This window comes from Cibotium barometz, chromosome 50 (genome assembly GCF_041138505.1).
Source record: "Cibotium barometz isolate CiBa-2024 chromosome 50, ASM4113850v1, whole genome shotgun sequence".
In the NCBI taxonomy this organism is placed as follows: domain Eukaryota; kingdom Viridiplantae; phylum Streptophyta; class Polypodiopsida; order Cyatheales; family Cibotiaceae; genus Cibotium; species Cibotium barometz.
This window is the reverse complement of record NC_141095.1, coordinates 18703042-18775130: the sequence shown is the minus strand read 5'-3', so window position 1 is coordinate 18775130 and position 72089 is coordinate 18703042.

Here is a 72089-nt window from a genome sequence, read left to right as displayed (position 1 = left end):
AACTGCCTGAATTTGAAAATCCCAAGCCACTTCTACAACAAAATAAGGTCTCACATTCCGCCAATCATCAAAGTGCACATGTTGCTTCTACCAAACCTTGTGAAATTGAAAACTTTCACAACAAAATGAGGTCTCACATGAAGAGCTTTTACTTTGCATCTACTTTCTATGTTTCCTCTTAACCTCCCACACCAACATCATGGCATATCCTGCACCATTCAGACCTCTTTACCTCAGTAGTAGCTGCACCATCAACATGGGTAATGTGAGGACACTATCACGATTAGGAAGGGGGTATATTAACCTTCGTTTGGTTAACATGGTTTTACCCACCTTAACTTACCCCGTTAACCAAGGGATTAGTCTCTTGTCCGGATATTCATGGGCGAGGCCCCAAGTGGGAAGCTCTGCCCTACACGTGAGGTTGTTACTTCCGCTGCCACATCACTCCAGAGTTCAATGTGCAGAGGGGCTAGGGATCTCACATCCTTAAGGGTTTCTTGGTGATACACCAAAAATCCTCACTACGCAAAGCCAGTAGCTAGGGCAAGGGCACTTACTAAAAACATTATGTGCCATCCTTTAAAAAACTGTTGAGGCCAACTATAGTGATTCACAACATGAGCTTACAATTATTCTTTGGGCTTATCTTTATACGTACAAGGTTACAACTATGTTCAAGTTAAGAGCTTACCATAGCCTTTTGCCAAATCATGTGTCGTTGGTTCCAGGTTTTGAGCCACAATGAAACTTGCCTATGTGGGTGCACTAGCTCATCCATTGCATCATCAACCACTGGAATGCTACTTGGTAAGGGGATGAAGGAGGATATCTCTTTGCCTAGATAAAGGCAAATAGATATTGTCCTTCGTGGTGGTTATCTCTCATGAAAGGCAAGGGAAGAAAAAGCTAATGAGATGGAGAAACCTACAAGAAAACCTATTCAAGCCTAGCATGAAAGAATCGAGTAGCATACATACAAGTAAAAATAGAGAAGAGAAGAGCTCACACATATTCTATTTTAAGGGAATAAATGTGTATTACGTAGTGTCAAAATTGACAAAGTGACTAGTTTTCACACTAGTAGGCATCTAGCATACATCTATCAAGCAAGCAAGAATCTAACGCATATAAGAAAGAAAGAAGAGGGAAGAAGGAAACTATTACTACAATGGAATGATTGTCCATTTCTTATTGTAAAAAATGACTTATTTACAAGTGACTAGTTTTCACACTAGGCTAGCTAAAGTTAGAAATGGCCAAGCCTCAATTACTAGTCTTAAGTAACTATGTACGCTAAGTGCATAGACTTTCCCTATTTGAAATTAAGCATAGAGTAAGGCCACTTTATAGGTTCCAAAATTGTATTACAAAAGATAAGTGTCCATTCTTATAGGTAAGATGACAAAGCACCTTACCGATAGGTCGAAGGGCAAAACCATGTTAACCAGTGGAGTGGTTAATAGCTTACGTTACTTAAGGTCGCTTTATGTGTTCCAATTCTATCTTACACAAAATCTCACTGTCTATTTGAGTGGGTAAGATGCCAAAGTTCTCGCCCACGAATATTCGGACAAGAGACTAATCCCTCGGTTCTTCCACCTTGAAGTCATTGGTGGGTAAAACCATGTTAACCAAACCATATTATGCATAAAATGTATTTTTTTAATGATAAAAATTCTACCATAGTTTCCCCGCATTTACTATGAAATGAGAATGCTCAAAGTTCCTCTTTTAATATAAAAATTAGTTTATGCAAATCCTTCATTTTCTAATGATAAAATTTTGCCATAGCTTCCCCACATTTACTATGAAATGAGAATGCTCAAAAGTTCACTTTTAGCATAAAATTTAATTTATGCAAAAACCTTCATTTTCTATTAATAAAATTTTGCTATAGTTTCCTCGTATTTGCTATGAAATTAGAATCATGGTTAAAATTACACTTTTAACATAAAAATTAGTTTATGTATAAACCTAAGCTTAAACATAAACATTAATTCATCATAATCAAGAAAAGCATGGTTTTTAAGAGAAAACCCATAGAGTAAAATGCTTCCCAAACATGAGGGAGGTTGGGAAGAAGAATAACATTAAAAAGAGAGCATAAACAATATTGTTTAGGCTTACCCTTGGTTTGCTTCATTCTTTACCTTGCAAAAATTGTGTAGCCCTCATGGAAGAGGCTAGGGTAATCTTCAAGAGAAGAAGAGGTAATTTAGTGAAGCCCCAAAGCTTCACAATGGAGGCCCAATGAAGAGGAAAGAGGAAAATACACTAAACTAAAAATTACACTAGCATAAAGTTACTCCAATATGAAAATACAAAGGATTGGGGGTCTATTTATAGGTGATGGAGGCCACCAACCAAGCCCAACTGGGATCTAGAGGCTTCCGATTTTAGTTTGATCCATTTTGGACAAGTTTTTAGTCTAGTTTTGCCCACTTTTTGATCTAGTTTGGAAGAGGAGAGAGGAGAGATGAAATATCTAGCCACTTTATGATATTTTTGAATTAAAAATTACCTCCTTGATGTGATTTCTAGGCGCCTCCTTCATGAGCCCCCTCCCCCCTTCCTGAGGTGTCAAAATTCCATTTTTATAGTAATAAATCACATTTTTTTACTAATAAACCCCAGTACTAGTCAACTCTTCATCTTATGTGAGAATTTACTCATTTTTGGGGGATTTTCTCTAATTCTTTGCATTTTTCTCATCCCAACACTTAGATTAATCCTATTGGCCCTTTAGAGCACTCTTTGGACCTTAATCAGATTTTTCTGAAATTATATACCCCTAGGCAAAGATGTCCAGTTCACATAATCATTTAATTTCTAATGCACATTGGAAAAGTCTTTTTGAAATTCTGGAGAAAATACTTATTCAAAAATATTTCAAAATTCTATTCTCTCTCTAGACCAAAAACAAGGGAAAACAATGTTTTCTTGCATTCAGAATTAGGGGATGGTTATAATTAGGGGATGGTTATAGAGACTGACGGGGAGGTTCTTACATCTTTATAGCTCAAAAGTTGGAGGGAGGAATCTTACACAGGAGGTGCGCTCAATGACCTCGTTGACAAAGTGCGATCCTTAATCACTCTCACAAGCTTTCATAGGCATCCAAATTTGGAAATAACTTGCTCATACATGAATTTACCAGGGCCAACTTTCTTAGAGGCTTTAGCCTCTACCCATTTAGTGAAATAACTAGTAGCATATTAGTATAACATAATTGAGTCTGGATTACATGTTGCGATCCTTCCTCTCATAGCGCCTATGAAGTCAAATTCCAAAAGTAATAGCAACCAACGTGTAATACATCCAATTGTGTAAGGCTTGGGCCTTTTGATTGGGTCATATGGCACTTGGATGATTCTGGTCTTGCTCTTCTAAATCTCCACTTAGATGCTTAAGTTATGTAATTCTTGGGCCTTTTGATTGGATCATACATTATGACACTTGAATGATTTCTCAATCTCCACTTAAATGCATAGGGAAGAAAAGCCCTACTCCACTTGAGGAGGAAGGTGTGGCTTGTCCAACTTCCAACTGTGAGAATTTTGTAAGAGACTCCCTAAATATATATAGTGCACATACAGTACTAGAAGTTACACTATAAATGTATAGATGAAGAAACATAGAGATACGATATAGAGAAATTAACGTGTTTTTTAAAATTGTATGAGGAGTTACATATATAGATCTTGCATGATGGCTACATGATGGCTGCATGAGATTTGCCATGTGGCACCATTCACACTCATAGAGAATTTAGGAGTTTGCTAATGCATGTGGATTAAAAAAACTCTTAAGTCGTATGAGTAATAATAATCCAAAATGATATAGACAAGATTCTCTAGGTGCGACACACCCACTGCTCATCACCTATCTCACACATTAGTTGTTCCAATTAATTGCTATCACACAATAATTAATCCCAATATGAAACATTGATAAACACAAACACAACATCCTACATTAATTCACATCCACTCACATCATCCCACATCAATTCACATCCATTCACATTATCCCACATCATTTCACATCCATTCACATCATCCCATATCAATTCACATCCATTCACATAATCCCACATCATTTCACACCCATTCACATCATCCCACATCATTTTACATCCCACATCCATTCACATTATCCCACATCATTTCCACATTCACGCACATCTTCCCACATTCATTCACATCATCCCACATCATTCACATCATCCACACATCAATCCACATCCATTCACATCTTCCCACATCGTTCCCACATTCATTCACATCATCCCATATCATTTCCACATCATCCACACATCAATCCACACGTCCCACACATCAGTTCTCATCTCTCCACATCATTCCACACATCCCACACATCACTTCTTATCTCTCCACATCATTCCACACATCAACCAAATTAAAATTATAGTTTCTCTACTTTTTATACTGACACGACTTTCTAAGTCTCGGCCATTACTTGGCTCAGAGTGAAGGTAACTTTTTCTCAACGCAATTCAATTAAATCTAAATTCCGTTCACTTTAGGATCCTCGATCCTTTCAAGTATTCCAGATTCCTTTCCCAGGGAATCTAGGAATAAATAAGTCACAATTGTTTATGTTCATTCAACCACGCATGTTTCTAGTCTTTTTTTCAGGGGGTTCCTTTTCCCGTTCAGAATGTACCCAAGATTCTATTTTTCAAGAATCTAGGCATATATCCCATAATTCCAAAAGTTAATGTGTTCCTAATTCCTCTTTCTGATTAAAATTTATCCATGTTTTCTCGATGCATTCTTATGAATATTTTGACATTCTTTTCTGAATTTTCCCAAAATAAAATATGCTCAATATTCTTCTTTTTCAATAAAAGACAACTTCATGGGATTTACAAAATCAATTACACCCATATTTTCTCTTTCAGCATAGAACATTTATGCACCCAAACTAATTCATTTTTATCTAAATAAATCAATTCCCATAATTCTCATAAATTAAATGAATCTAGAAAATTTGTGCATAACCTTCTTTATTTTTCTGACAAATGAATAATGTTCAAAACTCCACTTTTAACATAAAATTTATTTTGCATAAATTCATTCTCTAATGATATAAATTTTTTCATAACCTCCCCGCATTTTCTATGAAATGATAATGATTAAAATTCCACTTTTAGCATAAAAATTATTATGCATAAATTCATTTTCTAATGCTATAAATTTTGCTATAGCTTCCCCACATTTTCTATAAATTGAGAATGCTTAAAACTCCACTTTTAGTATAAAAATTAACTATGCATAAAATTCATTTTTTTAATGATAAAAATTCTACCATAGTTTTCCCACATTGACTATGAAATGAGAATGCTCAAATTTTCTCTTTTAATATAAAAATTAGTTTATGCAAATCCTTCATTTTCTAATGGTAAAATTTTGCCATAGCTTCCCTACATTTACTATGAAATGAGAATACTCAAAAGTTCACTTTATCATGAAATTTAATATATGCAAAAACCTTCATTTTCTATTGATAAAATTTTGCTATAGTTTCCGCGCATTTACTATGAAATGAGAATGGTTAAAATTACACTTTTAACATAAAAATTAGTTTATGTATAAACCTAAGCTTAAACATAAACATTAATTCATCATAATCAATAAAAGCATGGTTTTTAAGTGGAAACCCATAGAATAAAATGCTTCCCAAGCATAAGGGAGGTTGGGAAGAAGAACAACATTAAAAAGAGAGCATAAACAACATTTTTTAGGCTTACCCTTGGTTTGCTTGATTCTTTACCTTTCAAAAATTGTGTAGCCCTCATGGAAGAGGCTTGGCCACCAAGGGGAAAGGGTAATCTTCAAGAGAAGAAGAGGTTTAGTGAAGCCCCAAAGCTTCACAATGGAGGTCCAATAAAGAGGGAAGAGGAAAATACACTAAACTGAAAATTACACTAGCATAAAGTTACTCCAATATGAAAATACAAAGGATTGGGGGTCTATTTATAGAGGTGATGGAGGCCACCAACCAAGCCCAATTAGGATCTATAGGCTTCCATCTTCAGTTTGATCCATTTTGGATAAGTTTTAGTCTAGTTTTTGCCCACTTTTTGATCTAGTTTGGAAGAGGAGAGAGGAGAGATGAAATATCTAGCCACTTTATGATATTTTTGAATTAAAAATTACCTCCTTGATGTGATTTCTAGGTGCCTCCTTCATGAGCCCCCTCCCCGCTGCCTGAGGTGTCAAAATTCCATTTTTATACTAATAAATCACATTTTTTTACTAATAAATCCCAGTATTAGTCAACTCTTCACATCTTATGTGAGAATTTACTCATTTTTGGGGGATTTTCTTTTATTATTTGCATTTTTCTCATCCCAACACTTGGATTAATCCTATTGGCCCTTTAGAGCACTCTTTGGACCTTAATTATATTTTTTCTGAAATTATATACCCCTAGGCAAAGATGTCCAGTTTACATAATCATTTGATTTCTAATGCACATTGGAAAACTCTTTTTGAAATTTTGTTTCAGGGGATCTCTTCCTATTGACTGGGAGAAAATACTTATCCAAAAATATTTCAAAACTATATTACCTTTCTCTAGAATATTTTCTCTCTCTAGACCAAAAACAAGGGAAAACAATGTTTTCTTGCATTCAGAATTAGGGGATGGTTATAGAGACTAAAGGGGAGGTTCTTACACCTTTACATCTCAAAATCTGGAGGGAGGAATCTTACATCCTACCTACCCCACTGAAAAAATGTGAGATGTCCTCATCTCGCCAACTAGAGGATAATCTTGGCAAAACCATCTTTTTACTCCCAGGGTGGTACTTAATTCCAAAAATCAAATTCCTGAAAAAGAACTGAAGATTTTAGACTTGATCATCAATGGTGATATAAATCTATCCGTCCTCTTTCTTCCTTAGCTATTGTGTGGCTCTTAGTGTACGACTATCTGGGGGGTGGGACTCTTGCTCTTCTTAGTCAAGTCCGTTTTTTTTTCCAATTTAACAAGATGCTCAAGAAGGAATCTCAGGTGAAAAGACCAAAAAGGAATTAAACTTTAGATCCAACTGATTCTGGGGTTCCTTAAATTTTGGTCAACCCTCTCAAAATCCTAGGATAAAGATCCCTTCTATGAGAAGAAACATACAGAACTCATTATCAGAAAATAGTTCATTCATATCCTTAACACAATAATGGTCCATCACAGTAGTAATTTCCAATTTAACATCTGAACATTCCCCACAGAATTTCAATTATATAGGTTCTCAGTTTGTCATTCCACAATTGGGTCTACTAGGCCAAAGGTCAAGCTGTTGAACAATCTGTCAGCAATGATCCACTAATCTCATAGTGATCTACTGAAAGTCTTGATCGTCTACCAAGCCACTAACATCATTACTGGAATTCTCTCCATTCATCATTATCATAACTTATTCAACCCATCTACTTTCAACTAAAATTCAAACAATCATCAATCAGAATCCAAATCAATTCATCAATTTTCAACCAAAATTCTAAAATCATATGAACTAGCATTCGAAATCATTATCTAGGATAACATTTTTTCTCATAACTTCAAGGTCTTAGATTCACTCGTATATATTGTCAATAAAGAGCTATACCCATGGTATATATGGGTAGTCACGGTCCTTGATGTTATAAGGCAAATGTCATCATATCTAGGCCTCAAGCAAGTCAGGGATTCCACATAATTGCAGTATTTCCATCCAAAAATCCAATTTCCAATTTATGAATTTCCATTCTGAATATCAATTTATACGAGTTTAATTAATATCATCATATCTAGGCCTCAAGAAAGTCAAGGATTCCACATAATTGCAGTATTTCCATCCAAAAATCCAATTTTCAATTTATGAATTTCCATTCTGAATATCAATTTATACGAGTTTAATTAACAAACAATTACAATCCTTCACTGGTAACTCATAAATTTTTGACATTTATTGCTTCTTGGTAGATCAACTTCAACCAATTCGCTTTGATACCAGCTGTGAGATCCCAGCCCCCTTTGCGCATCGAACTCTGTAGTGCTGGTAGCAGAAGTAGCAACCTCACGTGCAGGGCAGAGCTTTTGACTTGGGGCCTCGCCCACCACGAATGTGCGAACAAGAGACTAATCCCTCAGTTCTTCCAAATCCGAACCCGGAAAAAACTTCCTTCGCCCAGAAAGCATAGGCGATTTCTCTAGGAAAATCTTCTAACGTAGTCAAGAGCCTTAACTATCCCTCGCCCAGAAAGCATAGGCGATTCCTCTAGGAAAATCTTCTAACGTAGTCAAGGGTCTTAACTATCCTTTGTATTCTGACTGAACCCACGGGTCACATGGCCGAATCAAAGGAAGAACTTGCACTTGGTTCATAGAGATCAACGCTTTTTTCCCCATCAAAAGAGGCATAGTCGTTGATTCTCTTCCATAGAACAAAGAATATCCTTTGACTTCCTTCAACTATTGTAACTTGAACATAATTGAATTTTATTATAGGAATCCATCAGTCCAGCCTAACCCCATCCACCAATCCCATGGATTAGCCAACCGCCCATAGAACAAGGAATATCCTGTGACTTCCTTCAACTATTGTAACTTGAACATAGTTGAATTTTATTATAGGAATCCATCAGTCCAGCCTAACCCCATCCAATCCCATGGGTTAGCCAACCGCCCATCAGTCCAGCCTAACCCCATCCAATCCCATGGGTTAGCCAACCACTGTATTAATAGGACCCATTATAACATTTTGGTTATGTTTTGTCCCGGGTACCAAGAAATAGAGTTCCGGGCCCCCTAGCTAGCACTCATACAAAATTTAAATAGACACACCACTTATGCACCCAATAGGAGATTGCCTTTTCTCTAATTCAACTATTTCCAAAACAGCATTGTAATAAAACCACAGTGTTTCCATCCTAATCCTTAGTGTTCCATTTCTAGGTCCAATTTTCAACTTTTCCACTTTCCAACCAAAAAAATCCAATTTGAGACATTCCTTCCTCAGCGTACCTATGGCATCATCGATAACCAGAACGCTTACCACCTTCTCACTCAGGGGCCTTTTCAATAGTTCCTAGCCCATAGTACCTAGGAGTATAATAACATAAAATCCATATGGACTCTCCATTGAAGATTAGCTAGATCAACCAACAAGATCCATGTAAAAGAGCCATGAACTCATCTGTTTAAAGACCAGCAAGGCCAATCAACGAGATCCATGCCCGTGTTCAGAAAATAACTCCAACTCATTTTCTTCCTCGATGCACGCATGGGTATCCTCGGCGACCCAGATCCCGAGCACCGTATGGTCAGCACCCTCTAGGTTCCTTTGCCAGGTGACCTAGCGCTTCACTCATAGGCCGCTTCCTTGGTCCCTCATCCACCGTACCAGAAGCTTACCATTTTAACCGAACCGAGGTTGGTCACGACCTCGGCCATCTGTCCTGCCATGCAAGAATTCCTTCTTTGACTCTCCATCAGCTGTTGCAACATTTTCACTTAGGTCCCCACGACCTCATTCCACAAGATAGTCAAAATGCTTCCCTAGCATTCTTGACGTAAAACAATCTTTAAAAAATAGGTTTCACATATAAATACAATTTCCAAAAAAAATTCCCATCTTTCCTCATCATTACACATCCTTTCACATCATTTCTTACCATTCCATTTCATTTCTCCTCATTCCATATCATTTCCCATCATTCCATATCATTCCACTTCATTTCTCATTATCCCATATTTTTCTATATCAATTCACACCCACTCACATCACATTAATTCACATTCACTCACATCATTCCATATCAATTCACATCCACTCACATCATCCCACATCAATTCACATCCATTCACATCATTGCACATCATTTCACATCAATTCACATCCATTCACATCATCCCACATCATTGCACATCATTTCACATCCATTCACATCATCCCACATCAATTCACATCCATTCACATCATCCCACATTAATTCACGATAATTGACATCCATTCACATCATCCCACATTAATTCACGGTAATTCACATCCATTCACATCATCCCACATTAATTCACGTTAATTGACATCATCCATTCACATCATCCCACATCATTTCACACCCATTCACATCATCCCACATCATTTCACGTCCATTCACATCATCCCACATCAATTCACATCCATTCACATCATCCCACATCAATTCACATCCATTCACATCATCCCACATCATTTCCACATTCACTCATATCTTCCCACATTCATTCACATCATCCCACATCATTTCCATATCATCCACACATCAATCCACATTATGCACACATCATTCCACATCCATTCACATCTTCCCACATCATTCACATCATTTTCACATCATCCACACATCAATCCACACATCCCACACATCACTTCTCATCTCTCCACATCATTCCACACATCCCACACATCACTTCTCATCTCTCCACATCATTCCATACGTCAACTAGATTAAAAGTACAGTTTTTCTGTTTTTTATACTGACAGGAATTTCTAAGTCCGCCATTACCTGGCTCAGTTAAGGTAACTTTTTCTCAACTCAATTTAATTAAATCTAAATTTTTGTTCACTTTAGGATCCTCGATCCTTTCAAATGTTCCAGATTCCTTTTCCAGGGAATCTAGGAATAAATCAGTCACAATTATGGTCTTTTTTTCAGGGGGTTCCTTTTCTCTTTTAGAATGTACCCAAGATTCTATTTTTCGAGAGAATCTAGATGTATACCCCATAATTCCAAAAGTTAATATGTTCATAATTCTTCTTTCTGATTAAAATTTATCCATGTTTTCTCGATGCATTCCTATGAATATTTTGACATTCTTTTCTTAATTTTCCCAAAATAAAATATGCTCAATATTCTTCTTTTTGAATAAAAGACGACTTCATAGGATTTACAAAATCAATTACACCCATATTTCCTCTTTCGGCATAAAACATTTATGCACCCAAACTAATTCATTTTTATCTAAATGAATCAATTCCCATAATTCTCATAAATTGAATGAATCTAAATTTTTTTGCATAACCTTCTTTATTTTTTGACAAATGAATAATGCTCAAAACTCCACTTTTATTATAAAATTCATTTTGCATAAACTCATTCTCTAATGATATATTTATTTCCATAACTTTCTCGCATTTTCTATGAAATGATAATGATTAAAATTTCACTTTTAGAATAAACATTATCATGCATAAATTCATTTTCTAATGCTATAAATTTTACCATAGCTTCCCCACATTTTCTATAAATTGAGAATGCTTAAAACTTCACTTTTAGTATAAAAATTAATTATGCATAAAAATTTTTTTAATGATAAAAATTCTACCATAGTTTCCCCGCATTTACTATGAAATGAGAATGCTCAAAGTTCCTCTTTTAATATAAAAATTAGTTTATGCAAATCCTTCATTTTCTAATGGTAAAATTTTGCCATAGCTTCCCCACATTTACTATGAAATGAGAATGCTCAAAAGTTCACTTTTAGCATAAAATTTAATTTATGCAAAAACCTTCATTTTCTATTGATAAAATTTTGCTATAGGTTCCTCGTATTTGCTATGAAATTAGAATGGTTAAAAACTTTTAACATAAAAATTAGTTTGTGTATAAACCTAAGCTTAAACATAAACATTAATTCATCATAATCAAGAAAAGCATGGTTTTTAAGAGAAAACCCATAGAATAAAATGCTTCCCAAGCATGAGGGAGGTTGGGAAGAAGAATAACATTAAAAAGAGAGTATAAACAATTTGGACTATCCAGTCTACTTCGCTAGTCGTCAGCTAAATGATGCGGAGGTGAACTATACCATCATAGAGAGGGAAGGATAAACCATGGTTTACGCCATCAAGAAATATCGACATTACCTCTTGGCCAATAAATTTGTGTTTTTCATGGACCATCAAGCCTTATTATACCTAGTGAATAAACCTTGCACCACGGGGAGAATCACACGATGGTTGCTATTATTGTTGGAATCCAACTTTACGGTCATGGTAAGAAAGGGAGCACAATATGTGTTAGCCGATCACATGTCAAGAATTCCAAATGGGGAACTGACAAACTGGTGTTGATAATGATCTCCCTGATGCTTGTTTGTTCAGGTTGGACATGGTACCTGAATGGAGTGAGGAAATCTCAGATTATCTAGCTTATGGTTTTCTACAGGAAATTTGTTTAGGCTTACCCTTGGTTTGCTTGATTCTTTACCTTGCAAAAATTGTGTAGCCCTCATGGAAGAGGCTTGGCCACCAAGGGGAAAGGGTAATCTTCAAGAGAAGAAGAGGTAATTTAGTGAAGCCCCAAAGCTTCACAATGGAGGCCCAATGAAGAGGAAAGAGGAAAATACACTAAACTGAAAATTACACTAGCATAAAGTTACTCCAATATGAAAAAACAAAGGATTAGGGGTCTATTTATAGGTGATGGAGGCCACCAACCAAGCCCAACTGGGATCTAGAGGCTTCCAATTTTAGTTTGATCCATTTTGGACAAGTTTTTGTCTAGTTTTGCCCACTTTTTGATCTAGTTTGGAAGAGGAGAGAGGAGAGATGAAATATCTAGCCACTTTATGATATTTTTGAATTAAAAATTACCTCCTTGATGTGATTTCTAGGTGCCTCCTTCATGAGCCCCCTCCCTCCTTCCTGAGGTGTCAAAATTCCATTTTTATAGTAATAAATCACATTTTTTTACTAATAAACCCCAGTACTAGTCAACTCTTCATCTTATGTGAGAATTTACTCATTTTTGGGGGATTTTCTTTAATTCTTTGCATTTTTCTCATCCCAACACTTGGATTAACCCTATTGGCCCTTTAGAGCACTCTTTGGACCTTAATCACATTTTTTCTGAAATTATATACCCCTAGGCAAAGATGTCTAGTACACATAATCATTTAATTTCTAATGCACATTGGAAAAGTCTTTTTGAAATTCTATTTCATGGGATCTCTTCCTATTCACCCGCAAGGAGAAAATACTTATTCAAAAATATTTTAACATTGTATTCTCTCTCTAGACCAAAAACAAGGGAAAACAATGTTTTCTTGCATTCAGAATTAGGGAATAGTTATAGAGACTGACGGGGAGGTTCTTACATCTTTATAGCTCAAAAGCTGGAGGTTGGAATCTTACACAGGAGGTGCGCTCAATGACCTCGTTGACAAAGTGCGATCCTTAATCACTCACAAGCTTTCATAGGCATCCAAATTCGGAAATAACTTGCTCATACATGAATTTACCAGGGTCAACTTTCTTAGAGGCTTTAGCCTCTACCCAGTTAGTGAAATAACTAGTAGCATAATAGTATAACATAATTAAGTCTGGCTTACATGTTGCGATCCTTCCTCTCATAGCGCATATGAAGTCAAATTCCAAAAGTAAAAGCAACCAACGTGTAATACATCCAATTGTGTAAGGCTTGGGCCTTTTGATTGGGTCATATGGCACTTGGATGATTCTGGTCTTGCTCTTCTCAATCTCCACTTAGATGCACAAGTTATGTAATTCTTGGGCCTTTTGATTGGGTCATACATTACGGCACTTGAATGATTTCTCAATCTCCACTTAAATGCATAGGGAAGAAAAGCTCTACTCCACTTGAGGAGGAAGGTGTGGCTTGTCCAACTTCCAACTGTGAGAATTTTGTAAGAGACTCCCTAAATATGTATAGTGCACATACAGTACTAGAAGTTACACTATAAATGTATAGATGAAGAAACATAGAGATATGATATAGAGAAATTAACGTGTTTTTTAAAATTGTATGAGGAGTTACATATATAGATCTTGCAGGATGGCTGCATGATGGCTGCATGAGATGTTTGAGATTTGCCATGTGGCACCATTCACACTCCTACATTCCCCCCATTTTCTCAAAAAGAAATTTGAGAGAATTTAGGAGTTTGCTAATGCATGTGGATAAAAAAAACTCCTAAGTCATATGAGTAATAATAATCCGAAATGATATAGACAAGATCCTCCAGGTGCGACACACCCACTGCTCATCACCTATCTCACACATTAGTTGTTCCAATTAATTGCTAACTATCACACAATAATTAATCCCAATATGAAACATTGATAAACATAAACACAACATCCTACATTGATTCACATCCACTCACATCATCCCACATCAATTCACATCCACTCACATTATCCCACATCATTTCACATCCACTCACATCATCCCACATCAATTCACATTATCCCACATTATCCCACATCATGTCACATCTACTCACATCATCCCACATCAATTCACATCCACTCACATTATCCCACATCATTTCACATCCACTCACATCATCCCACATCAATTCACATTATCCCACATTATCCCACATCATGTCACATCTATTCACATCATCCCATATCAATTCACATCCATTCACATCATCCCACATTTTTTTACATCCATTCACATCATCTCACATCCATTCACATCATCCCACATCATTTCCACATTCACTCACATCTTCCCACATTTATGCATAACCTTCTTTATTTTTCTGACAAATGAATAATGCTCAAAACTCCACTTTTAACATAAAACTTATTTTGCATAAATTCATTCTCTATTGATATAAATTTTTTCATAACTTCCCCGTATTTTCTTTGAAATGATAATGATTGAAATTCCACTTTAAGCATAAAAATTATTATGCATAAATTCATTTTCCAATGCTATAAATTTTGCTAGTATAAAAATAAATTATTCATAAAATTCATTTTTTTAATGATAAAAATTCTACCATAGTTTTTTCACATTTACTATGAAATGAGAATGCTCAAAGTTCCTCTTTTAATATATAAAATACTTTATGTAAATCCTTTATTTTCTAATGGTAAAATTTTGCCATAGCTTCTCCACATTTACTATGAAATGAGAATACTCAAAAGTTCACTTTATCATGAAATTTAATTTATGCAAAAGCCTTCATTTTCTATTGATAAAATTTTGCTATAGTTTCCCCGCATTTACTATGAAATGATAATGGTTAAAATTACACTTTTAACATAAAAATTAGTTTATGTATAAACCTAAGCTTAAACATAAACATTAATTCATCATAATCAAGAAAAGCATGGTTTTTAAGTGGAAACCCATAGAATAAAATGCTTCCCAAGCATAAGGGAGGTTGGGAAGAAGAATAACATTAAAAAGAGAGCATAAACAACATTTTTTAGGCTTACCCTTGGTTTGCTTGATTCTTTACCTCTCAAAAATTGTGTAGCCCTCATGGAAGAGGCTTGGCCACCAAGGGGAAAGGGTAATCTTCAAGAGATAAAGAGGTTTAGTGAAGCCCCAAAGCTTCACAATGGATGAAGAGGGAAGAGGAAAATACACTAAATTGAAAACTACACTAGCATTACTCCAATATGAAAATACAAAGTTGGGGGTCTATTCATAGGTGAGGCAGGCCACCAACCAAGCCCAATTGGGATCTAGAGGCTTCCATCTTCAGTTTTTGGATAAGTTTTAGTCTAGTTTTGCTCACTTTTTGATCTAGTTGAGAGAGGAGAGATGAAATATCTAGCCACTTTATGATATTTTTGAATTAAAAATTACCTTCTTGATGTGATTTCTAGGTGCCTCCTTCATGAGCCCCCTCCCCCTGCTTGAGGTGTCAAAATTCCATTTTTATTCTAATAAATCACATTTTTTAACTTATAAATCCCAGTATTAGTCAACTCTTCACATCTTACGTGAGAATTTACTCATTTTTGCGGGATTTCTTTTATTCTTTGCATTTTTCTCATCCCAACACTTGGATTAATCCTATTGGCCCTTTAGAGCACTCTTTAGACCTTAATCGTATTTTTTCTGAAATTATATACCCCTAGGCAAAGATGTCCAGTTTACATAATCATTTAATTTCTAATGCACATTGGAAAACTCTTTTTGAAATTTTGTTTCAGGGGATCTCTTCCTATTGACTGGGAGAAAATACTTATCCAAAAATATTTCAAAACTATATTACCTTTCTCTAGAATATTTTCTCTCTCTAGACCAAAAACAAGGGAAAACAATGTTTTCTTGCATTCAGAATTAGGGGATGGTTATAGAGACTGAAGGGGAGGTTCTTACACCTTTACATCTCAAAAGCTGGAGGGAGGAATCTTACATCCTACCTACCCCACTGAAAAAATGTGAGATGTCCTCATCTCGCCAACTAGAGGATAATCTCGGTAAAATCATCTTCTTACTTCAGGGCGGTACTTAATTCCAAAAATCAAATTCTTGACAAAGAACTAAAGATTTTAGACTTGATCTCATCAATGGCGATATAAATCTATCCGTCCTCTTTCTTCCTTAGCTATTGTGCGGCTCTTATTGTACGGCTATCTGGGGGGTGGGACTCTTTCTCTTCTTAGTCAAGTCCATTTTTTTTCCAATTTAACAAGACGCTCAAGAAGGAATCTCAGGTGAAAAGACCAAAAAGGAATTAAACTTTAGATCCAACTGATTCTAGGGTTCCTTAAAGTTTGGTCAACCCTCTCAAAATCCTAGGATAAAGATCCCTTCTATGAGAAGAAACATACAGAACTCATTATCAGATCATTCATATCCTTAACACAATAATGGTCCATCATAGTAGTAATTTCCAATTTAACATCTGAACATTCCCTATAGAATTTCAGTTATATAGGTTCTCAATTTGTCATTCCACAAATGGGTCTACTGGGCCAAAGGTCAAGCTGTATCAGCAACGATCCACTAATCTCATAGTGATCTACTGAAAGTCTTGATCGTCTACCAAGCCACTAACATTATTATTGGAATTCTCTCCATTCATCATTATCATAACTTATTCAACCCTTCTAATTTCAACTAAAATTCAAACAATCATCATCCTTCAATCAAAATCCAAATCAATTCATCAATTTTCAACCAAAATTCTAAAATCATATGAACTAGCGTTCGAAATCATTATCTAGGATAGAATTTTTTCTCATAACTTCAAGGTCTTAGATTCACTCGTATATATTGTCAATAAAGAGCTATAATATACCCACGGTATATATGGGTAGTCACGGTCCTTGATGTTATAAGACAAATGTCATCATATCTAGGCCTCAAGCAAGTCAGGGATTCCACTTAATTATAGTATTTCCATCCAAAAACCCAATTTTTAATTTATGAATTTCCATTTTGAATATCAATTTATACGATTTTTAACACACAATTACAATCCTTCACTAGTAACTCATAAATTTTTGACATTTATTGCTTCTTGGTAGATCAACTTCAACCAATTTGCTTTGATACCAGCTGTGAGATCCGATTCCCCTTTGCGCATCGAACTCTGTAGTGCTGGCAGCAGAAGTAGCAACCTCACGCGTAGGGCAGAGCTTCTGACTCGGGGCCTCGCCCACCACGAATGTCCGAACAAAAGACTAATCCCTCGGTTCTTTCAAAACCGAACCCGAAAAAAACTTCCCTCACCCAGAAAGCATAGGCGATTCCTCTGGGAAAATCTTCTAACTTAGTCAAGGGCTTTAACTATCCTTTGTATTCCGACCAAACCCACGGGTCACATGGCCGAATCAAAGGAGGAACTTGCACTTGGTTTATAGAGACCAACACTTTTTTCCCCATCAAAAGAGGCACAGTCGTTTGATTCTTTTCCATAGAACAAGGAATATCCTATGACTTCCTTCAACTATTGTAACTTGAACAGAATTGAATTTTATTATAGGAATCCATCAGTCCAGCCTAACCCCATCCAATCCCATGGGTTAGCCAACCACTGTATTAATAGGATCCATTATAATATTTTGGTTATGTTTTGTCCCAGGTACCAGGAAAAAGAGTTGCGGGCCCCCTAACCGGCACTCATACAAAATTTAAATAGACACACCACTTATGCACCCAATAGGAGATTGCCTTTTCTCTAATTCAACTATTTCCAAAACAGCATTGTAATAAAACCACAGTGTTTCCATCCTAATCCTTAGTGTTCCATTTCCAGGTCCAATTTCCAACTTTTCCACTTTCCAACCAAAAAAATCCAATTTGAGACATTCCTTCCTTAGCGTACCTATGGCATCATTGGTAACCAGAACGCTCACCACCTTCTCACTCAGGGGCCTTTTCAATAGTTCAATTCCTAGCCCATAGTACCTAGGAGTATAATAACATAAAATCCATATGGACTCTCCATTGAAGATTAGCTAGATCAACCAACAAGATCCATGTAAAAGAGCCATGAACTCATCTGTTTAAAGACCAGCAAGGCCTATCAACCAGATCCATGCCCGTGTTCAGAAAATAACTCCAACTCATTTTCTTCCTCGATGCACACGTGGGTATCCTCGGCGACCCAGATCCCGAGCACTGTATGGTCAGCACTCTCTAGGTTCCTTTGCCAGGTGACCTAGCGCTTCACTCATAGGCCGCTTCCTTGGTCCCTCATCCACCGTACCGGAAGCTTACCATTTTAACCGAACCGAGGCTGGTCATGACCTCGGCCATCTGCCATGCAAGAATTCCTTCTTTGACTCTCCATCAGCTCTTGCAACATTTCCACTTAGGTCCCCACGACCTCATTCCACAAGATAGTCAAAATGCTTCCCTAACATTCTTGACGTAAAACAATCTTTAAAAAATAGGTTTCACATATAAATACAATTTCCAAACAAAATTCCCATCTTTCCTCATCCTTACACATCCTTTCACATCATTTCTTACCATTCCACTTCATTTCTCCTCATTCCATATCATTTTCCATCATTCCATATCATTCCACTTCATTTCTCATTATCCCACATTTTTCTATATCAATTCACATCATCCCACATTAATTCACACCCACTCACATCATCCCACATTAATTCACATCCACTCACATCATCCCATATCAATTCACATCCACTCACATCCACTCACATCAATTCACATCCACTCACATCCACTCACATCAATTCACATCCATTCACATCATCCCACATCATTTCACATCCATTCACATCATCCCACATCAATTTACATCCATTCACATCATCCCACATTAATTCACGTTAACATCCATTCACATCATCCCACATCATTTCACACCCATTCACATCATCCCACATCATTTCACATCCATTCACATCATCCCACATCATTTCACATCCATTCACATCATCCCACATCAATTCACATCCATTCACATCATCCCACATCATTAGGATCCTCGATCCTTTCAAATGTTCCAGATTCCTTTCCCAGGGAATCTAGGAATAAATCAGTCACAAAATTAATTACGTTCATTCAACCACGCATGTTTCTGGTCTTTTTTTTAGAGGGTTCCTTTTCTCGTTTAAAATGTACCCAATGTTCTATTTCTCGAGAATCTAGAAGTATACCCCATAATTCCAAAAGTTAATGTGTTCATAATTCTTCTTTCTGATTAAAATTTATCCATGTTTTCTCGATGCATTCCTATGAATATTTTGACATTCTTTTCTTAATTGTCCCAAAATAAAATATGCTCAATATTCTTCTTTTTGAATAAAAGACGACTTCATGGGATTTACAAAATCAATTACACACATATTTCCTCTTTCAGCATAAAACATTTATGCACCCAAACTAATTCATTTTTATCTAAATGAATCAATTCCCATAATTCTCATAAATTGAATGAATCTAGAAAATTTTTGCATAACCTTCTTTATTTTTTGACAAATGAATAATGCTCAAAACTCCACTTTTATTATAAAATTCATTTTGCATAAATTCATTTCTCTAATGATATATTTATTTCCATAACTTCCCCGCATTTTCTATGAAATTATAATGATTAAAATTTCACTTCTACCATAAACATTATTATGCATAAATTCATTTTCTAATGCTATAAATTTTGCCATAGATTCCCCACATTTTCTTTAAATTGAGAATGCTTAAAACTCCACTTTTAGTATAAAAATTAATTATGCATAAAATTTATTTTTTTAATGATAAAAATTCTACCATTGTTTTCCCACATTTACTATGAAATGAGAATGCTCAAAGTTCCTCTTTTAATATAAAAATTAGTTTATGCAAATCCTTCATTTTCTAATGATAAAATTTTACCATAGCTTCCCCACATTTACTATGAAATGAGAATGCTCAAAAGTTCACTTTTAGCATAAAATTTAATTTATGCCAAAACCTTCATTTTCTATTGATAAAATTTTGCTATAGTTTCCTGGTACTTGCTATGAAATTAGAATGGTTAAAATTACACTTTTAACATAAAAATTAGTTTATGTATAAACCTAAGCTTAAACATAAACATTAATTCATCATAATCAAGAAAAGCATGGTTTTTAAGAGAAAACCCTTAGAATAAAATGCTTCCCAAGCATGAGGGAGGTTGGGAAGAAGAATAATATTAAAAAGAGAGCATAAACAATATTGTTTAGGCTTACCCTTGGTTTTCTTGATTCTTTACCTTGCAAAAATTGTGTAGCCCTCATGGAAGAGGCTTGGCCACCAAGGGGAAAGGGTAATCTTCAAGAGAAGAAGAGGTAATTTAGTGAAGCCCCAAAGCTTCACAACGGAGGCCCAATGAAGAGGAAAGAGGAAAATACACTAAACTGAAAATTACACTAGCATAAAGTTACTCCAATATGAAAAAACAAAGGATTGGGGGTCTATTTATAGGTGATGGAGGCCACCAACCAAGCCCAACTGGGATCTAGAGGTTTCCAATTTTAGTTTGATCCATTTTGGACAAGTTTTTAGTCTAGTTTTGTCCACTTTTTGATCTAGTTTGGAAGAGGAGAGAGGAGAGATGAAATATCTAGCCACTTTATGATATTTTTGAATTAAAAATTACCTCCTTGATGTGATTTCTAGGTGCCTCCTTCATGAGCCCCCTCCCCCCTTCCTGAGGTGTCAAAATTCCATTTTTATACTAATAAATCACATTTTTTTAACTAATAAATCCCAGTACTAGTCAACTCTTCATCTTATGTGAGAATTTACTCATTTTTGGGGGATTTTCTTTAATTCTTTGCATTTTTCTCATCCCAAAACTTGGATTAACCCTATTGGCACTTTAGAGCACTCTTTGGACCTTAATCAGATTTTTTTTGAAATTATATACCCCTAGGCAAAGATGTCTAGTACACATAATCATTTAATTTCTAATGCACATTGGAAAAGTCTTTTTGAAATTCTATTTCAGGGGATCTCTTCCTATTGACCGGGAGAAAATACTTATTCAAAAATATTTCAAAATTGTATTTTCTCTCTAGACCAAAAATAAGGGAAAACAATGTTTTCTTGCATTCAGAATCAGGGGATGGTTATAGAGACTGACGGGGAGGTTCTTACATCTTTATAGCTCAAAAGCTGGAGGGAGGAATCTTACACAGGAGGTGCACTCAATGACCTTGTTGACAAAGTGCGATCCTTAATCACTCTCACAAGCTTTCATAGGCATCCAAATTTGGAAATAACTTGCTCATACATGAATTTACCAAGGCCAACTTTCTTAGAGGCTTTAGCCTCTACCCATTTAGTGAAATAATCAGTAGCATAATAGTATAACATAATTGAGTCTCGCTTACATGTTGCGATCCTTCCTCTCATAGCGCCTATGAAGTCAAATTCCGAAAGTAAAAGCAACCAACGTGTAATACATCCAATTGTGTAAGGCTTGGGCCTTTTGATTGGGTCATATGGCACTTGGATGATTCTGGTCTTGCTCTTCTCAATCTCCACTTAGATGCTTAAGTTATGTAATTCTTGGGCCTTTTGATTGGGTCATACATTACAGCACTTGAATGATTTCTCAATCTCCACTTAAATGCATAGGGAAGAAAAGCCCTACTCCACTTGAGGAGGAAGGTGTGTCTTGTCCAACTTCCAACTATGAGAATTTTGTAAGAGACTCCCTAAATATATATAGTGCACATACAGTACTAGAAGTTACACTATAAATGTATAGATGAAGAAACATAGAGATACGATATAGAGAAATTAACATGTTTTTTAAAATTGTATGAGGAGTTACATATATAGATCTTGCATGATGGCTGCATGAGATGTTTGAGATTTGCCATATGGCATCGTTCACACTCATAGTGAACATTCCTACATTCCCCCCATTTTCTCAAAAAGAAATTTGAGAGAATTTAGGAGTTTGCTAATGCATGTGGATAAAAAAAACTCTTAAGTCATATGAGTCAAGGCAAGAATGAGAGTGTTAGAGATTGTGTAAATAGGATGAAGCAGTACATTAATCGTTGCCCAGAAGACAAGAAGCCCGCCCAGAGTCGATTAATTTCTCTCTTCTTAAAAGGACTCAAAAATTCAACACTGCATACACATCTCTATGCAAAGAAGCATACAAATTTCAATGAGTGTTGCCATGACGCTATGGATTTCACCGATAACTTCAAATTCCAAGATGGTACTGGTCCTGAGGTGAAACCTAGAGATCAGTGGGGTGATGACCAAATTTCAAGGTCTAGCGCACTAGTAAATCCAGACCAGATAGCTAACCTAGTACTAAGGAGATTGGGACAGACCTATCGCCCACCCATGCAGCCACAACAACAGCAGCAGCGAATGAGGAGTGTACTACCTACAGGTCCTCATCTTTGTGGAGCATGTGGTGGTAACCATAAAACCGAGGAATGTAACACCTTTTCTCCTCTAGTCACAAACCAACCCACAAAGAAGTGGTGCCAAGCCTGTGCTTGGAACTTCACCCACACCACACAGGAATGTACTCGCATTGCAAGAATGAGACAAGAGCGTGATGAAGGGTTTATGGGAAAGCCACAACAACCATACCGCCGCATGATATGTAAGGGTATCCAAAACCTGATATCTAGCATCTCTTCAAAAGTGACCACCCTATAGCGGTGGAAGTATTTAACCATGCCGTAAAGATCGATCTACTAGAAAATGTTGGGACCTTCAATAAGGTTGAGGACCACCGCTGATTGTCCATTGGTTCTTAGGAAATTCCTTAAGGATGAGCATGATGAGCTCAAAGAACCACTATGGCCACTATAGCAAGATTATGAGTGGTATGGGGACATCAATGTATGGTAAGTTATAGATGGTCCCTTTTTCTTACATGCATAAGAACTTGCACCACGACCACTGTGAGGTGAAAAAAAGAAAGAAAAGCCTGCCTCTATAGCCCTTCCACCTCCCAAACTTGGAAAAACTACCACGAACGGGGCACCACCAGCCACCGGCTGGAACACTCTCTCAACATTCGCCACCCACCCACACCATAAGATAGCTCAGAACCACAACAAACAGATGATCTTTCAACAAAAAACATATACAGCATCAACCATATACAAACTCAGTAAATACACCAAAGACCAGGACTCTGGCCAGGATTTACTGCCAAGGGAATACACCCTTGCGTCTGACGACCAAGCCTCTGTTTCCCAGTTCCTGTAATCTCCAAAGGGCGCCCACACCAGCAACCCTTCTTCACTTCCTCTGTAGCCTGGCTACTCTCTGTCTGCTTCTGCTATCTGCCAGTTGTCGTAGGCGAGCCCCACTGTCTCCAGCCCACACATCAGCACCTCTTCTGCATCCAACACACACAAAAACCCAAGGCTCCCTCTCTGGTCGGCATCCACGCTCTGCCTGCAATCATCGCCCACACAAGACCAGCTACTCTCTCCAGAAGGCGCCCACACCAGCTAACCTTCACTCAGCAGCTCCACCACCAGAGCCTTGCAAAACCTCTTCACCACGAACCACTGCTCACCGCAGCATCCTCAGATATCTAGCCCAAGCCACATCACACGTACACTGTTCCCAATCGCCATCACGACTCCCTTCTCACGCGGTTACCTGCAGCTGCCTTCCATTCCAAAGCAGCCTCCATGCATCAACTCGTCTCTTGGCCTCCTCAGTTGCCCACTCTTGTACCTGGCGGCCCACACGGCCCGTAATGATCGCCTGTAGCCAATCCACACAAAAAACCACTCCTTTCAAACTAGGTGGCTCCCAACTCTATCGCTGACCCACCAATGCTCCCAGCTAGACTCTTCCAGCTAGCCCTCGTACCAGGTCAGACCCATGTCCAGCCGTCACTAGTTTCTTCTTGTCGCCAAGGCCAGCAGAGCTGCATCTTCTTTCTCCACCCGGCTCCTTTTCTAAAGACCTGCGGCTGCAGCTACGCTCCAAAGGGCGCCCACGTCTGCGCCAGCCAGCCCTCTCCTTATTACACACGGCGGTTCAGCCTTTTACGCACAATCACTTTCATCATGGTGACGACCCCACCGGTTCATGTCACCTACTCTGTTGCGCCCTTGTCATCTTTGTTGAAGTCGCCAGCACCCATCGCCAGCAGCTCGCCTCTGGTCTCTGCAGGCTCTCCAGGCGTCTTCTTCAGCTTCCCTTCGCCGGTGCTTCCGTGTCAGCGTCCTCTTCACTGCACCCGGTCCTTCTCTACAGCAAGCGCCTGCACCCAGTCGACCAAGGCAGCCTTCTCTCTGCCTCCCACAGCTTCAACCTCTCAGCAAGGCGACGACCCCCGCTTGCTCTTCCTGGCGTCACTTTTCTGCCGCGCCCGTCTCCCTTCTCTCACGCCTTCTCACCTCTCCACCACCTTCTAGACGTCGAGGTGGCCATCCACAACGAACTCCACTTGGCTCTCCTTCAAAGTGGCCACATAATATAAATTTTTTTATTTTTTAAAAGCCTCCAAAACCACAAAATGATGACCACCATCCAAACCTTAATAACTTGCTTCTCAAGTTCAAGTGCAACACCACGACTTTCCAATATTATGCAACATCTGCCCACAATCTCGAATCATCAACATCAACTTACCAAACCCGATAATTTCCAGTCGGTACCCTCTTTTTAGTAACCACCCGCACACCATACTGATGCAATAAAACTCCAGATCTCCAGCGTCTGCTCCGGAAAACAAAACACGTGCATAAACCAGCTCACAACAAAACCACTCAGCCTGTACACTTGCTAGGGCATTCAGGGCAAATTTTATTCACACGCCACACGCACCATATGTACACTGACCAAAAAACCCTCTCAGATTTTATCCTGACATACTTTGCCCAACCCCTAGCCTGCTGAATCATTTATGATCAGCAGAAAGCATATGACCACGTTTCCCTCCATCAATTCTCTGAGCATCATACAGTGTAACCAGTACATCTCTATTCCAGGTGATCCAAGAAACTCTGTCATCTTCCCAAGGCATAATTTTCCATCCCATATCCCACAACACAACACCAGAGCTTCTGGAGACAAAGCTCCTGACATACACACCATCTTGCCTCATCTCAAACCCAAAATCCCTGATACGATCAGCACCAATATCGGAGAACCAATGCAGCAGCTCCTGCTGAGGGTAAAAATTGATGAAAGCCTCATCAAAAAAGACCTGTTGTACCATAACACTTTCCTGTTTATCCACATAAGAAGCCTCACCATCAAAACCAGCCACCACAGGCAAAACAAACTCCCCTTCGACAGGCACCATTGCCAAAGCATCCACCTCAGTTCCTGTATGCTCATCTTCATCAAGACCACCAAGAAATTCATCCATTACAGCATCCCTCTCATCTATAGCAGCAGCATCATTCAAAGTCTTCTGGTGTTTCTCTTTCTTCATAGCCTCAATTTTGGTCATGGCTTTTTTAACATTAATACACATCTGGTCATCCAGCTCCAACTCAGGCTCATCATCCTGTAGACTGTCTATTTCCCACTCATCCCACACAGGTTCATTATCCAAAGACTTAAAAGCAAGCTCTTTCACATCACAGGCAAACCTTTGCTCATGATTCACTTGTACCTCCTCGCATTCCTCATGTATGGCTTCTTCCTGTTCACCAACCTCATCACCAAGCACTTCCTCATCAATAACCAGGGCATCCATCTCTGCATCCTCCTCACTGGATGAAGTATCTTCTGTTCCTTCACTAGTAGTGGTGCTACTAGTCGTATCATCATCACTTGAATCAGCTTCACTTTCCTCTTCATCATTGACAGGCTTTTGGTTATCCTTATTAAACTGCTTCTTATCCCCTCTCTTGTCATACAGAGTAATGACCCCTTTCCTCCAGTCCTGAATAGCCTTCACTGCTCTCAGCCATGGTCTTCCCAGAATAATGGGGAATGCACCCATTCCTGCAGGCATAACATGACAATCCACAAGCACCTTCACATCAAAAGCTTCCAATTCTAATTCCTTAATCATACCTAAGCATTTGACCTTCTGATGATTAGCCAGCCGAATACGAAATTCAGACGCTTCAGTAAAATTAAGACCAAGTCTCTCCACAGCTGCCAATGTGATCACACAAATCTGTGCTCCACCATCTATGTATGCTTCTCCCAGATTTTTCCCTTTATACCAAACATTCACCACAGGACATATGTCAGGTAACTCCTGAACAGATAGAACAGTCACTATCCCTTTGGCAGGCTCCTTCTCTCTCGGGTTCACAAGTCTTTTCCACTGACGCTTCAAATTGGGAGCTAACTTTATCAATTGCCCAAAGGTAATGTTAGCCTTCCTTTCAGCCATGTCCTCCTGCAAACTGTAGCTATCCTGCCCACCCCCTAGTGGAAATCAGTTACCTGAAACTTCCTACGAGACTTCCGCTTCTGTTTGACCTTCACATCTTCTCCTTCCTTCACTTTACCTTTCTTCTTGCTGGGCCCTGCAGCATCCTTACTTTCCCTTTCCTGTGGCATCCGTTTCCCCAAAGGCATCACATCAGCTTCTGCTTCCTTCGTCTTCTCAAGGGTGACCACATCTATCACCTTAGTTTTTCCCTTCTCCTCAGCTGTGATTCCACTGGGGCCTGCTTGATCCCTGATATCAATACCATAAACATTCGACCTGTCAGGTAGCTGTGAAGGTAGTGGGTACATGTCACCACCCATACGTTGAGGCTTATCACAATCTGTACTCAGATGACCAAGCTCACCACAGTTCCAGCATGTAGGAATGAAATGACGGCCCCTACCGCGACCACGTCCATACCCTGCTTGTCCATCTCCCCCTTCGGGAAAATTGCCTCGGCCTCTACCACGTCCACCACCTGTACTTCCCATTAAATTTAAGCTCAAATTCTTCATAAGATCAACCATCTGTTTCATATCCTGCCGCAATCCCTCATCAGAACCTGCAGGAACCATAGGTACTCCCTAACTAGCTTGTGGCATCATCTGCATTGCTTGACCTTCAGTGGGCTTCATTCTCTCAATCACTGCATTCATGGGTGTAGCCTCCACTCTACGAATCTCCGGCTGTGCTACAACTGGAATCATCCCCAGCTGATTCATCCGCTGCAATTTCCAATCTTTTGACTTAGCAATCTCCACCGCATCCTCAAAAGACCTGGGCTTCTTCAATTCCACTTTCCAGCAAATACTCCTCTTAATCCCGGCTACAAACTTATTTTTCTTCATCATGTCAGGCGGCACCTGGTTTTCTCCCAAAGCCCTGCATAGAGTCTCCCATAGCAAAGAAAATTTCTTCATATAATCATCTATTGATTCAAACTCACCTTGTGTCAGAGCTTGCACCTCATGCCAAACTTTGTCAGGGTCTTCTACCTTCTTGAACCTGTGTTGCTGAGTGCTGTCTTTAATCCTTCCTCGGTCATCTCAATGTGTGGAACAGCATCCCTTAATGACTCCTCATAAGCCCTGTACCAGGTCCTTGCATCCCCTTTCAAACAGATGCTCAACAGCCGCAACACCTGTACTGACTCATTAATATAGTTGCTTATGCATGCAACCTCCATCCTTTCCAAGAAATCTGCCACATCCTCATTCGGACCACCATAAAACTCTGGATAAGACATCATCTTGATCCCAAAACTTCACTTCCAAACCCAAAAAACCAAAAACACCTTCCTTCAATCTCTCACTCTCGGGGATACACCCTCGTAAGAGAAATCCCTCAGTCAAACTATACCAGAAAGAGCTACTCCTTAGTGGGGGCACCAGAAGGATGTGAGGTGAAAAAAAGAAAGAAAAGCCTGCCTCTATAGCCCTTCCACCTCCCAAACTTGGAAAAACTACCACGAACGGGGCACCACCAGCCACCGGCTGGAACACTCTCTCAACATTCGCCACCCACCCACACCATAAGACAGCTCAGAACCACAACAAACAGATGATCTTTCAACAAAAAACATATACAACATCAACCATATACAAACTCAGCAAATACGCCAAAGACCAGGACTCTGGCCAGGATTTACTGCCAAGGGAATACCCCCTTGCGACTGACGACCAAGCCTCTGTTTCCCAGTCCCTGTAATCTCCAAAGGGCGCCCACACCAGCAACCCTTCTTCACTTCCTCTATAGCCTGGCTACTCTCTGTCTGCTGCTATCTGCCAATTGTCGTAGGCGAGCCCCACTGTCTCCAGCCCACACATCAGCACACCTCTTCTAACACACACAAAAACCCAAGGCTCCCTCTCTGGTCGGCATCCACGCTCTGCCTGCAATCATCGCCCACACAAGACCAGCTACTCTCTCCAGAAGGCGCCCACACCAGCTAATCTTCACTCAGCAGCTCCACTCTCTGTATGTCGTGACCAACAGCTTCACCAACCACCAAAGCCTTGCAAAACCTCTTCACCACGAACCACTGCTCACTGCAGCATCCTCAGATATCTAGCCCAAGCCACATCACACGTACACTGTTCCCAATCGCCATCACGGCTCCCTTCTCACGCGGTTACCTGCAGCTGCCTTCCATTCCAAAGCAGCCTCCATGCATCAACTCGTCTCTTGGCCTCCTCAGTTGCCCACTCTTGTACTTGGCGGCCCACACGGCCCGTAATGATAGCCTGCAGCCAATCCACACAAAAAACCACTCCTTTCAAACTAGGTGGCTCCCAACTCTATCGCTGACCCACCGGTGCTCCCAGCTAGACTCTTCCAGCTAGCCCTCGTACCAGGTCAGACCCATGTCCAGCCGTCACTAGTTTCTTCTTGTCGCCAAGGCCAGCTGCATCTTCTTTCTCCACCCGGCTCCTTTTCTAAAGACCTGCGGCTGCAGCTACGCTCCAAAGGGCGCCCACGTCTGCGCCAGCCAGCCCTCTCCTTATTACACACGGCGGTTCAGCCTTTTACGCACAATCACTTTCATCATGGCGACGACCCCACCGGTTCACGTCACCTACTCTGTTGCGCCCTTGTCATCTTTGTTGAAGTCGCCACCAGCTCGCCTCTGGTCTCTGCAGGCTCTCCAGGCGTCTTCTTCAGCTTCCCTTCGCCGGTGCTTCCGTGTCAGCGTCCTCTTGACTGCACCTGGTCCTTCTCTACAGCAAGCGCCTGCACCCAGTCGACCAAGGCAGCCTTCTCTCTGCCTCCCGCAGCTTCAACCTCTCAGCAAGGCGACGACCCCCGCTCGCTCTTCCTGGCATCACTTTTCTGCCGCGCCCGTCTCCCTTCTCTCACGCCTTCTGACCTCTCCACCACCTTCTAGATGTCGAGGTGGCCATCCACAACGAACTCCACTTGGCTCTCCTTCAAAGTGGCCACATAATATAAATTTTTTTATTTTTTAAAAGCCTCCAAAACCACAAAATGATGACCACCATCCAAACCTTAATAACTTGCTTCTCAAGTTCAAGTGCAACACCACGACTTTCCAATATTATGCAACATCTGCCCACAATCTCGAATCATCAACATCAACTTACCAAACCCGACAATTTCCAGTCGGTACCCTCTTTTTAGTAACCACCCGCACACCATACTGATGCAATAAAACTCCAGATCTCCAGCGTCTGCTCTGGAAAACAAAACACGTGCATAAACCAGCTCACAACAAAACCACTCGGCCTGTACACTTGCCAGGGCATTCAGGGCAAATTTTATTCACATGCCACATGCACCATATGTACACTGACCAAAAAACCCTCTCAGATTTTAGCCTGACAACCACCTTCTTTGGCATGAACCTGCAAGGGTAGATTTTCTCCTCTAGGTGGCGACCATGTACTCTCACCACATTTGGTAATATCACTGAGGAGATGGGGCGTGCGTCAGTTGAGTTGGGCGCCTATGTAACTTGTGGATAGGGGTAGTCCTTGGGATTAACAAAGTGCTAGCCTCCTTGTGTGCCACATGTGGTTGAGCTTCCACTCGACAAACAAGTGATTCATGTGTTGATTCACCAAATGAATTTTGGCCATATTGAAGGCTGTATCAAAGTTGGTATGAAGTTTCCTTATAATGTGAGATTCACCCATTAGGAGGGTATGTGAGTTTTTGTTCATGGATAGGCGAGGACACCTCTTCCCATCATCTTCATTACTTCTTCCTAAGTAGTTGGTGACATGGATGAATTCAACATATTGTGGTACTAGGCCAGCTATTGTTTCCTACTTCATTGCATACATTCTCAAATGTATGGGATGCTCTTGTACTTGCTTCAATTTGAGGAGTCTACATTGTTGCCATATATAGGTATCTTGATACCAAGGTATTTAAAGTTGTCCACTAATTCCATAAGTAAAGTACTAGGGGATGTGGTCCTTTGATGGTTTTTGGCAAGCATGGTTTTGGTCTTTTTTACATTGACCATCCACCCCCTATATATGTAAAAGTGGTCCCAAATAAGCATCAAAGGAGAGGGTGATTGAAGTGTATGGCTTTAACAAGAGCTTCACTAGACCTCCACAAACCTCTCTAGCTCGTGGAATTTGGCATTATCGAGAACTGGGTATAGAGATAATGTGGATCAATAGTAATCAATCATTGGGTATAGAGGCAATGTGAATCGATAGTTGGTGTGGTCATCAATGAAGGGCCATGGAAAGTTCTCATTGATTTGAGGATCCATGGGATGGGTGTTCCACAAACAGTTCATGCTAACTTGAGGAGGATCCAGGCTATAGGTGTACCATGGGGGCTAGGCTTGGTCCCCCCAGCTAGAAAAGTACCTGGGGATGGTTTTCAATGATGGTGCTTGAGCTAGCGGTTCCTACTCTTGCTACATGTATCTCCATTTTTGTATTAATATTGCATGTGTTGTGCATGGGCACAAGGCTAAAGGTCCCATGGGATTCACTCTTAGAAAACTTATAATATCACGTAAGTGTACAAGAGGGGGTTTTTTGGAAACGAGACATAATCTTATAAGGTAGGGGTAAGGCCATGTATTTAGGTGAATAATAAATCTTAAATTTAAGTTAGGGGGAGGGGGAGGGGGGAGGGATACAACAACATTAAGGATATGTCATAAGTACTTTTGATTAACATAGTTGTATAAAATTCTTGGAATGTTTTGGTAGAATTCTAGCAATACTTTCCAAGACACCATGTGTATGTTGTGTCATGGTTTCACATCAGTTTCATGGTGCATGTATGGGAATGATCTAATGATATCAAGAAATGATCACAATATGCTTGAATAATGATTCAAGTAGGTGGTGGTGATTTACAATGCTGACTTTTTAGTACTTAACATCTATTTCTTGGTAGCATGCATGAAGTACTTATGTTCGCTCAATAAGGTTCAAAGTAACATACTTTAATCTAAAGAGAGGGGGTGTGTAAATGCTAGAGTGTAAGATTCCTCCCCCAACCCCTTTTTGATGTCTAGTATCTTCCCCTGTAATCAATCCCTCTTCAGAAATATAAAGGCCCTGTTCTAACTGTTTTAGCCTAGAGAGAGAAAAATATGCTAGAGAGAGAATATTCAGATTATGAATATTTTTGGATAGAAAATTAACTCATCTTATTAAAATAAGTTCCCCTGAAATAGAAATTCAAAAAGAATTTTCCAATGTGTAATTGGAATTAATTGGAAATAAGTATAAAGAACCTTAGCCTAAGGGTCTAGATTTTCATAAATCTTTAGACTATGGTCCAATTAAGGTTCCTATGGGCCAATAGCATCAATCCATGTGTAGGGAGGAGATAAATCCAAATTGTAAAAATAAAATACCCAAAATTGAGTAAATGCTCACATGAGGTGAAGAGTTGAAAATGTACAAGGTTTATTAGTAAAAAACTATGAGCAATATTAAAATGATTCCATTATGACTCATATGTAAGGAAGGAGAGTTCTTTAAAGGAGGTGCACATTTCACATAAGATGAAGAGTTGAAAATGTACAAGGTTTATTAGTAAATAAACACATATGTAAGGAAGGGGAGTTCTTTAAAGGAGGTGCATATTTCACATAAGATGAAGAGTTGAAAATGTACAAGGTTTATTAGTAAATAAACACATATGTAAGGAAGGGAAGTTCTTTAAAGGAGGTGCATATTTCACATAAGATGAAGAGTTGAAAATGTACAAGGTTTATTAGTAAAAAAAACTATGACACATATGTAAGGAAGAGGAGTTCTTTAAAGGAGGTGCATATTTCACATAAGATGAAGAGTTGAAAATGTACAAGGTTTATTAGTAAAAAAACTATGAGCAATAAAATTTTGACACATATGTAAGGAAGGGGAATTCTTTAAAGGAGGTACATATTTCACATGCTTGAATGAGTTTTAAACTAAAAAATAATGTGATATTTTTATCTCTCATCTCTCTTGAACCAAACCAAATCAAAATGGAACCAAACCGAATCAAAAAGTAACCAAACTAGGTCCAAATCTAGTCCAAATCTAGTCCAAATTCAACCAAACTGACTTGGAAAATTCTAGAATCAGTTGTTGGTTAGGAGCTGAAATTTTCATATAAATAGAAGCCTTCCCTTGTTGAAAAAAATATAGTGTCTTATGCTTTGTTACTCTACTCCACCTAAGCCAAATTAGATAGTGTCTTATGCTTGTTACTCTACTCCACCTAAGCCAAATTAGATAGTGTCTTATGCTTGTTACTCTACTCCACCTAAGCCAAACTAGATAGTATCTTATACTTTGTTACTCTACTCCACCTAAGCCAAATTAGATAGTATCTTATGCTTTGTTACTCTACTCCACCTAAGCCAAATTAGATAGTGTCTTATGCTTTGTTACTCTACTCCACCTAAGCCAAGAACTATGAATTCTTTATGTAGATATAGTGTCTTATGCATTGTTACTCTACTCTACCTAAGCCAAGAACTGTGAATTCTTTAATAATTCACTAGTTTTTGATACTTCTCTCTTTCTTCAATCCCCATTGGTGGCTCCATCAACCTACTAAACCAATTGATTGGTTGGGGGCCTCTACCGTGAATAAAGAATCAAGCAAATCATAAGGTAAGTATATTGAATTTTGATCTTTTCTATAATTTCTCAATGATTCTCTCTTCTCAACCCCTCTCAAGCTTGAGAAGCTTAATTGGTATGGTTTTTTAAATGCTATTGAAGTTAATTGGTGAATAGTAGGGAAGAGTTACATAATTTAATAAATGCTATAGAAGTTAATTTCCATTTATGTTTAAATTCAAATGGTTTTTATGTAATTTCTCTCTCTCTCTCTCAAGAAATGGTCATACTCATGACCCATTCTCAATCCAAATTAAGCTTTTCATAAAGTTTTTCCTTAATCCAAGATTAAGCTATGCTTGAGGCCAAATTAATGGCTTTTTGCTATGCTTTTAGTTTATGCACATTGATGATTCAATCCATTATGGATTGATGATCCAATTAGAGACCATTCTAATTGTTTTCTTAATGATTCAATTAGAGACCATTATGGATTGATGATCCAATTAGAGACCATTCTAATTATATCCTTAATGATAAGCTTTATCCCTTAGAAAAAAAAAATTGAGATTTATCAGTCATAGTAGCGGAGCTATGGCAAAAATTTTTATAGAAATTACGCATAAAATAAATTCATTCAAAGCATAAAAAGAGAACTTCCTACCATATTCTAGGAACTATCATCCTAGATTAATTAAAAGAATTTTATTATGCATGGAGATGTGGATGTTTGCATGTAGATGTAGATGTATAGATGTAGATGTGGATGTGGAGGTGGATGGATGCATGTAGATGTAGATGTATAGATGTAGATGTGAATGGAGATGTGGATGTATGCATGTAGATGTAGATGTATAGATGTGGATGTGGATGTATACATGTAGATGTAGATGTATAGATACGGATGTGGATGTGGAGGTGGATGTATACATGTAGATGTAGATGTATAGATGTAGATGTGGATGTGGAGGTAGATGGATGCATGTAGATGTAGATGTATAGATGTAGATGGGAATGGAGATATGGATGTATGCATGTAGATGTAGATGTATAGATGTAGATGTGGATGCGGAGGTGGATGGATGCATGTAGATGTAGATGTATAGATGTAGATGTGAATGGAGATGTGGATGTATGCATGTAGATGTAGATGTATGGAGGTGAATGTGAATGTGGATGTGGATGTATGCATAGAGATGTAGATGTATGCATGTAGATGTGAATGTACGCATATAGATATGGATGTATGGATGTGAATATACGATATGCGATGTGAGGGAATCTGAAGTGATGAGATAGAAATGATGTGATGGGATGAGTATACATATAAATGGAATATGGAATAAGTAATGTAGATTGATGAGGGATAATGTGGAAAAATGAAAGTTAAAATAGAAATTGTGTTGTAAACTGTTTGTAAATAGTGTTTGTAAATGCTGTTTGTAAATGATTGTTTTATGTCAAGAATGCTGGGGGGAGCATTTTGACCGTCTTGTGATTAAAGTCGTGATGGTAAAGTTGCAACTGCTGACGGGGAGTCAATGAAGGACGTCTCGCGTAGCAAGGTCGGCCGAGGTCTTGACCAGCCTCGGTGCGATTAAAATGGTGAGCTTCCGGTACGGTGGATGAGGGGCCAAGGAAGCGGCCTATGCGTGAAGCGCTAGGTTACCTGCGAAGGATCCTAGAGGGTGCTGACCATACGGTGCTCGGGCTCTGGGTCGCCTAGGATACCCACGCGTGCGTCGAGGAAGATATTGGAACAGCGTTGGAGTTGTTTTCTGAAATCGAGCATGGATCTGGTTGATTGACCTTGCTGGTCTTCAATGGATGAGTCCATGGCTCCTTATATGGATCTGTTGGTTGATCTTGCTGATCTTCAACGAGAGTCCATCATGTTAAGTGATTATATTGCCAAGTATTATGGGCTAGGAACTATCGAAACGGCTCCTGAGCGTTCTAGTTGCCAATGATGCCATAGATACTCTGATGAAGGAATGATGGGAAATTCAGAATCAATTGGATAAAGTGGAAGATGGTGATCAATGATACTATGGTTTTATTAAAGGATTGTTTTAAACTGGTTGAATCTGGTTGAAAAAGGTAATTTCATATTGGGTGTGTGAGTGGTGTGACTAGTTTTATTTTGCATGAACATCCGGCTAGGGGGCCTTGGAACTCTTTTCCTTGGTACCCGGGACAAAACCTAACCAAATTTTTAATTGGATCCCATCACTACAGTGGTTGGGCGGTTGGCTAACCCATGGGATTGGATGGGGTTAGGCTGGACTGATGGATCCGTAAACCGAGACTCAAACTTTTGTTTTTACGATAGAAAAAAAAAATAAAATAAATCCCGGACAGTAACTGTTCTATGGATAGGAATCAACGGCTGTGCCTCTTGAATGGGGAAAAAAGCGTTGATCCCAATGATCCAAGTGCAAGTTTCTTCCTTGAACTGACTAAGTATCTTATAGATGTAATTGGATCATCTCGATCAAAAATGATCTTGACTAGGTCAGAGTGAAAAGTTATCCTGGTGGAATCGCCCGTGCTTTCCGGTAAAGGAAGTTTTTCCGGGTTCGGTTTTGGAACAACCGACGGATTAGTCTCTTATCCGGATATCCGTGGGGCGAGGCCCCGAGTGTGGGACCCCTGTCCCGCGCGAGAAGCCTACTTCCGCTGCCAGTACCCCGAATCCGTTGCTCGGTGGGAACAGGGATCTTACAGTTGGTATCAGAGCAACCCAACCCCTTTTTGATGTCTAGTATCTTCCCCTGTAATCAATCCCTCTTCAGAAATATAAAGGCCCTGTTCTAACTGTTTTAGCCTAGAGAGAGAAAAATATGCTAGAGAGAGAATATTCAGATTATGAATATTTTTGGATAGAAAATTAACTCATCTTATTAAAATAAGTTCCCCTGAAATAGAAATTCAAAAAGAATTTTCCAATGTGTAATTGGAATTAATTGGAAATAAGTATAAAGAACCTTAGCCTAAGGGTCTAGATTTTCATAAATCTTTAGACTATGGTCCAATTAAGGTTCCTATGGGCCAATAGCATCAATCCATGTGTAGGGAGGAGATAAATCCAAATTGCAAAAAAAAATACCCAAAAATTGTGAATGGAGATGTGGATGTATGCATGTAGATGTAGATGTATAGATGTGGATGTGGATGTATACATGTAGATGTAGATGTATAGATACGGATGTGGATGTGGAGGTGGATGTATACATGTAGATGTAGATGTATAGATGTAGATGTGGATGTGGAGGTAGATGGATGCATGTAGATGTAGATGTATAGATGTAGATGGGAATGGAGATATGGATGTATGCATGTAGATGTAGATGTATAGATGTAGATGTGGATGCGGAGGTGGATGGATGCATGTAGATGTAGATGTATAGATGTAGATGTGAATGGAGATGTGGATGTATGCATGTAGATGTAGATGTATGGAGGTGAATGTGAATGTGGATGTGGATGTATGCATAGAGATGTAGATGTATGCATGTAGATGTGAATGTACGCATATAGATATGGATGTATGGATGTGAATATACGATATGCGATGTGAGGGAATCTGAAGTGATGAGATAGAAATGATGTGATGGGATGAGTATACATATAAATGGAATATGGAATAAGTAATGTAGATTGATGAGGGATAATGTGGAAAAATGAAAGTTAAAATAGAAATTGTGTTGTAAACTGTTTGTAAATAGTGTTTGTAAATGCTGTTTGTAAATGATTGTTTTATGTCAAGAATGCTGGGGGGAGCATTTTGACCGTCTTGTGATTAAAGTCGTGATGGTAAAGTTGCAACTGCTGACGGGGAGTCAATGAAGGACGTCTCGCGTAGCAAGGTCGGCCGAGGTCTTGACCAGCCTCGGTGCGATTAAAATGGTGAGCTTCCGGTACGGTGGATGAGGGGCCAAGGAAGCGGCCTATGCGTGAAGCGCTAGGTTACCTGCGAAGGATCCTAGAGGGTGCTGACCATACGGTGCTCGGGCTCTGGGTCGCCTAGGATACCCACGCGTGCGTCGAGGAAGATATTGGAACAGAGTTGGAGTTGTTTTCTGAAATCGAGCATGGATCTGGTTGATTGACCTTGCTGGTCTTCAATGGATGAGTCCATGGCTCCTTATATGGATCTGTTGGTTGATCTTGCTGATCTTCAACGAGAGTCCATCATGTTAAGTGATTATATTGCCAAGTATTATGGGCTAGGAACTATCGAAACGGCTCCTGAGCGTTCTAGTTGCCAATGATGCCATAGATACTCTGATGAAGGAATGATGGGAAATTCAGAATCAATTGGATAAAGTGGAAGATGGTGATCAATGATACTATGGTTTTATTAAAGGATTGTTTTAAACTGGTTGAATCTGGTTGAAAAAGGTAATTTCATATTGGGTGTGTGAGTGGTGTGACTAGTTTTATTTTGCATGAACATCCGGCTAGGGGGCCTTGGAACTCTTTTCCTTGGTACCCGGGACAAAACCTAACCAAATTTTTAATTGGATCCCATCACTACAGTGGTTGGGCGGTTGGCTAACCCATGGGATTGGATGGGGTTAGGCTGGACTGATGGATCCGTAAACCGAGACTCAAACTTTTGTTTTTACGATAGAAAAAAAAAATAAAATAAATCCTGGACAGTAACTGTTCTATGGATAGGAATCAACGGCTGTGCCTCTTGAATGGGGAAAAAAGCGTTGATCCCAATGATCCAAGTGCAAGTTTCTTCCTTGAACTGACTAAGTATCTTATAGATGTAATCGGATCATCTCGATCAGAAATGATCTTGACTACGTTAGAGTAAAAAGTTATCCTGGTGGAATCGCCCGTGCTTTCCGGTAAAGGAAGTTTTTCCGAGTTCGGTATTGGAACAACCGACGGATTAGTCTCTTATCCGGATATCCGTGGGGCGAGGCCCCGAGTGTGGGACCCCTGTCCCGCGCGAGAAGCCTACTTCCGCTGCCAGTACCCCGAATCCGTTGCTCGGTGGGAACAGGGATCTTACAGTTGGTATCAGAGCCTTTGGTTAATAAAGATCAACCGAGAAGACAAATATGTCAAAAATTTATCAAGAAACACAAAAAGGTTATAATTGTGTGATATAATTCATACAATTTGATATTCAAACTGAAACTCGTAATTTTGGTAATTGGGTCTTCAAATGGAAGTACCGCAATTATATAGAATCCCTGACTTGCTTGAGGCCTAGACATGATAGTATTTACCTTATAATTCCAAGGACCGTGACTACCCGTATATACCGAGAGTATACTGCAGCTCTTTACTGACAGTATATACGAGTAAATCTAAGACTTGAAATTATAAGCGTTAATGCTATCTAGATGATGATTTCGAATGTGATTGATATGATTTTTAATTCTGTTTGAAAATGAATGAATTGATTTGGATTCTGATTGAAAATGCTGATTGAAAAATGTTGATTTTTAAAAATTAGTTGAAATATAATGAATCCACAATGAGGGGGAATGGGACGAGTCCCTGTGATGATATTCATAACTAGAATGATGATAATGAATTCAGCAAATCACTATGAGGTTAGTGGGTTGTGCTGTTAGATTGCTACTGTTAATACTTGACCGGTAGATCAAGTTAAGGGATGTCAAATTGAGAACTTGCTTGACTGAAATTTCCGTGGAGGAATGTTCCGAAGGAAACTTTTCGGTCTAATGGACCATTATCGTGTTAAAGTTATGAACGATATGATCTGAATGAATTGTTATTTAATGATGAGTTCTATATAAGGGATAATTATCCCAGTGTTCTGTTGGGTTGACCAGAATATAAGCAACCCCAGAATAAAAATTGGATCTTAAGAAAAGAGTTATCCTCTACCTTGCGAGATGAGGACATCTCGCACTTTTTAAGTGGGGTAGAATGTAAGATTCCTCCCCAGCCTTCGAGGTATACAGGAGTAAGAATCTCCCTTTCTGATCTTATAATTATTCCCTCTCTAAAATAAAAGAAAGTTTCTATTTTAAAAAAAAAGGAAGACCCTTTCCCTAGAATACTTCTCAGGAGTCCCACCTGTTTTAAGGCTTTAGAACAATGAGTCCAGAAGTGAGAATCGGTGTCTTGGATACCAAGGTTTTGGTTTTCATTCGAGTACGGCCCAAAAGAAGTTCTTTATCTCTTGGGGAGGATAAGAAGTTATCGCCCAGATATTGTGACCTTTATATCTGAATTCAATGAAAGTAGGTGACTTAGCCTACAAGCTTCTTTTATCTCCTCATCTCAAAATTCTTAATGCCTTCTATAGAAAAATATGTCAGACACAAATCATGGAAAGACGATAAAACTTCAGTGGCAAGTTACCGTTGGCTTCTAGGTTACGCTAGCTCCTTCCTCTATATAAGTCGTAACTTTTACTTGTCGCTCACAGTAATCTTACTCCCATCAATCTCCTTTCTTTCTTAATCTCCTTCATGGCTTGGCAACAAGAACTAGTTTTATCCATGATGATTTCTCACCTTCAAGACGCAAGAGAGTCTGTGAAGAAAGACTTTATAGAACAGTATGAGCGCTCACTTTTTCCTCACCTAGGAACTTCTGTAGTGCAGACCAAATGGCGGACCTATCAAAACATAACTAGGGTAACACCCTGGGGTCAGCAACACTTTCGTAACAATGTCCGCTTGGCCATGGTTATTGAAGCTTTGGGTTTGGGTCCCCGATACTACTGCGTCATGAGATCAAGGCATCTTGGGTTTTCTGAGCGGGTCTTCTTACTGGCGTGTTTTCTTCCTCATGAGAAGATATGCCTTTATTCCGTTTTTGGCTTGCCTCTCAGAGGTCCTTTTGTTAGATCACCTCATACCACTGAGATAGGTGCGGCAATAACCAGCAGAATCATTCCCATAGATGAGTTACCCTATACTTGTGCAGCTTGTGAGGACTGCTTTTGTGACCATATGATGGACGGGCTTATGGAAGTGTAAAGAGTTCTTCTATCTTTACTGTATAAGTTCCGTGAATGAATAAAGTTTAAATCTTGTTCTTATTTTGAATCTTGCTCTCTTTAAGACTTTTCTTGGTGGTTAATCTTGATTAAAAATTTTCTCTAAGTCTCATATTCGTGCATCTTGCGAAATTATCCCAAGTTGCGAGATGAGGACATCTCGCGTTTTTTAAGTGGGGTAGAATGTAAGATTCCTCCCCCAACCCCTTTTTGATGTCTAGTATCTTCCCCTGTAATCAATCCCTCTTCAGAAATATAAAGGCCCTGTTCTAACTGTTTTAGCCTAGAGAGAGAAAAATATGCTAGAGAGAGAATATTCAGATTATGAATATTTTTGGATAGAAAATTAACTCATCTTATTAAAATAAGTTCCCCTGAAATAGAAATTCAAAAAGAATTTTCCAATGTGTAATTGGAATTAATTGGAAATAAGTATAAAGAACCTTAGCCTAAGGGTCTAGATTTTCATAAATCTTTAGACTATGGTCCAATTAAGGTTCCTATGGGCCAATAGCATCAATCCATGTGTAGGGAGGAGATAAATCCAAATTGTAAAAATAAAATACCCAAAATTGAGTAAATGCTCACATGAGGTGAAGAGTTGAAAATGTACAAGGTTTATTAGTAAAAAACTATGAGCAATATTAAAATGATTCCATTATGACTCATATGTAAGGAAGGAGAGTTCTTTAAAGGAGGTGCACATTTCACATAAGATGAAGAGTTGAAAATGTACAAGGTTTATTAGTAAATAAACACATATGTAAGGAAGGGGAGTTCTTTAAAGGAGGTGCATATTTCACATAAGATGAAGAGTTGAAAATGTACAAGGTTTATTAGTAAATAAACACATATGTAAGGAAGGGAAGTTCTTTAAAGGAGGTGCATATTTCACATAAGATGAAGAGTTGAAAATGTACAAGGTTTATTAGTAAAAAAAACTATGACACATATGTAAGGAAGAGGAGTTCTTTAAAGGAGGTGCATATTTCACATAAGATGAAGAGTTGAAAATGTACAAGGTTTATTAGTAAAAAAACTATGAGCAATAAAATTTTGACACATATGTAAGGAAGGGGAATTCTTTAAAGGAGGTACATATTTCACATGCTTGAATGAGTTTTAAACTCAAAAATAATGTGATATTTTTATCTCTCATCTCTCTTGAACCAAACCAAATCAAAATGGAACCAAACCGAATCAAAAAGTAACCAAACTAGGTCCAAATCTAGTCCAAATTCAACCAAACTGACTTGGAAAATTCTAGAATCAGTTGTTGGTTAGGAGCTCAAATTTTCCTATAAATAGAAGCCTTCCCTTGTTGAAAAAAATATAGTGTCTTATGCTTTGTTACTCTACTCCACCTAAGCCAAATTAGATAGTGTCTTATGCTTGTTACTCTACTCCACCTAAGCCAAATTAGATAGTGTCTTATGCTCGTTACTCTACTCCACCTAAGCCAAACTAGATAGTATCTTATACTTTGTTACTCTACTCCACCTAAGCCAAATTAGATAGTATCTTATGCTTTGTTACTCTACTCCACCTAAGCCAAATTAGATAGTGTCTTATGCTTTGTTACTCTACTCCACCTAAGCCAAGAACTATGAATTCTTTATGTAGATATAGTGTCTTATGCATTGTTACTCTACTCTACCTAAGCCAAGAACTGTGAATTCTTTAATAATTCACTAGTTTTTGATACTTCTCTCTTTCTTCAATCCCCATTGGTGGCTCCATCAACCTACTAAACCAATTGATTGGTTGGGGGCCTCTACTGTGAATAAAGAATCAAGCAAATCATAAGGTAAGTATATTGAATTTTGATCTTTTCTATAATTTCTCAATGATTCTCTCTTCTCAACCCCTCTCAAGCTTGAGAAGCTTAATTGGTATGGTTTTTTAAATGCTATTGAAGTTAATTGGTGAATAGTAGGGAAGAGTTACATAATTTAATAAATGCTATAGAAGTTAATTTCCATTTATGTTTAAATTCAAATGGTTTTTATGTAATTTCTCTCTCTCTCTCTCAAGAAATGGTCATACTCATGACCCATTCTCAATCCAAATTAAGCTTTTCATAAAGTTTTTCCTTAATCCAAGATTAAGCTATGCTTGAGGCCAAATTAATGGCTTTTTGCTATGCTTTTAGTTTATGCACATTGATGATTCAATCCATTATGGATTGATGATCCAATTAGAGACCATTCTAATTGTTTTCTTAATGATTCAATTAGAGACCATTATGGATTGATGATCCAATTAGAGACCATTCTAATTATATCCTTAATGATAAGCTTTATCCCTTAGAAAAAAAAAATTGAGATTTATCAGTCATAGTAGCGGAGCTATGGCAAAAATTTTTATAGAAATTACGCATAAAATAAATTCATTCAAAGCATAAAAAGAGAACTTCCTACCATATTCTAGGAACTATCATCCTAGATTAATTAAAAGAATTTTATTATGCATGGAGATGTGGATGTTTGCATGTAGATGTAGATGTATAGATGTAGATGTGGAGGTGGAGGTGGATGGATGCATGTAGATGTAGATGTATAGATGTAGATGTGAATGGAGATGTGGATGTATGCATGTAGATGTAGATGTATAGATGTGGATGTGGATGTATACATGTAGATGTAGATGTATAGATACGGATGTGGATGTGGAGGTGGATGTATACATGTAGATGTAGATGTATAGATGTAGATGTGGATGTGGAGGTAGATGGATGCATGTAGATGTAGATGTATAGATGTAGATGGGAATGGAGATATGGATGTATGCATGTAGATGTAGATGTATAGATGTAGATGTGGATGCGGAGGTGGATGGATGCATGTAGATGTAGATGTATAGATGTAGATGTGAATGGAGATGTGGATGTATGCATGTAGATGTAGATGTATGGAGGTGAATGTGAATGTGGATGTGGATGTATGCATAGAGATGTAGATGTATGCATGTAGATGTGAATGTACGCATATAGATATGGATGTATGGATGTGAATATACGATATGCGATGTGAGGGAATCTGAAGTGATGAGATAGAAATGATGTGATGGGATGAGTATACATATAAATGGAATATGGAATAAGTAATGTAGATTGATGAGGGATAATGTGGAAAAATGAAAGTTAAAATAGAAATTGTGTTGTAAACTGTTTGTAAATAGTGTTTGTAAATGCTGTTTGTAAATGATGGCAACAAAAAAAGCTTGTTCTGAAGCCTACGGACTTCTCTTTTTGTTTTTTGGAGCTTGGATTTTATTGCCTAGAAAACCTTTATCCTTTTAGGTACCTTCAAGAGCTTCAATGCATACAACCTTTATCCTTTTAGGTACCTTCAAGAGCTTCAATGCATACAACCTTTATCTCAACCTGCATACAACCTTTGCTTCAACTTCAATTCCACAACAGAACCTCACCTTGGCTGATGTATTAACCACGAAGAAGCCCACTCTCTAAGCACAAAACATTGTGAGTGCTTTGCATAATATTATGTCACACCAAAAGAAGGTTTGGATTACCACTACCCATGCGAATCATTCATTGGTGGTCTTGTCAGTCATTCTATCAATCCAAGGGCACATGTTGCTTCTACCAACTGCTTGAATTTAAAAATCCCAAGCTAACTCCCTCCCAATCAAAGGACACATATTTCTTCTACCAACTACGTGAATTTAACAATATACATGGTGCAACCAACTGTAAGATGTCCTTTAAGACCATATACATGGTGCAAATAATTGTAAGATTCCTCCCCTACCCCCTTTTTGATGTCTAGTATCTTCCCCTGTAATCAATCCCTCTTCAGAAATATAAAGACCTTGTTTCTAACTATTTTAACTTAGAGAGAGAAAATATTCTAGAGAGAGAATATTCAGATTTTGAATATTTTTGGATAGAAAAATATCTCTTATAATTAAGATGAATTCCCCTGAAACAGAAATTCAAAAAGAATTTTCCAATGTGCAATTGGAATTAAGTGGAAATGTGTATAAAGGACCTTAGCCTAAGGGTCTAGATTTTCAGAAATTTTTGGATTATGGTCCAATTAAGGTTCCTATGGACCAATAGCATCAATCCATGTGTAAGGAGGAGATAAATCCAATTTGTAAAAGAAGATACCCAAAAATGAGTAAATGCTCACATAAGATGAAGAGTTGAAAATGTACAAGGTTTATTAGTAAAAAAACTATGAGCAATATTAAAAATATGAGATATTTTGGGTATCCAAAAATGAGTAAATGCTCACATAAGATGAAGAGTTGAAAATGTACAAGGTTTATTAGTAAAAAACTATGAGCAATATTAAAATGATTCCATTATGACACATATGTAAGGAAGGGGAGTTCTTTAAAGGAGGTGCATATTTCACATAAGATGAAGAGTTGAAAATGTACATGGTTTATTAGTAAAAAAACTATGAGAAATATTAAAAATATGAGATATCTTGGGTATCCAAAAATGAGTAAATGCTCACATAAGATGAAGAGTTGAAAATGTACAAGGTTTATTAATAAAAAAGCTATGAGCAATATTAAAATGATTCCATTATGACACATATGTAAGGAAGGGGAGTTCTTTAAAGGAGGTGCATATTTCACATGCTTGAATGAGTTTTAAACTCATAAAAATTGAGATATTTCATCTCTCCTCTCTCCTCATTCAAGTCTAGTTCCAAAAAGTTAGCTTAACTGACCTAAAAATGGTCAAAAATTGACCAAACTGATTTGGAAAATTCTAGAATCAGTTTGTTTGGTTAGGAGCTCAATTTTTCCTATAAATAGAAGCCTCCCCCTTGTTGAAAAATATATAGTGTTTATGCATCGTTACTCTACTCCACCTAAGCCAAGAACTGTGAATTCATTTAATAATTCACTAGTTTTTGGGGCTTCCCTCTTTCTTCAATCCCCATTAGTGGCTCCATCAACATACTTAACCAATTGATTGGTTGGGGGCCTCTACCGTGAACAAAGAATCAAGCAAGTTGTAAGGTAATTAGTGAATATTCATCTTTCTATAATTTCTCAATGTTTCTCTCTTCTCAACCCCTCTCAAGCTTGAGAAGTTTAATTGGTATGATTTTTTTTAAATGCTATTGAAGTTTGAATAGTAGTGAAGAGTTGCATAATTTAATAAATGCTATTGAAGTTAATTTTCATTTATGTTTAAATTCTAATGATTCTTATGTAAATTCTCTCTCTCACTCAAGAAATGGTCATACTCATGACCCATTCTCAATCCAAATCAAGCTTTTCATAAAGCTTTTCCTTAACCCAAGATTAAGCTATGCTTGAGGCCAAATTAATGGCTTTTTCTTATGCTTTTAGTTTATGTATATTGATGATTCAATCCATTTTATGGATTAAGGATCCAATTAGAGAATCATTTTAATTATTTCCTTAATGATAAGCTTTATCCCTTAGAAAAATTGAGATTTATCAGTCATAGCAGCGGAGCTATGGCAAAATTTTTATAAAAATTATGCATAAAAAATTTTCATTCAAAGCATAAAAAGAGGACTTCCTACCATATTCTAGGAATCATCATCCTAGATTAATTGAAAGAATTTCATTATAATCATGGAGAAATTGAATTTTAATATTATGCATAAAGGATAAATTTTTATATCAAAAGTGTTATTTTTACCATTTTTATTTTCATGCATAGAAGTATGCATAATGGATAAATTTTTATATCAAAAGTGTTACTTTTATCATTTTTACTTTCATGCATAGAAGTATGCATAAAGGATAAATTTTTATATCAAAAGTGTTATTTTTACCATTTTTAATTTTCATGCATAGAAGTATGCATAAAGGAAAATTTTTATATCAAAAGTGTTACTTTTATCATTTTTAATTTTCATGCATAGAAGTATGCATAAAGGAAAAATTTTTATATCAAAAGTATTACTTTTATCATATTGGATTTCATGCATATAGGTATGCATAAAAGATATTCTTTTTATACTAAAAGTATGATTTTCCTCATAAATGGATTTTATGCTTAACTTAGATGCATAAGAGAAATTCTTTTATTCTAAAAGTATAATTCCCTACCAAATTGAAATCATGCATAAGAAGATGCATAAAAGATTGATTTTAATTTCGAAAGTGTTAGTCTCCTTAAATGGAATTTATGTATAAATAAATGTGTAGAGAAATCTTATATCAAATAAAAGAATTCTCTTTAAAAAAAAAAAGATATGAAATGTGATAAGATGTGATAAGAGGTGTATGAGATATGATAAGAATTGATAAGATGCGTATGGAAAGTGATAGGATGTGATAAGAGGTGATAAGATGCTTATGAAATAAGTTAGGATGTGATAAGATGAATTAAGATGTGTATGGGGGGATGAGGTAAGAAGTGTATGTGATAGGATAAGATGTATATGGGTTGTGATAGGGCGAGAATGGATGTGATGTAAAAGATTAGATGTGAAGGTATATGGGGTTATATAAATGGGAATGTGAAAATGGATGTATGTATGTGGATGTGTGGATATGGAGATGGGAGTGTGGATGTATGAACATGAAAATGGATATATGCATGAAGATGTATATGCATAGATGTAAATGTGGATGTAGATGTGGATGTATAGATGTGAATGGATGTGGATGTATAGATGTGAATGGAAATGTGGATGTGGATGTATGTGAATGTGGATGTAGATGTGGATGTATAGATGTGAATGTGGAATGTGGATGTGGATGTATGTATGTATGTGGATGTAGATGTGGATGTATAGATGTGAATGGGAATGGGGATGTGGATGTATGGGAATGTGGATGCATGTATGTGAATGTGAATGTAGATGTGAATGTGGAATGTGGATGTATAGATGTGGATGTATGTGAATGTGAATGTAGATGTGAATGAGGAATGTGGATGTATGGGAATGTGGATGTGGATGTATGTGAATGTGAATGTAGATGTGGATGTATAGATGTGAATGTGGAATGTGGATGTGGATGTATGTATGTATGTGGATGTAGATGTGGATGTATGGATGTGTATGTATGAATGTGGATATGGGATGTGGATGTATAAATGAGGATGTGAAAATGGAGGTAAGCATGTAGATGTGGATGCATGGATGTGAATGTGGATGTGGATGTGGATGTGGATATGGATGTGTATGTATGAATGTGGATATGGGATGTGGATGTATAAATGAGGATGTGAAAATGGAGATAAGCATGTAGATGTAGATGTATGGATGTGAATGTGGATGTGGATGTGGATGTATGGATGTGGATATGGATGTGAATATATGATATGTGATGTGAAGGAATCTGAAGTGAAGAGATGGAAAAGGAGGTGATTGGATGAGTACACATATACATGGAATGTGGAATAAGTAATGTGGATTAATGAGGGATAATGTGGAAAAATGAGAGTTAATATAGAAACTGTATTTGTAAACTGTTTGTAAATGCTGTTTGTAAATGGCTGTTTTATGTCAAGAATGCTGGGGAAGCATTTTGACCGTCTTGTGATTAAGGTCGTGGAGACCTAACTGATAAAGTTGCAACTGCTGACGGAGAGTCAATGGAGGACGTCTCGCGTAGCAAGGTCGACCGAGGTCTTGACCAGCCTCGGTTCGATTAAAATGGTGAGCTTCCGGTACGGTGGATGAGGGACCAAGGAAGCGGCCTATGAGTGAAGCGCTAGGTCACCTGCGAAGGATCCTAGAGGGTGCTGACCATACGGTGCTCGGGCTCTGGGTCGCCTAGGATACCCACGCGTGCGTCGAGGAAGATATTGGAACAAGGAGTAAGAGTTGTTTTGTGAAACCGGGCATGGATCTGGTTGATTGACCTTGCTGGTCCTCAACGGATGAGTCCATGGCTCTTTTATATGGATCTGTTGGTTGATCTTGCTGATCTTCAACGAGAGTCCATCTTGATAAGTGATATATTGCCGAGTATTATGGGCTAGGAACTATGGAAACGGCCTCTGTGTGGACAGGTGGTGAGCGTTCTAGTTGCCAATGATGCCATAGATACTCTGATGAAGGAATGATGGGAAATTATGAATCAACTGGATAAATTGGGAGATTGTGATCAGTGGTACTATGGTTTCATTAAAGGATTGTTTTAAAGTTAGCTGATGCTAAGAAAAAGGCAATTTTCATATTGGGTGTGTAAGTGGTGTGGCTAGTTTTATGTTTGCATGAAATTCCGGCTAGGGGGCCTTGGAACTCTTTTCCTTGGTACCCGGGACAAAACCTAACCAAATTCCAAATTGGATCCCATCACTACAGTGGTTGGGCGGTTGGCTAACCCATGGGATCGGATGGGGTTAGGCTGGACTGATGGATCCGTAAACCGAAACTCAATTTCTGTTATTACGATAGATGAAGTAAGTCCCGGATAGTAATTGTTCTATGGATAGGAATCAACGGCTGTGCCTCTTGATGGGGAAAAAAGCGTTGATCCCAATGATCCAAGTGCAAGTTTCTTCCTTAATCCGACCGAGTATCTTTATAGGTGCAGTTGGATCAGCGTGATCAGTAATGATCTTGACTACGTTAGAGTAAAAAATTATCCTGGTGGAATCGCCCGTGCTTTCCGGGTAAGGGAAGTTTTTTCCGGGTTCGGTTTTGGAAAAACCGACGGATTAGTCTCTTGTCCAGATATCCGTGGACGAGGCCCCGAATGTGGGACCCCTGTCCCGTGCGAGAAGTGCTACTTCCGCTGCTAGTACCCGAATCCGTTGCTCGGTGGGAACAGGGGGATCTCACAGTTGGTATCAGAGCATTTGGTTAATAAAGATCAATTGAGAAGAAAAATAGGTCAGAAATTTATCAAGAAACACAAAAAGGTTGTAATTGTGTGATATAATTCATACCATTTGATATTCAAATTGAAATTCGTAATTTGGTCATTGGGTCTTCAGATGGAAGTACCGCAATTATATAGAATCCTTGACTTGCTTGAGGCCTAGACATGATGGTATTTACCTTATAATTCCAAGGGCCGTGACTATCCGTATATACCGAGAGTATAACTGCAGCTCTTTACTGACAGTATATACGAGTAAATCTAAGACTTGAAATTATAAGCGGTAATGCTATCCAGATGATGAATTTGAATGTGGTTGATATGATTTTTAATTCTGTTTGGGAACTGATGAATTGATTGGGATTCTGATTGAAAAATGATGATTTTTGAAATTTAGTTGAAATATAATAACTTGAGCAAAACCGCAATGAGGATGAATGGGACGAGTCCCTGTAATGATAAATGATGATAATGATTTCAACAAATCACTATGAGATTAGTGGATTGTGCTGTCAAAGTACTACTGTTAACACTTGACTTGGTATATCAAGTTAAGGGATGACAAATTGAAAACTTGCTTGACTGAAATTCCCGTGGAGGAATGTTCAGAAAGAAAAAATTTCGATCTGATGGACCATTATCGTGTTAAAGATATGAATGATATGATCTGAAATGAATTTATTTAATGATGAGTTCTATATAAGGGATATTTATCCCCGTATTCTGTTGGGTTGACCAGAATATAAGGAACCCTAGAATAAATTGGATCTTAAGAAAAAGAGTTGTCCTCTACTTGGCGAGATGAGGACATCTCGCACTTTTTTAAGTGGGGTAGAATGTAAGATTCCTCCCCAGCCTTCGAGGCATACAGGAGTAAGAATCTCCCTTTTTGATCTTAAAATTATTCCCTCTCAAAAATAAAAGAAAGATTCTGTTTTAAAAAAAAGGAAGACCCTTTCCCTAGAATACTTCTCAAGAGTCACGCTGTTTTAAGGATTCAGAACAATGAGTTCAGAAGTGAAAATCGGTGTTTTGGATACCAAGGTTTTGGTCTTCATTTGAGTACGGCACAAAAGAAGTTCTTTATCTATTGGGGAGTTTAAGAAGTTATCCCCCAGATATTGTGAGCCTTATCTGACTTCAAAGAAAGTAAGTGACTTAGCTTACGAGCTTCTTTTATCTCCTCATCTCAAAGTTCTTAATGCCTTCTATAGAAAATTGTGCCAAACCCAAATCATGGAAAGACGGTAAAACTTCAGTGGCAAGCTACCGTTGGCTTCTAAGTTACGCTAGCTCCTTCCTTTATATAAGTCGTAACTTTTACTTGTCGCTCACAGTAATCTTACTTCCATCGATCTCCCTTCTTCTTAATCTCCTTCATGGCTTGGCAACAGGAATTAGTTTTATCCATAATGATTCCTCACCTTCAAGACGCAAGTGAGTCTGTAAAGAAGGATTTTATAGAACAGTATGAGCGCTCACTTTTTCCTCAATTGGGAACGTCTGTAGCTCAGACCAAATGGCGGACCTATCAAGACATAACTAGGGTAACACCCTGGGGTCAGCAGCACTTTCGTAACAATGTCCGCTTGGCCATGGTTATCGAAGCCTTGGGTTTGGGTCCCCGATACTACTGCGTCATGAGATCAAGACATCTTGGGTTTTCTGAGCGGGTCTTCTTACTGGCGTGTTTTCTTCCTCATGAGAAGATATGCCTTTACCCCGTTTTTGGCTTGCCTCTCAGAGGTCCTTTTGTTAGATCACCTCATACCACTGAGATAGGTGCGGCAATAACCAACAGAATTATTCCCATAGATGAGTTACATTATACTTGTGCAGCTTGTGAGTGCTGCTTTTGTGATCATATGATGGACGGGCTTATGGAAGTGTAAAGAGTTCTTCTATCTTTACTGTATAAGTTCCGAGAATGAATAAAGTTTAAATCTTGTTCTTATCTTGAATCTTGCTCTCCTTGAGACTTTTTCTTGGTGGTTAATCCTGATTTAAATTTTTCTCTAAGTCTCATAATTCGTGCATCTTGCGAAATTATCCCAGTTTGCGAGATGAGGACATCTCGCGTTTTTTAAGTGGGGTAGAATGTAAGATTCCTCCCCTACCCCCTTTTTGATGTCTAGTATCTTCCCCTGTAATCAATCCCTCTTCAGAAATATAAAGACCTTGTTTCTAACTATTTTAACTTAGAGAGAGAAAATATTCTAGAGAGAGAATATTCAGATTTTGAATATTTTTGGATAGAAAAATATCTCTTATAATTAAGATGAATTCCCCTGAAACAGAAATTCAAAAAGAATTTTCCAATGTGCAATTGGAATTAAGTGGAAATGTGTATAAAGGACCTTAGCCTAAGGGTCTAGATTTTCAGAAATTTTTGGATTATGGTCCAATTAAGGTTCCTATGGACCAATAGCATCAATCCATGTGTAAGGAGGAGATAAATCCAATTTGTAAAAGAAGATACCCAAAAATGAGTAAATGCTCACATAAGATGAAGAGTTGAAAATGTACAAGGTTTATTAGTAAAAAAACTATGAGCAATATTAAAAATATGAGATATTTTGGGTATCCAAAAATGAGTAAATGCTCACATAAGATGAAGAGTTGAAAATGTACAAGGTTTATTAGTAAAAAACTATGAGCAATATTAAAATGATTCCATTATGACACATATGTAAGGAAGGGGAGTTCTTTAAAGGAGGTGCATATTTCACATAAGATGAAGAGTTGAAAATGTACATGGTTTATTAGTAAAAAAACTATGAGATATCTTGGGTATCCAAAAATGAGTAAATGCTCACATAAGATGAAGAGTTGAAAATGTACAAGGTTTATTAATAAAAAAGCTATGAGCAATATTAAAATGATTCCATTATGACACATATGTAAGGAAGGGGAGTTCTTTAAAGGAGGTGCATATTTCACATGCTTGAATGAGTTTTAAACTCATAAAAATTGAGATATTTCATCTCTCCTCTCTCCTCATTCAAGTCTAGTTCCAAAAAGTTAGCTTAACTGACCTAAAAATGGTCAAAAATTGACCAAACTGATTTGGAAAATTCTAGAATCAGTTTGTTTGGTTAGGAGCTCAATTTTTCCTATAAATAGAAGCCTCCCCCTTGTTGAAAAATATATAGTGTTTATGCATCGTTACTCTACTCCACCTAAGCCAAGAACTGTGAATTCATTTAATAATTCACTAGTTTTTGGGGCTTCCCTCTTTCTTCAATCCCCATTAGTGGCTCCATCAACATACTTAACCAATTGATTGGTTGGGGGCCTCTACCGTGAACAAAGAATCAAGCAAGTTGTAAGGTAATTAGTGAATATTCATCTTTCTATAATTTCTCAATGTTTCTCTCTTCTCAACCCCTCTCAAGCTTGAGAAGTTTAATTGGTATGATTTTTTTTAAATGCTATTGAAGTTTGAATAGTAGTGAAGAGTTACATAATTTAATAAATGCTATTGAAGTTAATTTTCATTTATGTTTAAATTCTAATGATTCTTATGTAAATTCTCTCTCTCACTCAAGAAATGGTCATACTCATGACCCATTCTCAATCCAAATCAAGCTTTTCATAAAGCTTTTCCTTAACCCAAGATTAAGCTATGCTTGAGGCCAAATTAATGGCTTTTTCTTATGCTTTTAGTTTATGTATATTGATGATTCAATCCATTATGGATTAAGGATCCAATTAGAGAATCATTTTAATTATTTCCTTAATGATAAGCTTTATCCCTTAGAAAAATTGAGATTTATCAGTCATAGCAGCGGAGCTATGGCAAAATTTTTATAAAAATTATGCATAAAAAATTTTCATTCAAAGCATAAAAAGAGGACTTCCTACCATATTCTAGGAATCATCATCCTAGATTAATTGAAAGAATTTCATTATAATCATGGAGAAATTGAATTTTAATATTATGCATAAAGGATAAATTTTTATATCAAAAGTGTTATTTTTACCATTTTTATTTTCATGCATAGAAGTATGCATAATGGATAAATTTTTATATCAAAAGTGTTACTTTTATCATTTTTACTTTCATGCATAGAAGTATGCATAAAGGATAAATTTTTATATCAAAAGTGTTATTTTTACCATTTTTAATTTTCATGCATAGAAGTATGCATAAAGGAAAATTTTTATATCAAAAGTGTTACTTTTATCATTTTTAATTTTCATGCATAGAAGTATGCATAAAGGAAAAATTTTTATATCAAAAGTATTACTTTTATCATATTGGATTTCATGCATATAGGTATGCATAAAAGATATTCTTTTTATACCAAAAGTATGATTTTCCTCATAAATGGATTTTATGCTTAACTTAGATGCATAAGAGAAATTCTTTTATTCTAAAAGTATAATTCCCTACCAAATTGAAATCATGCATAAGAAGATGCATAAAAGATTGATTTTAATTTCGAAAGTGTTAGTCTCCTTAAATGGAATTTATGTATAAATAAATGTGTAGAGAAATCTTATATCAAATAAAAGAATTCTCTTTTAAAAAAAAAAAGATATGAAATGTGATAAGATGTGATAAGAGGTGTATGAGATATGATAAGAATTGATAAGATGCGTATGGAAAGTGATAGGATGTGATAAGAGGTGATAAGATGCTTATGAAATAAGTTAGGATGTGATAAGATGAATTAAGATGTGTATGGGGGGATGAGGTAAGAAGTGTATGTGATAGGATAAGATGTATATGGGTTGTGATAGGGCGAGAATGGATGTGATGTAAAAGATTAGATGTGAAGGTATATGGGGTTATATAAATGGGAATGTGAAAATGGATGTATGTATGTGGATGTGTGGATATGGAGATGGGAGTGTGGATGTATGAACATGAAAATGGATATATGCATGAAGATGTATATGCATAGATGTAAATGTGGATGTAGATGTGGATGTATAGATGTGAATGGATGTGGATGTATAGATGTGAATGGAAATGTGGATGTGGATGTATGTGAATGTGGATGTAGATGTGGATGTATAGATGTGAATGTGGAATGTGGATGTGGATGTATGTATGTATGTGGATGTAGATGTGGATGTATAGATGTGAATGGGAATGGGGATGTGGATGTATGGGAATGTGGATGCATGTATGTGAATGTGAATGTAGATGTGAATGTGGAATGTGGATGTATAGATGTGGATGTATGTGAATGTGAATGTAGATGTGAATGAGGAATGTGGATGTATGGGAATGTGGATGTGGATGTACGTGAATGTGAATGTAGATGTGGATGTATAGATGTGAATGTGGAATGTGGATGTGGATGTATGTATGTATGTGGATGTAGATGTGGATGTATGGATGTGTATGTATGAATGTGGATATGGGATGTGGATGTATAAATGAGGATGTGAAAATGGAGGTAAGCATGTAGATGTGGATGCATGGATGTGAATGTGGATGTGGATGTGGATGTGGATATGGATGTGTATGTATGAATGTGGATATGGGATGTGGATGTATAAATGAGGATGTGAAAATGGAGATAAGCATGTAGATGTAGATGTATGGATGTGAATGTGGATGTGGATGTGGATGTATGGATGTGGATATGGATGTGAATATATGATATGTGATGTGAAGGAATCTGAAGTGAAGAGATGGAAAAGGAGGTGATTGGATGAGTACACATATACATGGAATGTGGAATAAGTAATGTGGATTAATGAGGGATAATGTGGAAAAATGAGAGTTAATATAGAAACTGTATTTGTAAACTGTTTGTAAATGCTATTTGTAAATGGCTGTTTTATGTCAAGAATGCTGGGGAAGCATTTTGACCGTCTTGTGATTAAGGTCGTGGAGACCTAACTGATAAAGTTGCAACTGCTGACGGAGAGTCAATGGAGGACGTCTCGCGTAGCAAGGTCGACCGAGGTCTTGACCAGCCTCGGTTCGATTAAAATGGTGAGCTTCCGGTACGGTGGATGAGGGACCAAGGAAGCGGCCTATGAGTGAAGCGCTAGGTCACCTGCGAAGGATCCTAGAGGGTGCTGACCATACGGTGCTCGGGCTCTGGGTCGCCTAGGATACCCACGCGTGCGTCGAGGAAGATATTGGAACAAGGAGTAAGAGTTGTTTTGTGAAACCGGGCATGGATCTGGTTGATTGACCTTGCTGGTCCTCAACGGATGAGTCCATGGCTCTTTTATATGGATCTGTTGGTTGATCTTGCTGATCTTCAACGAGAGTCCATCTTGATAAGTGATATATTGCCGAGTATTATGGGCTAGGAACTATGGAAACGGCCTCTATGTGGACAGGTGGTGAGCGTTCTAGTTGCCAATGATGCCATAGATACTCTGATGAAGGAATGATGGGAAATTATGAATCAACTGGATAAATTGGGAGATTGTGATCAGTGGTACTATGGTTTCATTAAAGGATTGTTTTAAAGTTAGCTGATGCTAAGAAAAAGGATTGTGATCAGTGGTACTATGGTTTCATTAAAGGATTGTTTTTCTTAGCTGATGCTAAGAAAAAGGCAATTTTCATATTGGGTGTGTAAGTGGTGTGGCTAGTTTTATGTTTGCATGAAATTCCGGCTAGGGGGCCTTGGAACTCTTTTCCTTGGTACCCGGGACAAAACCTAACCAAATTCCAAATTGGATCCCATCACTACAGTGGTTGGGCGGTTGGCTAACCCATGGGATCGGATGGGGTTAGGCTGGACTGATGGATCCGTAAACCGAGACTCAATTTCTGTTATTACGATAGATGAAGTAAGTCCCGGATAGTAATTGTTCTATGGATAGGAATCAACGGCTGTGCCTCTTGATGGGGAAAAAAGCGTTGATCCCAATGATCCAAGTGCAAGTTTCTTCCTTAATCTGACCGAGTATCTTTATAGGTGCAGTTGGATCAGCGTGATCAGTAATGATCTTGACTACGTTAGAGTAAAAAATTATCCTGGTGGAATCGCCCGTGCTTTCCGGGTAAGGGAAGTTTTTTCCGGGTTCGGTTTTGGAAAAACCGACGGATTAGTCTCTTGTCCAGATATCCGTGGACGAGGCCCCGAATGTGGGACCCCTGTCCCGTGCGAGAAGTGCTACTTCCGCTGCTAGTACCCGAATCCGTTGCTCGGTGGGAACAGGGGGATCTCACAATAATGCTAGAAGCACTCATGTTAGTTTCAGATGGGGGGACTAAGCATGGCCCATGGTACACCCATTGCCTAGATCATTCTCAAATCAACAGGAACTTTTTGTGACCCTTCTTTGACCACACCAACTTCTATTGATTCACATTGCCTCTATACTCAATTCTTGATAACTATTGATCCACATTGTATCTATACCCAATGCTTGATAATCATTGATCCACATTGTCTCTATACCCAATGCTCAAGAACGCTAAATTCCTTTAGCTAAAGAGGTTTGTTGAGGTCCAGGTGCAACTCTTGTTAAAGCCATCCACCTTAATCCCCCTCTCCTTTGATGCTTATTTTAGATGACTTTTACATATATAACAGGTAGATGGTCAATGCAAAAAAGACCAAAACCATGCTTGCCAAAAACCATAAAAGGACCACATCCCTTAGTACTTTAAATACCTTGGTATCAAGGTACCTTTAAATTACATATATGGTAGCAATGTATACTCCTCAAATTGAAGTGAGTACAAGAGCAAGAGCCAGTACCACAATATGTTGTCCATAACATTGTTGCCTTGATTAGTGCCTTCCAACTCCACTCACCTAACTTAAAATGTGAGATTGGATGATGGAGTGGGAACAAAATCCTAGCCAACATACACACATTGTTTTAAATGATTGAAGGTTTTAAAATTTTGATTTTCAACGTTGAGGCCAAAGGTTTTTTTAAAACTTAAAATCTTGGAAATTCAATCTTTTTTTTTTATGTAACACACTGCCATGATTTCTCACAAGACTACATACACAACAATCTCTCTCTCTGTCTCTCTCTCTCTCTCTCTCGTGGCCTTTTTGTATCTCAAAAAGAGCTCATCATGTGTCTTCCTCTCATTCAATACTTATAAATGGAAGAGGGTGGGGAAACACCCATCACAGAGTGCAAAGACTCTCCTCTCTCTCTCTCTCTCTCTCTCTCTCTCTCTCTCTCTCTCTCTATTTATCTATCTCTATCTCTTGTTGTTCTGGTATACAAGAAAAGGGTGGCCTCTTTCTCTCTTATAATGTTACAAATAATGTCCACCCTTTAGCTAAATGGAGATGCTCGGATGCTAGCGTGCCATGCTTGTGAGTTGGTATCATGGGTGACCCTGCATTAAATACTAGTTACCTAGTGTTATGAGTATAGCTTGAGACCATGCTTGATGGGTGTATGTTATTGAAGTGTAACAAGTAATGCCATGCTTCACAATTGTGTGTGGTCAAAGTGACACAAGTGGACTACGTTGGACAACTACACACGATTGAAGCGTAATAAGTGGTTTATGCAAATGATGTGCCATGCTAATTGAAGTGTAACAAGTGCTAATACACGCCATGATAGACGATGTGTAAAATGATACTCTTATCAAAGTGTAACAAGTGGTGAGTGTATGTTGTGTTTGTGTTTATCAATGTTTCATATTGGGATTAATTATTGTGTGATAACAATTAATTGGCACAACTAATGTGTGTGAGTGTATGTTGTGTTTGTGTTTATCAATGTTTCATATTGGGATTAATTATTGTGTGATAACAATTAATTGGCACAACTAATGTGTGTGAGATAGGTGATGAGCAGTACGAGTGTCTCACAGGGAGGATCTTGTCTATATTATCTCAGATTATTATTACTTATATGACTTATTTTTGTTGTCTCCATGTGTCAAATAATTGTACGTATTATTCATGCACGCTTATGCATGGCGTTGCTATATTACTAGCACATATGTTAGAAGAGTTTTTTTAATCCATATCCATGTGCTTGTGTGTCACACATGGAGGATCTTGTCTATATCATCTCAGATTATTATTACTCATATGAGTTATTTTTTTTGGCCATGTGTCAAATGATTGTACATATTATTCATACATGCTTATGTGTGGCGTTGCTATATTACTAGCACATATGTTTGATATCTGCCACCACTTGGCAGATATCAAACACCTCATGCAATCTTCATGCAAGATCTATATATGTAACTCCTCATACAATTAAAAAAAAACACGTTAATTTATCTTTATTGTGTCTCTATGTTTCTACATCTCTGCATTTATAGTGTAACTTCTAGCGCTACATGTGCACTATATATTTAGGGAGTCTCTTACTAAATTCTCACAATTGGAAGTTGGACAAACCACAACTTCCTCCTCAAGTGGAGTAGGGATTTCCTTCCCTATGCATTTAAGTGGAGATTGAGAAATCATTCAAGTGCCGTATGACGACCCAATCAAAAGGCCCAAGCATTACGTAACTTGTGCATCTAAGTGTATATTGAGAAGAGCAAGACCAGAATCATCCAAGTGCCATATGACCCAAGCAAAAGACCCAAGCCTTACACAACTGGATGTATTAGAGGTGTAAGATCCCTGTTCCCACCGAGCAACGGATTTGGGGTACTGGCAGCGGAAGTAGCACTTCTCGCGCGGGATAGGGGTCCCACACTCGGGGCCTCGCCCACGGATATCCGGATGAGAGACTAATCCGTCGGTTGTTCCAAAACCGAACCCGGAAAAACTTCCTTTACCGGAAAGCACGGGCGATTCCACCAGGATAACTTTTTACTCTAACGTAGTCAAGATCATTTCTGATCGAGAAGATCCAATTACATCTATAAGATACTTAGTCAGCTCAAGGAAGAAACTTGCACTTGGATCATTGGGATCAACGCTTTTTTCCCCATTCAAGAGGCACAGCCGTTGATTCCTATCCATAGAACAGTTACTGTCCGGGATTTTTTTTTTTCTATCGTAAAAACAAAAGTTTGAGTCTCAATTTACGGATCCATCAGTCCAGCCTAACCCCATCCAATCCCATGGGTTAGCCAACCGCCCAACCACTGTAGTGATGGGATCCAATTAAAAATTTGGTTAGGTTTTGTCCCGGGTACCAAGGAAAAGAGTTCCAAGACCCCCTAGCCGGATGTTCATGCAAAATAAAACTAGTCACCCCACTCACACACCCAATATGAAATTGCCTTTTTCAACCAGATTCAACCAGTTTAAAACAATCCTTTAATAAAACCATAGTATCATTGATCACCATCTTCCAATTTATCCAATTGATTCTTAATTTCCCATCATTCCTTCATCAGAGTATCTATGGCATCATTGGCAACTAGAACGCTCAGGAGCCGTTTCGATAGTTCCTAGCCCATAATACTTGGCAATATAATCACTTAACATGATGGACTCTCGTTGAAGATCAGCAAGATCAACCAACAGATCCATATAAGGAGCCATGGACTCATCCATTGAAGACCAGCAAGGTCAATCAACCAGATCCATGCTCGATTTCAGAAAACAACTCCAACTCTGTTCCAATATCTTCCTCGACGCACGCGTGGGTATCCTAGGCAACCCAGAGCCCGAGCACCGTATGGTCAGCACCCTCTAGGATCCTTCGCAGGTAACCTAGCGCTTCACGCATAGGCCGCTTCCTTGGCCCCTCATCCACCGTACCGGAAGCTCACCATTTTAATCGCACCGAGGCTGGTCAAGACCTCGGCCGACCTTGCTACGCGAGACGTCCTTCATTGACTCCCCGTCAGCAGTTGCAACTTTCTCATCACGACCTTAATCACAAGACGGTCAAAATGCTCCCCCCAGCATTCTTGACATAAAACAATCATTTACAAACAGCATTTACAAACAGCATGTACAAACAGTTTACAATACAATTTCTATTTTAACTTTCATTTTTCCACATTATCCCTCCTCAATCTACATTACTTATTCCATATTCCATTTATATGTATACTCATCCCATCACATCATTTCTATCTCATCACTTCAGATTCCCTCACATCACAATCGTATATTCACATCCACACATCCACAACTATATGCGTACATTCACATCTACATGCATACATCTACATCCCTATGTATACATCCACATCCACATTCACATTCACCTCCATACATCTACATCTACATGCATACATCCACTCCACATTCACATCCACATCTATACATCTACATCTTCATGCATACATCCACCTCTACATCCACATCTACGTCTATACACCTACATCTACATGCATACATCCACCTCTACATCCACATCTACGTCTATACACCTACATCTACATGCATACTTCTCCATCCACATCCACATCTATATCTATACATCTACATCTACATGTATACATATACATCTCCATTCACAACTACATCTACATGCATACATCCATATCTCCATTCCCATCTACATCTATACATCTACATCTACATGCATCCATCCACCTCCACATTCACAACTACATCTATACATCTACATCTACATGTATACATCCACATCTCCATTCACATCTACATCTATACCTCTACATCTACATGCATCCATCCACATCTCCATTTACATCCTCATCTACACATCTATTTCTACATGCATACATCCACATCCCATGCATAATAAAATTCTTTTAATTAATCTAGGATGATAGTTCCTAGAATATGGTAGGAATTCCTCTTTTTATACTTTGAATGAATTTATTTTATGCGTAATTTCTATAAAAATTTTGCCATAGCTCCGCTACTATGACTGATAAATCTCAATTTTTTTTCTAAGGGATAAAGCTCATTATTAAAGAAATAATTAGAATGGTCTCTAATTGGATCATCAATCCATAATGGTCTCTAATTGGATCATTAAGAAAACAATTAGAATGGTCTCTAATTGGGTCATCAATCCATAATGGATTGAATCATCAATGTGCATAAACTAAAAGCATAGCAAAAAGCCATTAATTTGGCCTCAAGCATAGCTTAATCTTGGATTAAGGAAAGGCTTTATGAAAAGCTTCATTTGGATTGAGAATGGTTCATGAGTATGACCATTTCTTGAGTGAGAGAGAGAAATTACATAAAAACCATTAGAATTTTAAACATAAATGGAAATTAACTTCTATAGCATTTATTAAATTATGTAACTCTTCACTACTATTCACCAATGAACTTCAATAGCATTTAAAAAACCATACCAATTAAACTTCTCAAGCTTGAGAGGGGTTGAGAAGAGAGAATCATTGAGAAATTATAGAAAGATCAAAATTCAATATACTTACCTTATAATTTGCTTGATTCTTTATTCACGGTAGAGGCCCCCAACCAATCAATTGGTTTAGTATGTTGATGGAGCCACCAATGGGGATTGAAGAAAGAGAGAAGTATCAAAAACTAGTGAATTATTAAAGAATTCACAACTCTTGGCTTAGGTAGAGTAGAGTAACAATGCATAAGACACTCTATATTTTGGCTTAGGTGGAGTAGAGTAACAAGCATAAGACTCTATCTAATTTGGCTTAGGTGGAGTAGAGTAGCAAGCATAAGACTCTATCTAATTTGGCTTAGGTGGAGTAGAGTAACAAAGCATAAGACTCTATCTAATTTGGCTTAGGTGGAGTAGAGTAACAAGCTTAAGACTCTATCTAATTTGGCTTAGGTGGAGTAGAGTAACAAAGCATAAGACACTATATATTTTGGCTTAGGTGGAGTAGAGTAACAAGGCATAAGACTCTATATATTTTTTTCAACAAGGGGAGGCTTCTATTTATAGGAAAATTTGAGCTCCTAACCAAACAAACTGATTCTAGAATTTTCTAAGTCAGTTTGGTCACTTTTTGACCATTTTTAGGTCAGTGCTGACCAGAGAGGATATTGAGGAGATCCGCCAGTGTCCGATTAAGCTAACTTTCTGGAACTAGACTTGAATGAGGAGAGAGGAGAGATGAAATATCTCAATTTTTATGAGTTTAAAACTCATTCAAGCATGTGAAATATGCACCTCCTTTAAAGAATTCCCCTTCCTTACATATGTGTCAAAATTGTATTGCTCATAGTTTTTTACTAATAAACCTTGTACATTTTCAACTCTTCATCTTATGTGAAATATGCACCTCCTTTAAAGAACTCCTCTTCCTTACATATGTGTCATAGTTTTTTTACTAATAAGCCTTGTACATTTTCAACTCTTCATCTTATGTGAAATATGCACCTCCTTTAAAGAACTCCCCTTCCTTACATATGTGTTTATTTACTAATAAACCTTGTACATTTTCAACTCTTCATCTTATGTGAAATGTGCACCTCCTTTAAAGAACTCCTCTTCCTTACATATGAGTTTATTTACTAATAAACCTTGTACATTTTCAACTCTTCATCTTATGTGAAATATGCACCTCCTTTAAAGAACTCCTCTTCCTTACATATGTGTCATAGTTTTTTTACTAATAAGCCTTGTACATTTTCAACTCTTCATCTTATGTGAAATATGCACCTCCTTTAAAGAACTCCCCTTCCTTACATATGTGTTTATTTACTAATAAACCTTGTACATTTTCAACTCTTCATCTTATGTGAAATGTGCACCCCCTTTAAAGAACTCCTCTTCCTTACATATGAGTTTATTTACTAATAAACCTTGTACATTTTCAACTCTTCATCTTATGTGAGCATTTACTCATTTTTGGGTATCTTCTTTTACAATTTGGATTTATCTCCTCCCTACACATGGATTGATGCTATTGGCCCATAGAAACCTTAATTGGACCATAGTCTAAAGATTTCTGAAAATCTAGGCCCTTAGACTAAGGTTCTTTATACCTATTTCCAATTAATTCCAATTGCACATTGGAAAATTCTTTTTGAATTTCTGTTTCAGGGGAACTTATTTTAATAAGATGAGTTATTTTTCTATCCAAAAATATTCATAATCTGAATATTCTCTCTCTAGAATATTTTCTCTCTCTAGGTTAAAACAGTTAGAAACAAGGTCTTTATATTTCTGAAGAGGGATTGATTACGGGGGAAGATACTAGACATCAAAAAGGGGGTTGGGGGAGGAATCTTACAACAGGTTGGTTGCTTTTACTTTTGGAATTTGACTTTATCTCGTCACTATGAGAGGAAGGATCGCAACATGTAAGCCAAACTCAGTTATGTTATATTATTATGCTACTGGTTATTTCACTAAATGGGTAGAGGCTAGAGCCTACACGAAAGTTGACCATGGTAAATTCATGTATGAGCAAGTCATTTTTGAATTTGGATGCCTATTAAATCTTGTGGGTGATTAAGGATCACACTTTGTCAACGCGGTCATTGAGCGCACCTCTTGAAGGGTTTCTTGATGATACATAAAAAATCCTCACTATAGTACCCACAAAGCCAGTAGCTAGGCCAAGGGCACTTACCAAAACATTATCTGCCATCCTTACAAAAAATGTTGAGGCCAACTATTGTAATTGGGAACATAAGGTTACAATTATGCTTTGGGCTTATCTTTGTATGTACAAGGTTACAACTATGTTCAAGTCAAGATCTTACCTTAGCCTTTTGCCAAATTATGTGTTGTTGGTTCCAGGCTTTGAGTACAATGCAACTCCCCTATGTGGGTGCACTAGCTCATCCACTGAATCATCACTCCGTTGTCACATGGGAATGCTACTTGGTAAGGGGATGAAGGAGGATCTCTCTTTGCCTAGATAGAGGAAAATAGAGATTGGCCTTCATGGTGGTTCTCTCTCATGAAAGGCGAGGGAAGAAGAAGCTAATGAGATAGAGCAACCTACAAGAAAACCTATTCAATCCCAGTATGCAAACCTATTCAATCCTAGCATGCAAGAATTGAATAGCATACATGCAAGTAAAAATAGATGCAAGAAGATCCCACAAGTATTCTATTGTAAGGTAATAAATGTGTATTACATAGTGTCAAAATTGACAAAGTGACTAATTTTCACTTTAGGCATCTAGCATGCATCTATCAAGCAAGGAAGATTCAAAAGCATATAAGACAACAAGAGGGAAGAAGGAGAGCTCACCAGTAAACTGTTACTACAATGGAATGATTATTCATTGCTTATTGTCAAAAATGACTTATTTACAAGTGACTAGTTTTCACACTAGGCTAGCTAAAGGTAAAAATGGCCAAGCCTCAATTACTAGTCTTAAGTAACTATGTACATTAAGTCCATAGACTTTCCCTATTTGAAATTAAGCATAGAGTAAGGCCACTTTATAGGTTCCAACATCATCTTAAAGATAAGTGTCCATTCTTGCAGGTAAGATGGCGAAGCACCTTACCAATAGGTTGATGGATGAAACCATGTTAACCAATGGAGTGGTTAACAACATAGTTTACGGTAAGGTCACTTTATGTGTTCCAATTCCATCTTACACAAAAGCTCACATCCTCTTTTAGCAGGTAAGATGGCAAAGTTTTTATGCATAAGGCCTAATGCATAATGCTTTACGCAAGGCGTAAACGGCTTGCATAATAACGCATATTGCCGAGAATGAGATGATTCTCGGCTTGCATAACGACTTACATGCTTTCTTAATATTTGTTTTTTTTTGTGTGTTTTGAAGAATGAGATGATTCTCGGGGTCAATAGACTTAAAGAGCCGGGAAGTCTTTATTTCATAATATTTTTTTAATATTTTCTTTGTTTGTATAAATGTGGCCTGGGTCCTCGTCCTTTTGTCCCACAGACCCATAGGTTGAGGCTCTCATTGAGTGTCTCAACGATGGTTTGCTAGGGAGGTAGAGGGCATATTTGGCTATACTCCCACCCCGAGCAGTTGGCAGCCTATGTAGCAGACACCCCTTTACCATCAGGGCCGACAGAGTCCCTTGCTGGGCACTTTACCCTTGCTAGGCACTTCACGTGCCTTTACATTCACCCCTCATCTGTCAGTCCCAGTTAGTGCTTCAGGAGATGTGACACCTCACAGTCATCATGGCTCTCATGAGAGTGGCAGTCGTCATCATAGGAAAGGTAGTCGTGGAGATAGTGGTAGTCGTACCTCACGCCGCACTAGCACTGAGAATGGAGGCAAAGGAGATAGAGGAGATAGAGGATGCCTAGGGCAGTGCTTTGGGGGTGGGGATAGTTCTTTAGAGTCACCACCACATTATGGTGATATATCATATTATGATCACAGATGTGGGCGGCATAGTTGATGACTCTCGTGGGAAGGAGGTGGTAAACTACTTACGCCAAGTAGTTTTTGCACACTATAAAGACTGCTTTATACATTTTAAGCAGCAACAAAGGGAGAACCTAGTGGATGATTGCATTAAAGCTATCCACAAGAAGTATCCTAATCCTCACAACCAAAGGTTTAACAGTAGATGAGAGCAACACAAAATCAAAGACATACTTAAGAATAGGAGGTCTCTAGTAAGGAGACATGCAAAGGAGGAGAAAGCCTGAATAGATGCCGATCAAAATGGAAACGGCAAGCCATCTACTGCTCATAAGGGCGAGTGGAAGAAAGCCAAGAAGGAGGTCCTAGAAGGAGTAGTGAACCAGCAACAAAGAGAAGCGTGGCGAATAAAAATGGAGCGATATGGATCGTCGCACTTCTTCGGATCTAGAGGTCATGCATCATGGGAGGCCGAGTTTGTATGTAGAGTGTAACTTCTTCATGTCTTTTCTTTGTATTCTCTCTATTTGAGTTGTGTTGTCATAATGTTTGTCTTGTGATGTAGCGTGACATTGTGGGTAGAGATCCTACCCCAGCAGAGACTAGCTACCATCGTTTGCCAGAGTAGAGGAGATACATGGGATTACCTTCACGAACGATGAAGGGATCATCTCCGACGACGAACAATACAATCTAGCAACAAGGAGAACACCAATGCAGGTAATACTTTTTATTTTATTTAAAAAACATGTTTTGACCTTTATAATAATACTTTCTATTTTTATTTATATATATCTTCACTTTGTGTAGGCACAAGGTGGACAAGAAGGAGGACAAGATGACTCCTCCGAGTAGTTTTCCTTGTAGCTTTTCTTCATGTATACTTTTGGTTTATGCAACTATGTTTAGTTTTGGTTTATGCAACTATGTTTCTTTTTCAAGCCTCATGTGGCTACCATCATGTATGGACAATTTCTTGGATATAAGATGAAAATTTTCATCTTCTTTATGTATTTATGTTTTTATTCAAGCCTTATGTGGCTAACAATCATGTATGGAGAAATTTTTGGATATAAAATGTAATTTCTCATCTTCTTTAATCAATATTCGAAGTGTGTTCATAAATATTTTTGTGCATATCTATCTTTAATTTAAGTTTTTATGTTGATATCTTTGCTGATCTTGATTCGTCTATGTACAAGTAAGCAAAACCTTAAACTAGAGAGCTGCCTGTGCATAAAATACAGCTGCATGTGTAGAAAATGTAGCTGTACATCTGCATAGGAAGCTTTCTGGATTTTTAAAAAAATTCCAAAGCGCGTCTATAAGTGCGTCAATTTATGAGTCTATATGTGCATTTATATTTGCATCTATAAGTGCGTTTATAATAGAGGCTATAAAGGCATCTATTTATGCATCTATATGCGCATCTATGTGCGCGTTTATATGATCCTGGACATGCTTATAGACGCATATATAGATGCGAAAATAGACGCGCACATAGACGCGTCTCTGTAGACACGATTATAACGTGCCCGTAACATTTTAAAGCACGTTGTCAAAATGCGCCTATGGTCGCTTTTCCTTGTAGTGTAATCTCCTCAAGGACCTCAAACTGCTGACCTTTGGGGGAGAGGAGAAAGGAATCAATAACAACTTGGTGAACATCTTTTTGCAGAAGTGTTCGGATATCCACAATCTAAAATAGGTCCCAAAGGAGGTGAGGCCCATTAAGGCCAACCTGTCGTACCAGGTAAGGCATACAAATGGTGGATGAGTTTGGCCGCGAGCGCCAAACTTTTAAGTACCTCGGTAGAGTTCAAAACGATGTTTCAAAAAGAGTTTTTGTCTGTGAATGAGTTGTAGAGATCTTGGTATTAATGGGATAAATGCTCGATGCAGGGCATCTCCCTCACAAAGTACATCTCCAACTACCGCGATATTGTGTTGAAATTATTGCCACTTGTCAATTGCTATGAGGTGTTTGTAGAGCCTCTGATAGATTTCAATCAGGCCATAAAGTATGCAAAGATTTATGAAGACATTTCACGTCGCTCTAAATTCAATCTTAGCAAGACAACTAAGGGCAAAGAGGGCTCCAACTTTAAGAGAATTTTTTTTTGGGATGACAGGGGCCAGGAGGCCACCGTGAGCACAGTAGTAGAGAGGGAAGAGTGGGCGCCGAGTGAAGAAACCACACCATTTTCGAGAGAAACACTAATCTAAATCCACTAATAAGAAGGAACAATACGAGAAAGCTAGAAAGGAAAATCTATGCTTTAACTATTATGAGGCTGGACATAGCAAAGCAGCATGTCCAAATCAAGGAGCTAGAGGTAGTTCTAGAGCGATGTCAAGAAGGATGGTAAATCCTCTCGGCAGTTGTATACTATGCATTGGTAACCTCTTAGTTTCGTAGAGTTCAGAGAGGTAACTTTAGGACATACAGATAGTACCACACTTGCTGTGTTACCAAGGCAATGTAGTAGCCATCGATGGGACCACATGATTTGGTCCACATGATTTTGGCCGCCTTCTTGTATGAAAGTTTAGGTGGTCTTAGAGTCATTGTCATGATTGATCATTGAGCCACTCATAACTTCCTTAACTACACATTAGTTAAGAAGATGTGATTGCCAGAGATCAAGAACAAATATAAGTACACTGTATCATCGGTGGCTAATGGTCACGATAAAAATGTTTGGGACACACTGGTCTTAGGGGTACCTTTAGCTATGTATAACCTTGGCCCTACCTTGAGTCATAGCTACCAGGATAATAACTAGTTTTTGCATGAGGGAAAATTAGTGAAACTACATGGCGAGCATGAGGTTCATGTTGCATCGATGATTTTGCTCCTAGAGTTGTGCCATGCCATCAACGCGTCGACGACATATAGCAGGTATATTTTTGTACTCTCTTGGATTAATTTATTTCCATAGATGAAATAAATGTGATTTCTAAAGATTCCATTAGTTGAAACTAATTTTAGTTAAGATAACTTAAATGGCCTTGTTGAGACTACTATTTTTCAAAACTTGTTTTGTCTTCTTGTGAAAAAAACATAATTACCAAGGCTAAAACTAAGAAAATAAAACAAAAGTGCGTAGTTGCTTTGAGTGATTTATTGAGAGAGTTTAGGGATGTGTTTCTCGATGATCTCCCAGATGGGGTTCCATTGTCTAGGGAACTTGACCATGGCATTGATGTGCTACCAGGGTCAAAACCTATAAGCAAACCTAGTTATTACAGGGTAAGCCACTCAGAGGTAAAGGAAGTGGAACAGTAGTTAGCAAAGTATATGAAGAAATGGTTTATACACCAGAGTTCTTTACCATGGGCTTCATCCATTCTTTTGGTAAAAAAGAAAGACGAGTATATGCAGATGTGTGTAGATTATCATACTCTTAATCAAATAACAATTAAGAACAAGTATCCAATGCCCTGCATTGATAAGTTGTTTGATCAACTAACCAGTGTTGTGAAGCATTTTTCTAAGATTAGGGAATAAGATGTTTCCAAGACCATGTTTAAGGCTCATTTTGGACGTTACGAGTTCCTAGTCATGCTACATGGCTTGACAATTACTCCAGTGAAATTTTTTTATGACGTTGATGGATAAGGTTTTATGTCCATATTTGAAAAAATTTGTAGTAGTTTTCCTTGAGGACATACTTATATATAGTAAGTTGAAAGAAGAACACTTACAACATTTTAAAACTCTTTAACAAAAGAACACTTACAACATTTTCACTCGTGTTTAAACTCCTCAAGGAAAATAAGCTATTTGGGAAGGAATCCAAGTGCGAAGTTTTTGGAGATCCACTATTTAGTCCATATTGTCTTTGGATGCTATGCGGATGGATCCTCACAAGGTTGATGCCATTGTTAGATGGCCTGAACCTAGAAATCTCGAGGAATTACAGATTTTTCTAGGTATGTCGAGGTTCTACTAATAGTATGTAAACGAATACACAAAGATCGCAGTCTCCTTAATCGATGAGTTGAGAACAAATGATAAAACTATTCATTGTGGGGATCCTCATCAAAGAAGTTTTGAGAAGCTCAAGGTGGCCGTTGCAAGCAACGTCACCAGTATTGAGCATTGTGGACCCCAATGAGCCATTTGTTTTAGAGAGATGCTAGTGGGGAGGCCATTGGGGCGGTTTTATTTTGCAAAGGGGATGCCCTACTACATTTGAAAGCAAGAAGCTTGATTGTGATTAGCATAATTACTCGACATACAAGAGAGAGTTACTTGCGATTATTCATGCTCTAAAAAAGTGGAGACGTTATTTGTATGATGGCACTATGTTTAAGGTCTGGATGGATAATAAAAGTCTTAAATGGCTTTCAAGTCAAGGTGAATTGAAGGGTAGAAGAGATCGGTGGGCGGACATCCTTTAGGAGTTTGACCTTACACTCCGTTATTAGAGAGGTAAATTTAACTTAGTAGCGGATGCACTGAGCTACATGTCGATGGTGAATAAGTTGAGTTTCACCACCTTTAAGAGTGAAATATTGGAGTCAATATGTGGTTCATGTGCACATGATTCCTCTTTTTCAAAGGTATGGCACGTTGCACATGATCGCACTTATATATAATAGCAGCTACCTCTCTCATTAGAAAGGAGTACTAGTCCGAAGAGTCGAGGTTTCTATAGTAGTACACATGGCATGGCACACGTGTTACCCGTGTAGGGGTAGTACACGTGGTGAGCCACATGTACATATATATATGTATATGTATATGTATATGTATGTGTGTGTGTGTGTGTGTGTATCAGAACACACGAGTGGCATCTATGACCTATTCTTTTTACCACTCCATTATGGGAGAATATTTGAATATCTTGAAACCCAAGATCAAAATCATCCCCTTGCCTTGGCATAATAGCAGAGCGACCTTGCGAGCAGTTGGAACCAAATACTACCTTGAAGTACAAAGGTGAAAGCATGATAAGGTGGTACACTTTCTAGCAGTTGCATTGGTTGCTGTCACACTTGAAGACAACCAATATTAATGGATTCAATATCATCATAATATGTATTTAGTAATTTATCTAGTGCCTTTTAGATATAATAAATTTGAAACAAGATTAAACAACCATGTTTTAATTCTCTAACTCTACATATAAAAAGGGTTTCACAACGAGTTGTAAACCATTGTCCACCACAGGACAAGTTTCAATCCACCTTATCATGCTTTCACCCACAATGTCTATCAAAGATTACCATCCTTAACTCTACATGTGGAGTACTTTAGAGAAATTTTTGCATTGTCTGAAACAAATTGGCATATGGATTACATTCATATATCAATTCTTGCAACCTTCCCGACACATTAAGATCCGATCCAGGCATACCATCTAAATGATTTTTTAACTCATGTTTTGTGTCATACACATATAGTTGTGCATATCGTGGATTGTCTTCTTGTGTCTATTTGGGCAACAATGTTCGGAAATGATGATACAAACTACCATGGATTTGAAGATTATACACACTTTTATTTTTGCCAAATCTTTCATCAATATGAGCACTGAGCAAAACAAAAGCCAAGGCATTATTGTAAGCTTGTGTATCCTTTTGGAATATCTTTCTTTTATCATCATTACCAAGTAAAAAAGCTTTTATAGCCTCAAGGGGATAACAAAACCCGCTTGTAGCGACACTTGTTTACGTTGCTATGGTGAGTCGCTTATGTGACTTCAGTAGTGACGCCCAGACATCACATAAGCGACCAAAAAGCATTGCTTAAGCAACAAAAAAAGCATCACATATGTGACGCCTCTGCTGATTGGGTATCACTTAAAAGACCTGTGTCTCAGGGTGTCGCTTAAATAATGAGACGAGCATCACATAAGCAACATTCCACTGATATTTTAAACGATTAAAAAGTCACAGCTCTCTCTATCGCTCTAGCATGTATGTGCTTTGGAACAACAATTCTCTCTATCTCTATATCTCTCTCATTACAATACTTCTCTCTCTCACACACACAGATACATACAATATCAAAGTACTCATTTTCTCTCTCTCCCTCGCTTGACCCGAATATGATTGAGCTCACACATTAAATTAGAACTCTCTCTCTCTCTCTCTCTCTCTCTCTCTCTCTCTCTCTCTCTCTCATTGGATAGAGCACACATTAAAGAACTCTCTCTCTCTCTCAAACTTCGAGCACACAAGTGAGCAAAGATCAATTCAACATGGAAGATTATAACATCGGTCAACAATTTATATTTGTGCAAAAAGTTGAACAAAAATAAAAGCTTATGTAAATGTATGTAAGCATACAAGAAGATGCGATCTCCTTCTAGCTCGCGTATCTTCTTGTATGTAAGCATACAAGAAGATGTGATCTCCTTCTAGCTCGTGAGGGACCATGTATGTTTGCCATTGACGTAGTTTGCTGATGTTTCTCTGTCTGTAGATGACCCCATCCTTAGTGACAAACAACACGGAGTTAGTAGAAAAATAAGCCCTTACGAGATGCCGACACTGACAAGAACTACTTTAAGGATGATCTTCTCAATGATGAAGATGCTTATGGAGATGATAATCGACCCATGGATATGGAATTATAGGATGAGATGGATATCTCAAGGGGGTCAATAGCCTTGTTGTTTGCAAGGACTAGTGCATTGGACAGAAAACAGACCGAGATGTTTTCCATGCTTAGGAGTATTCAATCCCATTTAGGACCTAGTTGTGCTACTCCTGTATAGAGTGTTGTTGTCTCCAGATCTGCACAAAAGAGGGTGCATTTTCCTTCTATTGAGGAAGTAGTGCCTCGATGAGTAGGATCGCGGGCCAAAGTGCCTGTGAAGCAGTCCGCACGATTGCTAATCTCCTCAAGGACCTCAAGCTATTGAATTTTGGGGGAGAGGAGAAATAAAGCAAATAGGACTTGGTGAACATCTTTCTGCAGAAAAGGTCGGATATCCACAACTTGAAGTAGGGCCCTAGAGGAGGTGAGGCTCGTAGAGGCTAGCCTAT